This window comes from Pezoporus occidentalis, unplaced genomic scaffold, assembly GCF_034315485.1.
Source record: "Pezoporus occidentalis ecotype Australia unplaced genomic scaffold, CSIRO_AGI_Poc_V1 ctg48, whole genome shotgun sequence".
Classification (NCBI taxonomy): domain Eukaryota; kingdom Metazoa; phylum Chordata; class Aves; order Psittaciformes; family Psittacidae; genus Pezoporus; species Pezoporus occidentalis.
This window is the reverse complement of record NW_026915813.1, coordinates 1,724,545-1,796,633: the sequence shown is the minus strand read 5'-3', so window position 1 is coordinate 1,796,633 and position 72,089 is coordinate 1,724,545. Positions and strand designations below refer to the sequence as shown.

Sequence of the window (72,089 nt, the reverse complement as noted above, 5' to 3'; positions counted from 1 at the left end):
AATATCTCCGAGGATGGAGACTTCTCAACATGTCTGGGTAAACTGTGCCAGTGTTTGACCACCCTTAGAGTAAAGTCTTTTTATCTATACAAATGGAATTTCCTGGTTTTCAGTGTGTGCTCATGGACTCTAGTCCATCACTGCACATCACTGAGAAAAGCTGGGCTTTCTCTTTGCTCCCTCCTGTCAGGTATTTATAAACACTGATAAGATCCTCTGAACAGTCTCAGGTCTCTCAGGCTCTCCTCGCATGAAAGAAGCTCTGGTCCCTTAATCATCTTTGTACCCTTTCACTGAACTCACCCCAGCAAGTCCATGTCTTTCTTTTACTGGTTAGCCTGAAGTTCCATACTCCAGGTGTGGCCTTGCCAGTGCTGAGGAGTCACCTTCCTCGACCTTGCTGGCAACACTCCCCCTAATGCAGCTCAGGATGCAGCTGGTCTTCTTCGTTGCAAGGGCACATTGCTAGCTCATGTTCAACTTGGTGTCCACCAAGTAGTATCAACTACTCCTCCCAGTTTTTATCTCCTGAAAACCTGCTGATTCTGCACTCTGACACATCGTGAAGATCATTATGAAAGTATTAAACATTATGAGCCCCAGCATCAACCACTGGAGTACACTACTAGTGACTGGCCTCCAGCTGGACTTTGTGCCACTGATCACAACCCTCTAGGCTTGGCTATTCAGCCAGTATTCAATCGTCTTCAATGCCTGCTTATCTAACTCACATTCAGCTTGTCTGTGGGGATGAATCATATACACATATGCAAATCCTACGCTGCAGCTCTTTCTCCTGTTCTTTTCTCATTCTTCTAATAGCATGTTAGAAAGGATGCTACCATATCCCATACATATTTCAATGTGCTTACAATTCCCAGAGTGGGCAGGTGTGTGTGTTTGGATGGAGGAATTCACCCTCTGACTGATCTAGGAGCTGTGCAGCTCAGAGAGCAGTAATAGCTGAGTGTCTAATTTTGCTTCAAGTTTTGAGTTATGCTAATTGGTAGTTTTCTCCCAGGGACACAACCATACTTCACTTTTTTCATCTGTTGGCTTCAGGGTAGAACTCAAATTCACAGGGAACATACGGAAGGCCATGTAATTTCTTAGTTACAGGCTTGCAAAACCCTCAGGTTGTGCATGTCATAGAGGCTTGTGACAGAAGCTGTAATTCAGAACATGTTATTTCCAGCAGCAGCAGATTGTGGTTTGGGGAGGGGGAAGTTGTTGGGGTTTTGTGAAGCTATGGCACTCCTTTGTTCAGGTTCAGGTCCATCAGTCAGAATCAGCTCACAACATTTCCACAAAGAGCAGGATGCTGCAGCTTCTGCTTACCACCCCAGTAGAAATGATACAGATCTGTGAAAAGGGGTGTTCTTTTTTCACATAAAAGTTCAGTCTCGACTTCATTTTTTTGCTGTGGTTATTTTTAGGCCCTCCAGACACCAAGAAAATGTTACTGCAGAAATACCCTGTAGCTACCAGATCTTGTAAAGAAATAGCCAACTTATTTAAACTAGTTAGCTCTCTACTGATAGTAACATACTGACAGCAGCTCACTGCTCAGTAAAACCAGAGTATTTACCCCCATAAACTGCAGCTCTCAGTTTAAAACTAGCTTCAGCAGATTCACCTTGGCTGCAGTCCCTCTAGTAACTGAATTAAAGATATGCAGTTAGGTTTTATGCATGGGGTGGAGGGTGAATTTGTGTGTCTGTAGGGGCGCTACCATAATAACCTAGGAAAAAATCATGTTCTGCCAGGTAACTCTGGTCAATTCTTTACAGTAAAGTTGTGTGTATAAATGGCAATATCAGGTCATTCTGGCTGAAAAATTATACCTATGCTGCACTTGCAGATGTTTTTCTTGCTCAGCTGTGCAAGCTCTTCAATTATCAGTGCTCAGGCTTAGCTAAATGGGAAGACTTAACAAATACCCATCTTAGAGCTATCACAAAAAATACAATGCATGTTTTAGGAAGGTAGGCTTTCACAGGCCACTGGGCAAATCTGATTTATTAAATTATGAACAGTTCCTGAGGTCTTGCCAGGTTTATACTTTGCTATACCAGACATCTATTTTGCTATAGCTTTTATAGATGTCAAGTATATAGCTAGTCAGCTTTCCATCCCAGTCTGCCCACCTTTTTGAGACTGACTGATCAGCAGCAGGACTCGCCCAATATGAGTCAGTAATTTTGAAGGTGTTTAAACACAATAGCAAAAATTATGATAAAGCATGAGTTTGGACCACAATACACAGCATTCTGTAAATACAAAAATACACTAATCACTGAATGAACTGCTGTAATCCCTCTTCCAGCAGTAAAACACATACCTGTGGACCTGACCAGTATAATTTCTGTGAAAAAACCCATGTGTATAAAGTCACTTAGCATTTGTCATATCAGAGTTCTCATTAGTAAAATAATACATAACACATAAGAGATGCACATATTTTCCTCTCCTATCAAAAAAACCCAAAACAAAACAAAAACCCAAAGCCATTTATTCCCTCTAACTTGGAAATCAATGCGAAATAAATACCTAAATACCTTTAAATCCATGAGCTTAAAATATGTTAAAGTCAACATTCTCTTTCATCCTCGAGCAAAGACATTCTGAAAATCTCTCAAAGCTTTGCTGCAGTCAGGCCTCTAGCACAAAAAGCAGAGGGATAACCTAATATTCCTGATATTTTTAACTGAGACCATGAAGTAAAATAATGTCTAAAATTGTACTGTCTTATGAAATAACATAAAAGAGAACAACCTTTGTGGTTCACCCTTCCACATACTCTCGTTCTGTGGGTGCAGTATAGAAATGGGGCTAACACAGAGTTTCTGGAGCAAGGCACTCATCCTCTTTTCTGTTTCTGTTTCATTTTCTCACAAAGCTGACCAGAAGGAAGGAACGTGTGGCTGCGATTATCCTCTTCAAGGTCTCATAACAGCCATGCAATATATCACCTTAAAAAAATGGTTTTTAAATGAACAAGTTGCCCTCAAGGCTGAGGACTGATGAAACCTCCCGTGCTAGATAAAACCCCTGCTTTCAGTTCAGCTACAGCCCCTGCTGTGACTGCTCTTTTGAAGTGCTCACAGGTAGGGGCAGCTCAGCACAGAAAGCCCTGCTGTTTTAAAGCAACAAGCCTGAACCCAGGGAGCAGCTTACATTCTACTTCTTCTGGAAAAACTCCCGCTGGGCTACAGGCAGAGGTATTCAAATAGAGTGATGGGTACATTGGAAATCTTGCAATTGATTAAATGACACTTTGCATGGGAAAGAGGCTTAAATTTAAGCCAAGGTCTTTGCACCGAACTGTAACATAGTTATAAACAGAATTTTAGCCTGTGTTTCAAGGCCGGTGGCTTACCTTTGCTATGGAAGTGGATTGCTAACTACACCTGAGACTGAGATGTTGTGGTATCACCTGCATCTAAAGTAGATACAGGGATGACTCTGCATTGAAAAGCAAGTCTTTAAGTCAAGTTCCAACTAAGCTACAGCAAATTTAAAGCCAATGTTTTAAGACAGCAGGTTTCTTTTTCTGCAGAGAGGAGCTTCAACCCCAGCTGTGAGTACTTCAAAGGCATAGATGCCACAGCTGGAACTAGAGCTAGAATTAAGATGCCAGCTTCAACACATGCTAGGTTTTATGATCCAAAGTTTTCCAGCATCAGTTTTATGAGTGTACACATTTTAATAAATTAGAAGTCATCTATAACACTAATTTTCAATTTTAAATATAGCTACACTCTAAAGTATTATTTAGATGAAGTAGATGTTTTAGCATTTTTGAATTATTTACATGTCAGAGGCCTTCCTTTCCAAGGGATCACAAATATACCTCCTGCAGTTTTGCAAGGGGCTGAAAGTAAGATTTGCCTTTATTAGCATGTCAGGTAGAACTGCTCCTATGATCAATCAAGGCCCCTGAAATATTTATACAATATACTGAGGAATGACTTCACAACCTAGCTAAGTACAGTGTTTACTGCAAAAGGGCCAGTTCAACTATACAGACCTCCCTATCTTATCCCTGTTTCACAGACAGGTAGTTCGGCCATTGGCCATCTGCTGAGCTTGGCACCTAAAGAAAGGATCTAGACATAGGCAAGACACACAAAAGGAAAACTCCCTGCTGGTTCATTGTCCACAGCGTATTGAGCAAACAGGAGAAGAAAAGTATTTTAAGAGCAGGCTTTTTGGGGGCTGTCAATTCCAATTTTTAGTCATGGGTTTTCTTTCCTCTGAAATGAAGCTCTACTTTTAAGAGTTTGCCCTTTTATTTTTAATGAAAAAGCTAAGTCAATAATTTACAGCCTTGCTGACAAAAAGGTCTCTTAAAAATCTTCTGAAGATTTTCTTGGTGAATTAGCTTTATTTTACTTTGTATTAATTATTTGGTGACCAAAGGATTCTGGTTTATTTGGTTTTATTTATATGTTTCCCCTCCAGAAAAAAAAAAAAAATTAAAAGAGGACAAAAATATAGAGAATGGGATGAAATTAGAAGGGAAAACTAAATTAAACTGAAGACAGCATGATGCTTCCTGAGAGTCTTCTCTACATACTCATTACAGCTTCCATTTCCTCCCTTCCTCCTCTGGGCAAGAGGCAATACCCCATTTTACTAGCCTACAATGAGAAACAATACAATGTTTTCTATCTGGCTAGTCTAGAATTACTGCCAATTAAGCTGCTCTGTGAAAGAGACATTAAAGGGTATCTCTTGTTCCATACTGGGGTTTACGTTTTGTCTACAGCTACGAAGCTTTTTCAGTCTTTTTAACAAGGGCAGTGCAATGTCTTTGGAGGGATTATATGCTTGCCCTTTTCTTACTGCGACTTAAAGTATAATAGAGAGCTACAGAGTAAATATAATGCTGTAATTAACTGGAGTGGCTCTGCTGATGTTATTAACCATGAGCGTGTAACTCAAGTGGCTTCTGAATAGCCTCAAAGCCCCAGGAGTGAAATACAGCTCTGTATTCACTTCATAGCCATCTGTTATTATTAAAATATGCTGGAAGTTTTAAAGTAAGACATCACGATGAGATGCTGGAAAATGGTTTTCTAGATGGTACCTGATTGCGGGACCAGGCAAAAATTATAATACATTGCTACTAAACATTATTTTATTTACTGTGTCACATCAAAGACATGCTTGTAATGCTGATTACCCCTTTTTTTCCCCAATGCAATATTCTTTTTCATTCTAATTCTTCATTCTGAGCAGTTTATGTACTTGTAACATAACTATAGCCTGCATTAGGGAGGAGTGAAAAGCATACAGTTCAAAGCCATTATGGCTCTCTCTGCTCTGTGGTACAGAGCCTAGCTTGTGTGAGTTGTTGTAGCTTTATTAAGGTCAACGTTCCAGCAAGTAGAAGAGCAGCTGATGTTCCTGTGGTTTTGATCTGAATGCACTCATGATTTCCTTCTCATCTGCCTTCCCTCACATACTAAACATTTATATTTCAGAATTGCATGCTTAAAATTTCAGCTTTTAATTCACATGCAAACACTTAAAAGTTTTTATTTTTAAGGTGTTTATGCCATCTCTGGCCCCTGGGAAAGCAAGAAAGGAACCCTGGCTGGGAGAGCAAAACTTTAGCAGGCATCAATCCTTAAGCTTTTAGCACAGAATTGGAATTTCTTGATTTTTTTTGCAGCTCCCCTTACTACATGCAACTTCACTATAGTGCTACTCTTAGAAGATATTTCAGGACAAATTGCTGAAAAAAATGAAACTGGTTACAAGAGGTTGCTAATCACTCAAAGGAATTAATAAATCAGGCAAGGCAGACCTCACCCTTTTCCTTTATAACAGTACTCTGGCCAAGTGCCTCTAGCACACCCAAGTATCCATGAGCCTCTGTCAAGCCACTGTAATTGTGTCGAAAGAACTGGGGGCTGAAATGAAGACAATCAGTAGAACTGTGAATCCAGTTTTTGATGGGTGATGTGGGGAGATGGGATTGTGGAGCATGTTTAATCAGATCTAGGAGTGGAGTGTGAGACTAAAGTAACACAACTCTGCCAAGGTGTTTGGCATCAGATGAAGGATGATGCTGCTATGGACAAAGACCTTATGTTTGTTTGGGGCTATATTAAAACTAGTACTAGAACTGGAGTTAGTGTAAAGCTTTCAGAGAGTAAGAACTGAAAAGATGGTTGTGTTGCTGAATGCCAGTGCTCCCCACAGGGCCAGCAAATGCGTGTTATTGAAGGTTGCTTTACAGATGGATATGTTTTGTTGAGACACAATAACATCTGGGGCAAAGGTGAAGGAATTAGATGAGCATGATCTGAATTTAATATGTTCATGGATTTGATTAGACTGGTAGTTAGGATAAGAACCACCCTGAGGGATGCAGAGCCAGAAGTCAAGGGAGATGCTGGAACCACCAGGGAAGGGGCTTTGCCAGCCAAAGCTCATCATACCACTCCAGTGGGACAAGCATGGTACCCAGGGGTGGTACCCAAGGCCAAGCTGGGAAGTCAGCTTGCTGGTCAGGGTTACAATCATGTCTGATGAGGGCAATCAGGGTCAGACACAGCCCAGTGGTTCCTGGACAGGTTCAAAGTCAGGCTGGGAAGTCCTTTTGTGAATGAGGGTCTGAATCAACAGGGTTCATAGCCAGACATGGGCATGACTGTGGCTGAGCTGGAGACTGAAATGTCTATAACATTGTCCATTGGGTAGGGTCTGACAGTCCCCACGTTAGCTGAAAAGGGGATCTTGGGCCATAGGCAGGGGTGGGGAAAGGCCCCAGGTGAGGCTGGCCAGGGCCATTAAAACCTATTAGTGTCCTTGAGGTCTTGACAGTAGAGATGATGAGTTACAGGAGTCCCTGAGCTATCTTTAGGGTTCAGAACTGGGACTGAGGCTCAAGACCAAAACTCCATGGAATCAGGATGTGGGCTGACAACAGCAGCAGCATGAGTATGTCTGTGGAAGATTTCACCAAAATATAGTTAATTTCCACTCAGGGAATAAGTGGTTAGTAAAAGGCATGGTTCTCACCTGGTTAGTCAACACCAGAGGATCTGCTAATCTAGCTGGCCCTGCCCAACCAAAACTTTTACATACAGTAGAATCCCTGTAGTGCACATAAAGAATATGCTGTGGACATACTGGGCACAGATGGGGTTATGCATGCCTTGGGCAGAGGCAAACCCATCTGTGGGATTGCCTTCCTCAAGGACATGGGTGCACTTGGTGAGTAATGTGGAAGGATTATGAAGTCTGATGTGTACCTCAAAGGGATTTGATTTTGGATGAGAATAGCCACGGATTTGAATTGTATGTTTACTGCTGTATGATAAAATATGTCATCACTACTACAGTTGCTGTATGTCATATCAATTGTATTACAGTAAGGGTGAGAATTTACCAGATTAATGAAAAATGAATTCTGATGAAACTGAGCAAAGTACACCACTGATAGAACTGAAAAAAAAAACATAGCAGTGATGGAAGCAGAACTGGCTTCAACAGTGTTTAGTATATTAATTCATGTTAGTAAAATAAAACAATTTTCTTGCAGTACATGCTCATATTTGGCAGCCTTTTGGCTGCCAAAGGGCTCCTTCTTCTTTTGGTAGTATCCTGATGATGCTCCTGGTGACATCTACAGAGAAAGTACAAGACTTTTGCAGCCCTCTGTCTGCAACATGAAATGTCTATTGCTGTCAAAAGAGAATATCTCTGTGGCTATCACTGACACCTTGACAGGAGGAAGGAAAAATAAAAAGTATTGACACACATGAATACAAATGCAAAATTAAACCACCTCAGAATAGATGTTTTTAGTAACAGAAAGTAATTCTTTTGACAAAATGTATGCACATGCAGAACAAGGCACAGAGTTTGTGGAATGGCTCTGCAGTGCTGGTCATGAGGATAAATGTTACTTTCTTTTTAATTCTCCTGGACTTCTTCTAGGTTCTGTTTCATATTCTTATGAAGGAAAGAATACAAAAAAATGGTCATTTTGGATGTACAGATGTCATTGAATAAAGCTTTATTTGTTGTAAGTTGATTGAGTTTTACTTTAAGATATAGCAAAACTCTTTACAGGTTTCACCCAAGACACTGCTGAAGTATCTTCTCCCCTGCAGTGGAGCCTACCAATTCTCATCTGACTGCCTTTCCCAGCATAAGCTTTTATTTGCAGATATTTTGGATATGCTTCCTTGATATTTAACCTTGTGTTGTTCAATTTGGCTGTGGAGGTTGGAGTTTGGTTTCACTAGGCAGGATATCTCAGTACAGCAGACATTTGGGATAGCATTTTTTAAAGTGTCATGTTATGGCTATATGGTGAATCCCCATTTCAATTTGCTGTGTTCCTTTATTTAGCCAGAATGTATATCATATGCAATAGCATGAGCATATGAGAGTATTCTGAAGTATGCTAGAATGAGGACATGCAGTAATGTAACCACTATTGAAAACGGCAAGTTGGAAAAGCATTTTCTGTTTTTTGACAGATCCCTATTGCAAAGAAAGTTATTATAGGAATCTGATCAAAACTCTCTTGATATCAGTAGGGATTTTCCCATAAACTTATTTAGCTGTAGGTCATTCATTGGATTATGAATGAGCTTGCTGATGAAATTATGTAATATTAATGACTCTGCCATTAGCGCAGAAATAGCAGAGGTGAAGGAGATGTTTTGAGAAGGTTATGCCATTAAGTCAGCACTATTGATTTTTACCAAGTAGCCTAACAACTGTGCTCTCCCCAGATATGAAAACACAATGTTTGGTCTCTGCTCCCCTAAGCAATGTCTAACAGCAACTAAAGTTGCTACAACATACAAGAAATAAACACAGAAATAAAAAATAAACAATTGAGAATAACTGGAAGAAATTAACTAGTCCAGTGGGGAGCCAAGCCCCATTCCTGGTTTGATTCCAAAACTACTTCATGCAGAAAGGATGGGTACAGAAACTTAGAGATTTTATCCCCTTCAAATCTCCATTCATCACAGACAAACCTGACCTAACCAGTTTGTGCTGATCCAGAGTGTCCAGTTATTAACAGAACAGTTTGTTTGTAGTTCCTGGACTCTGCTTCTGCTTCTGTTGAATGCCTTTCAAGGAGAGAACTGGGACAAGGGGTAAAGATCAGGCTGCAACTGAAAGTGACGATTTAAGAATTTTTTCCTAAAAGGAACTTTGTGCCACTTGTGAAATGTGTCTGGTTTTTATCTTTGCCAGCTGCCAGAACCAGGCACTTACAAAAGCTTCAGAAACAGCAAGCTCTATTCCCCCCAGTCCCTCACCTTTTGTAAGCTTTTCATGTAGACATCTAACACTTCACCTACATATGTGTCTGTAGCTGTCAGGCAGCATGAAGTGAAATCCCAGGCAGACTGGGCAGCTGGCAGTGCAGAGCCAGTATCCAGCCATGACTTCTGAAGGGTTTACACCCTGCAGAGTGGGGCACAACTGTTGATGAGTGGTCAAAGGCAAGAAGAGGATTAATCAGGAACAGACACAGATGGCAATCTAGGCCTGATCAAGAACATGAGTTTCTTATATTAAGTTGGATAATTGAAAAAGAGATAGGAAAAGAGATGAAAAAAAATCTCTAAAATGGAGGTTGGTTTGTTGTTGGTTTTTTAACTTTCAGAGGCACTTAGGCAGAATGAGAGAAAAGCCAGTCCTCAAACATGAACGCCTACAATGGCAAGTTAATTGAAACATGTAATTTATATGTCAGGAGTGATATGAATGTTGGAATAAGCAAACATAACCTATACAGCAAAGCCCCTTCTCTTTCCCCCAAACTGTAGCACTTCTTACATTTGATTGTTCCGTGTGAGTTCTACAGATTGCTATATCAATACATAAAATATTCTGTGAAAATTACAGGTAATAGATACCATTTTCCAGTCAGATCCTTACAGAAGCCACTGGTTTATTGTCTGCTGTCCTCCATGGAGAACTTTGTGTTTAGGAAATGCTGATGGCTGTTTTTCTAACAAAACTCAAAAAAGGTGATATAGGTTTTTTTTAATCATCAAATTAATTATTTTTATTTGCTGATGATCCAAAAACTCCAAAAAGATGCATAAAAATGAAAGAACCGGCTATGCAGGTACTTGCTTGCTTTCATTTTCACTTGGAAGAATGACTGCTATGCTTTCCTCTAAATACTGCAAGGAAATTGCTCCTGTGAGAATACTTGGAGCAATCATTTTCATCCACCTATAAACTGGATTTCATTGGCAACCTGTAACTACAGTGTAATGCTGTTGGTTTCACAGATACTAAGGATGTGAATATAGGTTTACAGTGCAGTAGCTGTAAAATGGAGTGCTTCAATGTACACTGCTCTTTTCTCTAGACATATTTCTTTCCTACCTTGAGCAGGGTAATTTTATTCTCCCTGGATACTAAGAGCCATATTTTAGGTTAGACTCTATGACTGGGAGGGAGGGATCAAGCACTTACATTATTATATTTATATGCAGATTACGCCACCTTGACTCAGAGCAAAATTAAATTAAAAAGCTGCTTACCTATTAGCTCCTTCCCCACAGCAGACAGCAAGGAAGGACAGAAATGGCCTTTTCTTTGAGTTCTATCTCATCATTTGCCTGTCATGCACTATAGGTCTGCTCAAGTTGTTTTAAGATTTGCTGTTATACAGAAGCAGCAAACCATCAGCATAACAGGAAAAAGGAGGGAATTTTGATTCAGGCACTTAACTCTGAACCAAATATCTTCTGAAACAGCAGGTCTGCCTAGGGCTAAGGGGAAGGTTGCCAGACTCTGATATGTGCTAGAAAGAGCATACACCCTGGGTGTAATAACACCACCCTGGGCAGTGCTGGGTTGCACAGCACCTCCCCAAATTCTCTGGCAAGTAGCTGTAGCCAGCACAGCATCCTCTGAGATATCATTTGTCTGCCTTCTTAACTGCTACCAGGATGTTGCTAATCTGTGGAGGAGAAGGGAGATATCAAACCTCCAGCTCTGACCACTGAGACTGAGGTACCTCAGTATTCTTTAGGCAAGCGGGGAAATAAGGCTTTAGCTCCCTTTTTCACACCAAGCAGTTCTCAAAAGGTCTGATAAAAGGTAAACCCGAGATTTCAAGCACTAGTGAGAGAAGCAAGAAGTGGAATGTTTTTCCCTATGACTTCCCTGAGTAAATATGGGGTTTGCACTCTTCATTACAAAATGCAAGGGCAGACATAAGCAATGTATCCTGAAGTGTGGACTTAAAAAGACAGTAAAAATAGCTTGGCAGGTAACAACATGGAACAAGTCTGAAAACTACTGCTTAAAAGAGAGAGGCAGCAGTAAAATTAATTTAAATTATATACAGATGAACATTCTGAAGGACGCACATTGCAGGCAGAACTATCTTTAGATGGAATGTTTTCCAATTTTGCATGTCCTCTGAAAGTGTTTGCGTTAGCAGAATCTTCGTGAAAAACTAACCCACAATCTTTTCCCATTCACATCTCTGCTCTTTATTCCAGGAGAAACTCTCAGCCATTTAGATGAAAAATCCCAAGGGGTTGCACAGAATCCAAGCAATGTAAAAATGAAAATAGTTGCAGGGATGCAACCCTAAACCTCCACAAAGTGTTAAATTCATCCCTGGACCAAATTGAGATAAGGCATTGTAATTGAATGACTCCCACTTCTATGGTCACAAACACATGTTTCAAGAGCCACTTTTTATTGTTAATTTATTACTATAAGCCATTTTACATACACACTCACTTTAGTATTTAGCTGCTTGGACTGAAAGATGTGAAAGTCCTATATGATAGATTTCGTTCATTTGTGGTTTTCCTCATCTTCTCATAGAATATACTATTTCAGGTGAGTTCAGCAAAATTTGCTGAGACCAGTTTTATTCACACTTAAAAATCATTTCTATTTCAGTTCACCATTTGCCTAATCTCCCTGCTACTGTGCCATGGCAGAGCTGCTATTGTAGATAAGAAGGCACTTGGCATAAACATGCATAGTAATATCAACAATAACCATGGGTCCCAAAGCCTTCCACTAGCATTCTTTCCAGTGTCAAATGTCTATGGTTACCTTTTGGGTACCCGCAGCCCCTGTCTCTCCTAACAGCATCTCTTCTGCCAGCAAGTCACTGCCTGACAATTTATTAGTAGTTCAAACTACATGAACTACAAACTACATGCTTAAACGAGTACATATTATTAATGAAGCTGCATGGTACTACCTTGTGCAATGTATACTACTAAGGAGACATACAGGAAGGGTTAGGCAAGGAGAAGGCAGGCTCATGATTCATATTATTTTATTCAAGGGCAAAACTTTCATGCCACACCTCCCTGAGGAATCTTTGCAATGTGATTCAGGTTATATTGCAGCATTTCACAGAAACATATCATAGAATGGTTTGGGTTGGAAGTAACCTTAAAGATCATCTAGTTCCTATCCCCCTGCCATGGGCAGGGATGCCTCACACTAGACCAGTTTGCTCAAAGCCCCATCCAACCTAGCCTTGAACCACAGCTTCTCTGGGCAACCTTTTCCAGTGTCTCACCACCCTCACAATGAAGAATTTTTTCCTAATACCTAATCTAAATCTACCCTCTTTCAGCAGCCTGATTTTTCTATCAGACTGCAAGTAGATCTCCTCATCACAGCACATCTTGTGACTGACCCCATTCTCCTGTTTAGCCTGGAGAAGAAATGACTAACATGGGATCTTATCAGTGCATACAAATATCTTAATGGCCACTGTCAAGAGGATGGGGCCAGACTTTTTTCAGTGGTACCCAGTAACAAGCTAAGGAGCAACAGGCACAAACTGAAACACAGGAAGTTCCATCTGAATATGAAGAATTTTACTGTGAGGGTGGCAGAGCTATGGAACAGGCAGCCCAGAGCGGTTGTGGCATCTCCCACTCTTAAGATACTCAAAACTCACCTGGACATGATCCTGTGCAACCTGTTAACAGGTGAACCTGCTTTGGCAGAGGGGGTTAGACTAGGTCCCTTCCAACCCCAGCCACTCACTCTGTGTTTCTGTGATTCTTGTCAGCCAACACCCTCAAGTCTCTTCTTGATTCTTATCTCAACCTATTCTCCACCTAGCCTCTGTCTGTGCTTGGGATTGCCCTGACCCATACACAGGACCTTGCATTTGACTTGAAGTGCCCCAAAACCACCGTGCTGCTGTGTGAACATTTTGTCTTATTCCATAGGAGCTGTGGGAAGAAACCTGTGCCAAATACCAGATCTTTTCCAGGCATTTCTCTGCACAGCATGGTGTCACGCACAATAACAAAAAACGAATTTCAGTTTTGCAATAGTAATGGCTTAGAAGGCACAGTCTCTGTTTGCAATTAAGGTTGAGTAAAATATTTTCTTCTTCTACAAGATAATGCCTTAGTATAGTGCCATCCTTTTCTCAGCCACAATCACTTTTCACTTTTTCATCTCTCCCATCCAGTGCAAAGTCACCTGGCTAGGATTCATTACAGCAATTCCCAACAAGATACACATAAAAGTGCATTCTGTGTATCCTAACTGTCACCCTAAATACTTGCATTAACCAGTACTAGAAAAGTGGGATTCATAAGACATTTGCCAAGGGACCCATTTCCCTGATAAAGCTACTTTTAATACTTTTTTAACAATTTGCTTATTAATGCAGTTTGGCACTAAGGAAATGTCTGTATTCAACATTCCTAAAAACTGCTTTTAACCAGTACAATAATTAATTAATGTTCACTGTATTTGTGTTTCTGTGGGGTTATCTGAACTGATATTATGCTGATTGGTTGATGTATTTATACATATAATTTCAAAGGTTGCCAGGGAAACCAAGAGCACTCCTTTTTCTAAAGAAAATAATTCTGATTAATTGTGCCAGTCATCATTTTTTAAACGTTTTGCAAGTGATCAGTAACATAATTATTCTAGGAGAATATAGCCTTTAATATTTATTTTTACATTCCTAACACTTTAGGTAAAAAAGATTCCTAGATGACATACTTGGAGCACCACAGCAGTAGTAGTTTAAATACATTAATCATATGCACATCTGTTTTATGTTTTTTTTTTTCTAATGTCACAACTTTAAATATGTTGCTCCTGTGGATGATCTTACTACTGATTCATAAAACTGACCTTTAAAAATTAAAAGCAGAAAAAACCCTCCATTTTAGGGCAATATCTGGAACATATTTCTGAAAAGTGGTTAGGCCCTTAGCTCCGATCCAGGCGATGTTTGTAAGCCTGCGTCAAAACTATGGTCCTGAAACCCCCGTCACAGCTGAAAGGTCAAATGACTCTTCCCTCCCTTCCCTTTGGCTCTGCCTGCCTGTGTGCTTGTAGCAGGCTGACCCTGGCTGGCAGCAAAGCCCTACACAGCGCCTTGCTCACTGTAACCCATGTGCCCCGGAGATGGAAAAGTGAGAAAACATGGGCCAAGATAACTACAGTTATAGGTAAAGCAAAAGCAGGTCAACGGAGGGGATTACTCCCCTCTGCTCAGCTCTTGTAATACCCTACCTGCAGCACCACTGTCAGCACTGGGGCCCCCAACACAAGAGGGATGTGGACCTGTTCGTGTGAGTCCAGAGGAGCCACAAAGATGACCAGAGGCTGGAGCACCTGTCCTGTGCAGACAGGCTGAGAGAGTTGGGCTTGTTCAGTCTGGAGAAGAGAAGACTCAGGGGAGACCTTAGAGCAGCTTCCAGTGCCTAAAGGGGCTGACAAGAAATCTGGAGAGGCACTTTTCACAAGGGTATGTAGTGAGTACAAGAGGGAATTGTTTTAAGATGACAAGGGGTAGATTTAGATCAGATACTAGGAAGAAATTGCAAAAATACATAACCACAAAACCAGGTAATCTCAATAATATTTAACCAATAAGGAACTGCTTGGGAATATTTTGGGTCAAATTATGCCCTTTACAGTCTCTCATGAATAACTTGATGAAATATAACAAGGGAAAGTGTAGAGTCCTGCATCTGGGCAGGAACAACCCCAGGTTCCAGTATGGTTGGGAAAAGACCTGTTAGAGAGCAGTGTAGGGGAGAGGGACCTGGGGGTCCTAGTGGACGACAGGATGACCATGAGCCAACACTGTGCCCTTGTGGCTAAGAAGGCCAATGGCATCCTGGGATGTATTAGAAGGGCGGTGGTTAGTAGGTCGAGAGAGGTCCTCCTTCCCCTCTACTCTGCCCTGGTGAGACCCCATCTGGAATATTGTGTCCAGTTCTGGGCCCCTCAGTTCAAGAAGGACAGGGAGCTGCTGGAGAGAGTCCAGCGAAGGGCAACTAAGATGATTAAGGGAGTGGAGCATCTCCCTTATGAGGAAAGACTGAGGGAGCTGGGTCTCTATAGTTTGGAGGAGACTGAGGGGTGACCTTATAAGTGTCTATAAATATATAAAGGGGGAGTGTCACGAGGATGGAGCCAGGCTCTACTCAGTGGCAAACAATGATAGGACAAGGGGTAATGGGTACAAACTGGAACACAAGAGGTTCCACTTAAACTTGAGAAGAAACTTCTTCTCAGTGAGGGTGACGGAACACTGGAACAGGCTGCCCAGGGAGGTTGTGGAGTCTCCTTCCCTGGAGACATTCAAAACCCGCCTGGACACATTCCTGTGTAACATTATCTAGGTGTTCCTGCTCCGGCAGGGGGATTGGACTAGATGATCTTTCGAGGTCCCTTCCAATCTCTAGCATACTGTGATACTGTGATACTGTGATGAAGAAGGATTTGACACATGAATATGGCAGGGCTTTGGAATGTAGTAATTGATTGAACAAAATGTCAGGCAGTATTTAATTGTTTGACATAAAGAACTGCAGTCAGAGGAGAGCTATTTGATACAATAGCTACTTTTGTTATTTCACTGTTGAAAAGGAAGTAAAGAGAGAGAACAAAGATACGAAAAAATGGGCTTTTCTATCTGTTAAAGATCTGTACTTCAGCTACTGACTTAGACACCTTTTATTCCTGGCAAGTAAAATTTACCCTAGTAATAATCCCCTTAAATGCTGTGAAGTAAATCAGCTTTCAAATGAAGTGTCTCACAATATACCTCATCATTTCATGACTCTTGGAAATCTTACGATTTTTGAAACAGAAACTTTTAGACACCCAATTCATCATAAATTAATCATAATTTATTGCAACAGAACCAATCAAGATGAACTGACATTAATGTAAATGTCATTTTCTGTAGGTGCTCCATTACAATTTGTCTGCAGTTAAATGTTAGTCAATCATCACTTAAAATGAAGCCTACCCTTGATTTCTCTCCCCAGTATATCTTCTGGCCACACATAATGTAACTTGACTCCTGAGCTGAATGGGTATTGCTGCGCTGTCTGTGCCACTGAACTGCACTGTCACGGGCACACAGTTTAGAGTTTTGTATCTGGTGAGTCTGGATTGAGTATAATAAAAGGTAAAAGTTATACAACATAGCCAGTTACGTGAAATTCCACATTCCCCTTAAGTTCATAGACGTGAAAGTGTGTTAAATTGCTCAGAAAAAAAACCCACCTTTGTGCAGAAGGGAGCAATCTTGCTGTAACATTGACCAGCTTTGGCCCAATAATTAGATACGGGGATTTTAAAAATGGCATAGCTGTATTTTAAAGAAAAAATGGTGAGACTTTTTGTAATCTTTTTAGGCAAGGTAGGGATTTTATTAACATAAATCACCCAAAAGTTCCCAAAAGTCCTCACAGTCTGAACCCATGATAAGTTCCTGATAAATCCTGCACTGCTGAGCCATTTGTGCTGCTGGTTACCAGTAACACATATGTAGTTCTAAAGGACTCACGGAGACAGCCAGCAACAGAGGTATTGTGCAGCATCTCACACACGGACAAAAACCAGACTAAACAGACTAAAACAGTTCTCTGCTGTAGACAGGGGAAAACCTGCAGATGGTCACTCTTCAGGTGTGTGTTGGGAAATTTGCCACCATAAGTGTCAGGGAGGAGGAATGCAGTAAATTCAAAGACACAAAAAAATCATGCTCACCGCATGTATAATATTCATATGCAATAGATTTTTGCGTTTGTAACATACGCTGCATTAGAGGGTGTTGCAGAAACAGTTTTGCAAAGAAAAATTCTTTTAAGGGACAAAAAAAAATAATAAGCATATAGATGGCAGAAATCAGTTACCTGTTTGTATTCCAGATGCTCCAGAGAGATAATTCAGCAGTACAGATTTAACCATTTAACCAAAATTCTCTATGGTTATAGCAAGTCTATAACCATATATAGACTGAGTATTCCCCTCTCACTAACTCCACTGCTGAAAATAAAACCATATCTTCCCATTCTTCTAAAATCTGCATCTTTGCATTTGTGCCTTTTAGCATTTCTACATTGACAGAAAAATTAATTATTAATGTGCACATTCAAATATTGATTGAAGTGGGAGGTTGTTGTTGTGGGGCTTTTTCTTTTTTTTTTATAGGATTTCGGGGTGTGTTTATAAAGACAATTTGAGACTTGATTTGGCAACATTGGTCACAGGATCTATGAATTTAAAGGAATTTGGGTAGGACTAGGTCCAAGTGATGCTGTTTAAGAGACCATTACCATCTTTAAAATCTGTAGGAATTATTCATTAAGATAACCCTAATTCTTTTGATGTGAATGCTGAAGTCTCTGGTCATCAAAGGGTAACACCTGAAATCATCTTGATATAAGGAAAGCAAGCGCCTGGAAGACATAGGGTTAAGATACTTGTAACTTAACTTACATCTGAGATAGAGAACAATTTTTGTAAGTCTGTGGTGTGATAACAGAATTTAGTCGTCTTACTAACAAGAGTGAATTATTTCTTTCCATCCTTCTAATTATCAGTTACTTTGGAGACAGTGACTCCCGAACATCTGCTAGCTTAGGATACTCCTTGTCTGCCCTATCCTGTTACGAAGGTCACACTGCTCTAAATCTTTGCCAGCTAACAGAAACTTACAGATATGGTTGGTTTCAGCTAATTTGTGATTACTGGGGCATCCAACTGTGCCAAAGGTGAAAAGTGCACCCTGAGGAAGACTGCTTACTTCATCTTGAAGACCCCTGCCCACGACCATCGGAGGGCAGTGTGCAAATGCCAAAAGGGAGGAGACTTATGATAATGAGTACCTAAACTAATTGTAATATCCCTGCTGAACTCTCAGGAACCTAATGAATATGCACGTTTGTGTGCAATAAATATCTGCTTGCTTAACCCCTCAGTGTGCAAGTTAGGAGGAGCGATCCCCCTTGCACCCAGCAGTGTAATAAACATACCTGCTTTATAACTCTGAGTTGTAGAGTCTGATTCCGTGCTTCAATCTCAGTGTTTGTTTCAAGGATTTACAGATCAGAATTATTTTTACTGAGTAAAATAATGAGCTCTAAGTGGGGCTCAAGAGCAACTACAAGTAGAGAGGCCAAAAGAACTGGTCTCTGTTGCTTTGATAGCTACATTGCTGGTGTTTAGCAAGTATTTTACTAGCAATAGAGAAGTTGAATAGATGCCCCTGAGTTTTAATTTCTGTTCAGTTGTACAAGAGTTTAAGTACCTATTCTAAAGAAACCAACACACTGGATGCAGAAATTCAGTTTCCAGCTTTTTGTTCTCTCAACAGGAAACCATTCTTTTTTCCCAGAGAATCATAGAATAGTTAGGGTTGGAAAGGAACCTTATCTGGTTCCAGCCCCCCTGCCATGTGCAGGGATGCCTCACATTAGACCGTGTCCCCCAAGGCTGTGTCCAAGCTGGCCTTGAACACTGTCAGGGATGGAGCATTTATCACTTCTTTGGGCAACCTGTTCCAGAGCCTCACCACCGTCACAGTAAAGAACTTCTTCCTTATATCTAACCTGAACTTCCAATGTTTAACATAGTTGAAAACAGCAGAAAATCAGCAAGATATTTATAAATAGAAATATCCGAGGTAGAGAATACATTTACATACATGCATTTCCCAGATTTGAAAATCTTTCAGTTCTGCTCACGCTTAATTCTTCTTCCCCACTTACTGCTGCTTGCTAAGAGTAAACTTTGTTCAGTTCTGTCAGAGCTAGCAGCAAAACGATAGTGCATCGCCCAGCAGATTCAAACAGCAGGAAGACAACTTTGACAAAAAATAAGTAAGTAAATAAATTACTTTTTAAAGCACTGATAAGTAACATCAATACAAGTTTTATTATCGATGGGTTCATGCTTTAAGCTGGAGACAGCAAAAGACCAGATGACTTTTATGTGGTTTACAGCCTCCTCACTGAACAGGAAACCACTCAGCTTTACTCTTTGTTCAAAAGCTGCTGCTAACCTAAATTATTTTATAATTCTAAGAGTGAGACATTTGAAACTGAAAGATCTGTGTTGGTATTTCAAAACTTTGGGTAATTTGAGGGTGGATGCTTAGATACTAGGCAAAATGAGCATGTATTAATGCAGTCTTAATGTGATTCCTGGCCATATCTTCATTGAACAATATTTTTTTGCTGTTGTTGTTTTTTAATGCTAAGCACTACTACTGTAATGATCCATAGATGTTGGACAGGCTGATAAATAGCTAAGGTCCAGCGGGCAAAGAGGTTGATGGTGAGAGAACCATCATAGAGTGCACCAGAGTAAGGTCAAGATCCATTTATGTGGTTTATCCACACTCAATATATCTCTTATATTCCCTACGGTACAGTAATAACAGGATGGAAAAATACCACATCAGGACTGGGGGAAATTGTTTTGCTTATTCTGCTGGCTGGCAGAACGGGAAGAGCGCCATGTGCACTGGCACAGCTGCATGCTAAAGAGAGGTTTAGCTCCTATCTTCCTAAGCAAATTCATCCCTTGAACAATACTGAATACGTTAAAGCATCAATAAGGCTGTTACAATATTTATGTCTAAAATGAATGTCTGTAAAATGAGCAGAGCTCTCTGTAACTGCATCAAACTTGGAGCTACAAGTGAACAGAAACGTAAGGCTTGACCCACAATTGTTGAAATTCTAAATCTGCCAACTCATTTTTCAGATTTAATTATTATCCTTATAGCTTTCACTCATTCTGTTAACCTTGACTCTTCAAGACGTTTCATCGAACAGTGGCTATTTCTAATATCTAAATGGATTTTTTTTCCCTTTTTTTTTTTGTCTATAGATCTTGCTCAAATGTATGTGCAGCAATGAATCTGGACACACATCCAAAAGGTAAAATTCTTTCACTACTGAAAATTGAAGTACTATATTGTGTCTTTTTACCATATTTATGACTCGGACTCAGTGATAGTTTCTAAGATGTAGGTGTGAACAGATCAGAACACTGTATAACCATAAAAGTTAGAATTAATTGTAAGAAAAAAGGAAAATACATGGATACTCACCAAGTGGAAACTGCATAACCACTAATAAGAAAGCAAAACATGTTTACTTCCAGAGTACTGCAAAAAGTCATCCTCCTGTTGGAAAACATTAATTTGATTGAGAACTTCAAGAAACCAACTGAGGGAACTTCCCTTGTTCCTCTGCTGCCAGTCACAAAAAACTCCCCTCTTTTTTTGCTGTTTAAAAACAACGTGACAATTACACAGGATCTCAAAATCTGATTCCATGACAGATTATCATCAGCAGTAAGCAAGTGTTTAATCGCATTGATTTCAAAAGTAAAACACTGCTCCTACTTAAATCAGTGGAAAATGACAGCAATTTCACAACTCTAGCTGAGCTAAGAGATATTTAATGCAAAGCATATAAAATTATCTAACTAAACAGGGGTGCAACTTGCCAGATGAATGTATTCAGTATACTGTATCTTTATTGTGTTATGTGAAGTTTGCTTAAATGCATTTGGTATCTATACAATACAGAAAATTTAGATCTAGGGCTGGAAAAGCAGTTCTGGAAAAAAAGACCAGCAGCCTATCATCCTGTTGCAAATCTTTTATTCTCTGTGGATAGCTGGCCCTATCACAAAAGCTTGCCATAACTGGCATTTATTCACATACCTTTTTCACAGCCTTCCTAGCCTTTTGCTTGGTCCTGGAATTAAAATTACGCCATTCCAGAAGCTTCTACTTGTTTTACCTAACCCTTCCAGGGGGTAGAGGAAGATGCCCATATACTTAACAGGACAAGGTTTTATGCCATACTTTTGGACCAGGCAGAAAAACAGTGACTCTGAAAACTCCTGTGCAGGCTCTTCCTTGCAGCATTTCCAGCCTCATTTTTCTCTCCTGAAGTGGTTGGGAGACACCCTGTCAGGATCACAAGGTTTATTAAAATACAACCCACAATACCGCTGATACTGGCTAAAACACTACGGTGACTAACGAACAGTGTGTTCATGACTCATGGAAGTCTATGGGAACAGATTTACCTTCTGCTTTCTCATTTAAAGAAGGGCTGTGTTTCTGACATTGGGTTTTAATGTACAAATTACTAACCTGTCACCCTTTGGAACAGACTTTTTTTAGATCGCTATGAAAAGCAGGCAAGGTTGCTACAAAATGCACACCATTTTATTCCCTTGCAAATTAAAGACAAACTAATTCCCTTTTGTCCTTTGACATCAGGCATTTTCTCTCAACTGGCAGAAACACACCCAATGCCTCCCTATTTTTGTAACTGATACACTCTATTTATTAATTTCACAGAGGACTGTAGCAAAGCAAAAAAATATTTTCAGACTGAATAAAATATGATTAATCCCTATTGCCTGTGGAGACTGACTCCTGCCAGTGCTAAGACTTCAGCTTACAGTGAAAAAACATTGATGCCGGAAGGTCCAGCTGATTGCAAATACCTGGTACAAAGATTCTGTCCTCTTTCATCCCTGTATAACAGCCAGTGCACCAGAAGCCAGGAAATTTGAAAATGTCTCTGCTCATTGGAGGGGGGGTTCACTAGATGACCTTCCAACCAACCCAAACAATTCTATGATTCTATGATAAATTGGATGTTCCAGGGGTGAGACTCTTCAACAGTCTTCCTTTACCCAGGTGACATGCAGTGCTTCTCATTCTGAAGGCCGACATGTATGGTGTAGCTGACAGTGAAATTTTCATCTTCACTACCAAAATGTCATCCTTAAATAACAGGAGGAGCAGGTTCTAGATGGTTTGCACAGCTCAGCTAGCACAGAGCAAATATATGGGCATTCGCCATATGTAAAGGGAATGCCCACAGTAGAGCAGCAATGCTGCCTCTCCCTTCACTCGCACTGTGCATGGGAGCAGTCAGAAGAAAGGGAGAGGGCTGGAGTTCCTCCAAACGATGGTGATTCCTGCATAACAGAATAGATTATATATTAACCTGGACATCAAAGTGTAAACTGATGTTGGACAGTAATAAATCACCATAAAGGCTTGTGTCAAACAGTCCCTTTTACATTAAGCCATGAAATACATGACTAGAAACTTTTATATTTATCACTGTTACTCATTTCTTACTGTTGAAGAGAGAATAACCATGCATTTAAGACACTGACTGCCCTTTCCATTATTATATTGGTACCACCAAGTTATCCTCATCTGCACCAGTTTTCCTCAGTGAAGTCACTGATTTAACTGGGCTTACTTCTGATTTGCACAAGCATAACTAAACAGAAAATCAGACAACTAGTTTGCATGAATAATTCTCCCTCCTCTCCCTCCGTGGATGACCCTGCAGCAATAAAGTACTCTGCATATGGAATAAATGAACATTCAATGCCATCTGCTGGGGTACACAAAACTCTGCAATACCAGGCTCATGCAGTATCCAGAACTTAAAAGTACAACAGTGACAAATGTAAAGAGGCTGTTCTGGTAAAGTCTGGCCTCTTTCACAGCTGGAAGGGAGGGTTGCTGCACATCCTTCTCACTCTTCAACATAGGGTATAAAACCTGGACCAAATGTGGGTTTGGTTTTAACTCTCTCCTTGCCACAAAAGCATTCAAGTCCACAACTCTCCCTTCCTCCTAAGCATTAGAGCATGCTGTAATTATATATTATAGGTTAAACTTAAGAGAAAGACTTTCATGCTCTATGTCTAAAATCAGGCTATTATGTAGCCATAAACGCAAGATTGGTGAAGCCACAGTCAGCCTAAGCAAGGATTGCTTCAACAGTGCAGAACAAGAGCACATACTGGGCAAGGACATACCATGGCTGTTTTGCATTAAACAGTCACTGGATTAAATGTGTAAATCAGATTAAGGGCAGAACTTGGCAGCCTCTACTCAAGTGAACTCACTCTCCTGTTCACCAGCAATTTGGCCCTGTAACTCATGCTCTCCTGGCTATACCACGAAACAACTTCCATGGCCTGATGGCCACTACCTGGTAGCTGGAATGTTCTGAGTTTTGGACAATGCGAATTTAGAGCTTCTCAAGCTGAAACCAGAACTCCAATTTCCTGGGCAAATGCTGTGCTACCAAAGAGAAGACACCAGCACAACGCATTTTCCAGTTCAGTCTTGAAAGCAGAAGATCAGATTTTGTTCTGCCACTAAGGGAACAAGATATGTTTCTATGCAGAAGTGAGATTTCCAGACCAAGATCTCCAAGCTAACTGGCGTGAGCCCTTACCACTCTTCTGAGTTGTGCACCAAGGAAAAAATCTCAGGAGAGGAGTTCAAGCACATCCTTCTCTGGGTATTTTCTGTGGGAGGGCTTAGACATGCTACTGGTTGTGAATCCCATTTCCACACAGCTACTTCCTCATGCATGGCATTTGTCAACAAATTCATGGGTGGATTTGCTTCATCTCCTTCATTTTAGAATCTGTAAAACACTGTGCAGTTGGAAGATTATTATTGCTTTATATACATTATTAGCTACTGTATCATTTTCTCCAGAATGACACCTGCTGACATTTTTTCTCCATTTCATACAGAAAACAAAACAACTATTCCTGCTAATACCTGTAATTTTGTAAGTATCACCCTGTTCTTCCTAAAATTTTACTTTTTTTTCACTCCTTTACAGAAAATGTAATCTGGCTTTTTAATGCAAAATGATGCATGAGAATTTTGAAGTATATATGAGAACCTTTACTTCGTTTCAGTGGGAGCCAGGCTTGAGAAGTGACTCAGTCAACTTGTCAATTCTATACTTATGGTCTGAATCTAAAATACACCTTTATCATAAGATCATGTGAAAATAGCAGGATTCAATTTGAAAAAATATGTAAGTCATAAACCTCATCGTTTAATATGCAACCAGTGCAAATGAAAGCTGAAAAGCTAACAGTACACATTTCAATGTCTTCCCATTTGTATCTGAAAGCTGGTTTGAGTTTCATCTCAGGCATATAAAAAAAGACTGAAAATACATTACAAGTCAGAAAGATGAAAAGAAAGCACAGGTCCATTGCTTAATAAGCAAGTTGAACAAGTAAAGGATGACTGGAGAGTTGGGTGGAGAGGAACCTGATGAAATTCAACAAGGGAAAGTGTAGAGTCTTGCATCTGGGGAAGAACAACCCCATGTACCAGTACAGGTTGGGGGCTGACCTGCTGGACAGTAGTGAAGGGGAAAGGGACCTGGGGGTCCTGGTGGATAGGAGGATGACCATGAGCCAGCAATGTGCCCTTGTGGCTAAGAAGGCCAATGGCATCCTAGGGTGCATTAGAAAGGGTGTGGTTAGTAGGTTAAGAGAGGTTCTCCTCCCCCTCTACTCTGCCTTGGTGAGGCCGCATCTGGAATATTGTGTCCAGTTCTGGGCCCCTCGGTTCAAGAAGGACAGGGAATTGCTTGAAAGAGTCCAGCACAGAGCCACAAAGATGATTAAGGGAATGGAACATCTCTCTTATGAGGAGAGGCTGAGGGAGCTGGGACTCTAGTTTGGAGAAGAGGAGACTGAGGGGTGACCTCATCAATGTCTACAAATATGCAAAGGGTGAGTGTCAGGATGATGGAGCTGGGTTTTTTTCAGTGATGTCCAGTGATAGGACAAGGGGCAATGGGTGTAAACTGGAGCATAGGAGGTTCCATGTGAACATCAGGAAAAACTTCTTTACTGTGAGAGTGACAGAGCACTGGAACAGGTTGCCCAGGGGGGTTGTGGAGTCTCCTACGTTGGAGATATTCAAGGCCCGTCTGGACAAGTTCCTGTGTGATGTACTCTAGGTTACCCTGTTCTTGCAGGAGGGTTGGACTAGATGATCTTTTGAGGTCCCTTCCAACCCTTAGGATTCTGTGATCTGTAAAGAAGGTTGATGAAATCAATACGTTGGCTACTTCAGGCTTCAGGAAAGGTTAATTACAGTCTGACATTGTATGGGATTAATATCAACTTGAAAGCAGTAATAGCATGGAGCGGAATAGGGAAGGAACAGCTAGGAGAATATTTACTTACGCTTAAGCACTTAAGGAACTATTTGAAGTAATTTCTGAGACATTGGTTATCTTTGCACACTCTCCAAGGAGTCCTGAGTTCCTAAAGCAATGGAAAAGAACAGTGGCAACCTCAATTTCCCACAAGAATGAAAGCAAATCCTGAGGTTCCTTGGGTACCTTGGGTAACAGTCTCTCACTGTTAAACAAAGTCAGTCTGAAAGCATCTTTTAGAAATAATAAATCTGATTATGTAAAAAATTTGTAATGTGAACATGAAGAACATCACATCAACTCCTCAAACCAAAGTAATTTCCTTCTTAACAGAAATATGACCATAATGGGAAGAAAGAAAATGGTAGAAAAGACGTATCTTGATTTTTCTTCATTCTTTGACAATTTCAAGACAGTGTCACAAGTAGAAACCAGGAAACCTGGTCTAGATGAAAATGTGTGAAGTGTTTGCACAGTTCAGCATAGCTGACAGTAGACTGCTACTGAACTGGAAAGTTATACAGCAGCAGTCTGCAAACCCAGGTGTCCTGCAGGGGTCTGTCTAGGCTGTGGTGAGGGTTTTTTTTAAGTACTGTTATAAAAAGGCAAACCTCACCCCGAAATGGACTGTCAAGAACACTTCTTGGAGGTCTGCTTGATGTTGCATTAGATGCATACAACTCGCAGAGTTCACAGGACAATAACACCGGGGATATGAGGTTTAAAATCTTTTCAATTGGTTGATAACTTGGGAAAGCTTTTAACATTTCTACTTGCTTACTGAGAAGACTAAAAGGAAACATAACTATAGGCATTAAGGATAATAAAGGTTGAAATAAGGTGGATAGGAGTATTTTTTGTGTGTGTCCTTTGAGCATAAAACAAATTGGTTTAATTTTCAGCACTCAAGAAAAAACATGAACTGAAAGGACAGTTAGCTAGTGGAGGAAACCTCAGGAAGCTATTGATTCCCCATTACTAGTGAGTTCAAAAGGAGATTAAAACTATCAGGGAAGACCCAGGTGCATGGATGCACCTACACTGTCTCTGGTAGCAAAATACGACTCACAGAGACACTGGGGCCCCTCAGCTGAATTCACTCATGAGTAATCTCAGCTCTGTGCTCTGTGTGCATGTCTCCTCCTGAAAGAAGGAGCCAGCAGTTATGTTCCAGTGTGTAAACAGTGAGTATGAAGGGTGGAGCAGGACTTAGAAAATAATCTTGACCAAATCTAGTATAAGTGCACAGACACATCCGGAGACATCCTGAGACACTCTCAGCACCACATTTCTGAGGACTCCACTTGCTATCATGTTCACTTGGACTGCACAGTTGCTAGCACAAATTCCCCAAAACAGTGCATGTTTTTACTTTAAAGTGTGACATTTTTGATGAGCTAGTTAATACGTTCTTGCAAGTAACATATGTAAACAGTCAGTACAATATAAATACCACATGGATAATACTATACCGAAAGGCACAGTTTCAAATGTCTGCAATGATCATAAAATTAAACACTCTTATTATATTTTAAGAGTGGTGACAAGCCATATTCAGTCAGAAATCTAAACTGTCTCCCAAATGGGTATTTTATTAATCTAAATCAAAAATTTAGATCCTCAATATCCTTGCTCAACTACTTTCCATCCCTTCAATTTCTCTGTGCACAAAAAAAAAACCTCTGGTTCTGGTAATCAAGCATTTCTAAACCTGAAATTAATTTTTTACTTAAAATTTATTTGTATTTTCTGCGTATCTCTTTTTCTATACAGAATGAAGATTTGAAAATCAAGGGCAAAAATTACTTACAATCTTCCTCCAAGGTATCTGAGGAAGAAGAGGGTGATTATGAGACTGTAAGTTCCTCCACTCTGGAGGCCATCCATGCTTTGAAAATCCTTCCTGCCAAACCTCTACAGGAATCCGAATATGCAGGTAATTCTTGCTGTCTGCAGGAAGTGAGACAAACCTGGAGGTAACATAAACAGGAACAGTACAGATTTGGGGGTTTCAGTCTGGGTATTTTTTTAAATTAAATGGTTCAACAAACCAACGAATGGATCTTTCACAAACAAGCAAACTGTGGTGGGCAGGAAGAGAAGGGCTTTATCTGCATTTTCATATTCAACAGTTACCCTTATCTCCATTAGCTTATGTTAAATTAATAATTACATAGTCACAGAATCCCAGAATGGTTTGGGCTGGAAAGGACCTTAAAGCTCACCCAGTTCCAACCCCCTGCCACAGGCAGGGACACCTTCCAATAGATCAGGTTGCTCAAAGCCCTGTCAAGCCTGGCCTTGGACACTGCCAGAGATGGGGCAGCCACAGCTTCTCAAGGCACTCTGTGCCAGTGTCTCACCGCCCTCACAATGAAGAATTATTTCCTAATATCTAATCTAAACCTACGTCTACCCTCTTTCAGCAGTCTGATTTTCCATCAGACTGTCAAGCAGATCTGTTCATTACAGCTACATCTTGCAGATGACCCCATTTGTCACCCTCTTTTATTGATTTTTCATGACAACTGGTGAAATGCAGCAAGAATATTCTTTGTGTGGCACACTGCTTTTGTGATTTTAATATTACCTTTGCAGGAGAAATTCTATGATCCCATTCCACCTGGAATGTGCAAAATAATGACTGTTTAACCCACAACCATTTCAGAAAAGCTCACTGCTATTTAAACCTAGAAAACTAGGATGGAAAACATATTAATGAAACTTCCCTCCAGATGATAATTTGCAGATGAGAAAACACAGTACTCTTTTTAAAGGCTTTCTCTGCCACTTTCAAGTGACAATAAGTAATTACTTGGAGTGTATTTCTCAGGCATTCTTAGCCGTGCAGGCTAGCTGCATTAATCAAGTTTGGGTTTACTAAAGCCATTCTAAGTCACATTTAATGCCCAAACATACATAACCAATTAATATCCCATTTATGGAAGTGAAATACCATCCTCACTATCCATGCTCAAAGCCATTATAAACACTCTGTGGAGGTTTTAAATCATTCAATAACTGGGGGGAAATCCAGGATCAATGTATGTATGAAAGCTTACTCTAGTTCACATCAGAGTCAGAAAATATTTTTGTGGGAGTTTGATATTTAAAGCAAATAGGCCAATTTTAACACAAGAACATTTATTTGTGTGTGAGCAGATCACAATCAATCTGCGCATCCAGATATTTTCCATTATGTTCCACACACTCATTTGCATATTTTATTTGGAAATTGGAAGTAAATTCCAAATGCTGGTTTTATTTTGTTTAGTAGAAAAGACTTTCAGTCAGCATCTTTAGTTGCTTATGCAAGACTGTCCTGAAATACCAAAACGACATCATTTTTGGTGTGTGATTTCAAAGAAAACACATTAATCAAAAAGCTCTATTTTGCCTGTGTATTATGCCCTGTAACTATAATGTGGTGGGACACAAGAGTGAGGAGAAGTTCTGAGAATGTATTTCAGAAAGGCAAAACTCAATGCTAACATCCCATTTTGCCATCTTTCCTAGACAGATAACAGTATACTTGAGATATAAAATTAATGATTCAAAACCCTGTGCTAGTGTGCAACCTGTGCATTTCTTTTAGATGGCCATGGGTGCAGTATTCATTAAAAGATGAACTGAAAATTGAAAAGCTCTCTAGAGAGTAAGCTACACACACACACCCCTTGCAAAATCAGAACAACACAATGGCATTACCAAGAACAAAGTTTCAAATGAAAAACAAATTCACTAATCTATTCACAGTTTAGGTCAAATGTCTGCCTTAACTGTGTACCAGCTTATGAAGACTTTTTTTTTTAACCACAATGAGGAGGTTAACCATGAAGGTTTCCCCAGGGTCATGCTTATGTCCTCAAAACAGTAAAGCAACAGTTAATTTCTGAAAAGAAAAAGATTACAAAGCAATAAAAATGGCAAGATCTGACCTGCAAAACCTATTTTGAACATTAAAACCTCTTCTTAAAATGCTGTATTACTGAATTACTCAGTAATGCAATTCCTTGATTTTTCTTCCTCTTTTTACAGATAAACGTTGTTTAAGGCCTTCAGGTACCACTTCCCCAGTGAACACTCAGCACACATCTCAGACCCCTCAGTCCTCAGCTGTAAGTAAAGATCTTAAACCCTATTCACAAATAGACTTTGATTTTCTGTACTATCATTTAAAGTTATGTGCAGCCTGTTTATAGTCTTAGCCACATAATATGCGCTTGTACAAGGTCACAGAAGTTCCTGTGAGCTGTTCCTGTTTCACTTCGCACGAACATCCTCACCACTTGCTTTCATTTTTTGACTCCTGGGGATCTACCAAGTATTAAGGGCACCCCACTCAGGAGCAGTGCCATTTCCACCAGCCATAGTTTCAAGGATGATGACTAACATCGTATCTTTATTTTGTTCTATTAACAGAAACACACATCTGTTCTGGAGGGGAGGAGCACACCAAGTTTTAGAGGTATAATAAAAAAATCTACTCGTTTCTTCAATCAGAACTAGAAACTTTTGCTTCCATATTTAGCTTATCTACATAAGCAGAGATTGCAGATGATACAGCAGGCACGGCTTTCAGAACAGCAGCTGCTTTCCAGAATAGTCATACGGCAATTTTCACAGTACTGTTTCAGCTATCTGACATCAAATTATTTGCAAAAGGAGACAGATTTATCTTATGAGCTCCCTATTCCTTACAGGGGAGAAAATAAGCCATTCAATTTAATCATCAGGTTTTCCTTTTCCCTACAGTCATAAAGACATAATGGGGAGGTGCAGGGGAAGCCTGTGTCTCCTGAACTGTTCCACCAAAAGACTGCAAGATCCCTGCTATGCTTTACTTCTCATGATCTCATGGTTTTTGGCTCCTTATCCTTCTCAGGCATTTTGTATGAACACATTGTAAAGCATAATCTAATAATTATTTTTAAATAGTAATATCACCTTTAGCAATTCCTATTAAACATTTACATCCTAGGGTAACTATTTACAAATGCTATCTGACAATGTTCTCCTACGACGAATATGCTAATTATGTGGTACATCACCTACCTTATACTTTTTCTCCACTGTTTTATCTTTAACTGCAAATTTGCTTCAAAATCCTGCAATTTTGACTCAAAATTGTACCTTTAGGTTTTTTTCTTTTGTTTTATTTCTTGTGGAGAAATCAGAGACAGATTGCGCTCTTATTCGTCAAGAATCTAATGAGGTGTCCAACTATTAAATCCTTTAATTGATGGCTTTACTCAATCATAAGATTATTTTAAATGTAGGTTTCCATAAACTTTTTATTCGATATACTTTAGACGTAAAACTATCTCACAAAGCCAACTACCGAAGGTTTAAATATCTGATTAACCTTGAAAAGGAATTATATTTTTTCTTATCATTTTCAAATCTTTGAACCACATGCTAAATAAATATGGTCAAAAGGAATTCAATCGCCAAGCCAAGAAAATATGATCCTTTCTACATTTGCTACAATGGCTGATTTTCTGAGAGTAACATTATACTTGATCAGCTAGAAAAATAATGCAAAGAATTCCATGCAAAACAGAATTTATCTTTTTCCTTTTAGCATAAAGGGTCAAATAATTCTTACAGGTTATAAGAAAATAAGCACTATAAAGCTTGCAAAATGAAAGGTCAGATTAACTGTTGTGAGCAAATCCTGATGCAGTTTGTAAAAAAGCTAAATTGAGAGAAATTTGAGTAAGTCAGCTTCAAAATCTGCAGAAATCGGTTGGCAAGGTCCCACTGACAGTTTGCCAGTTTAGATAAAGCTTCAAATTCCACCAGGATTTAGTAGGTTGGATCTACATGTTAGCCTGCCTCCATGAGATGTGTGCTGACATTAAGAAAGATGAGCCATAGACAGTGCAAGCAGGTAAAATAAACTCTGCAGTTTGAGAACACAACTTACACATATTTTTAGTACATCCTGAGCTAATAGAGCTTATAGAAGACTATTATTTTCAGATAATAACTACACCATTATTCAAGGCTGGGATGGATGGAGTCTTGGGTGACATGGGTTAGTGCGAGGTGTCCCTGCCCACAGCAGAGGGGTTGGAACTTGATGATCTTAAGGTCCTTTCCAAACCTATTCTATGATTCTGTCAATGAATGTCAACATTTGTCCTCCTGCCCAGTGCTATTAAGTGGCTTTGCCACAAGATGGCATGAACAGCACAGAAGAATTTTTGCAAGTTATTTTCTAGAATTGTTAAACATTTAAGGTACCATTATTTTATTACGGCCAATTTGTTATTGTTTACTTGAAGGAGAACTTAAGATACATTGCATCTCTGCTTGTGTTAGTTAGGATTTCAGTATGTAGGACTTACAAAAATATTTTCAGAATCTAAATCTAACACAAACAGAGTAAGATGAGAGGGTTTATTATTAAGATGTCCTATGTTCATTTAAATAATCAGCCAATTTTGGTAGATTTCATTGCAAAAAGAAACAGATCTACTTTAGCTGCTTTCCAAGATTTTTATAAATTTCTATGCAAAAAAAAAAAATCAAAACAGGCAAAAAAAAAAATGCATCCCAAAAAACTTGATAGGATGCATATATAAAATCTTTGAACAATATTTAAATTTACAATACCCGAAGAAATATCACCCTCAAATGTTTCATTCCAAAACACAGGAGTAAAACCAAAGTTTACCCCATTTTATCAAGTATCATGGTGATTTTTTAATTTCATCTATTTTATAATTTAAGCAGAAAAAAAAAGCTTTTTCCTGCTTTAGATGATTCTTCTGTCTTATGAAATGAATATTTGTGAGTGATACTACATCACAGGAAGTTTCTCTATATTTCTATAATCACCATAATTATCTAACTCCACTTAGTTTTGTGTTTTATATAGAGAGAAACACAAATGGTTGAGAATAAGATGGACGTGAATCCGTCTGTGAGTCCATACTTAAGAAAGACAAAATACAGTACAGATCACACAAAATCTACTTGACTTGTAACAAGCCTCTTCCAGAGCCCATTGACCTCATGCAGAACACCTAAGAGACAAAACAGGCAAGTCAGTGACCTCTGTCTCGGGGCTAGGCTGTAACTCACCTCCATTCCCACATGTAACAATCTCCTACCTAACCTCCAAAGCTTCCAGCTTCTTCTAGGTTCACAGAAATTAATGCTCCTCACTAAGTAGCAAGAAAAGTTATGGAGATACAGATGTGAGAGGTAGGATGAATGCTGTGGAGACAGCAATATGACCTTGGAGCAAAGAGTTCTGGAGACAAAGAAAGATCAGGGTGGGGAGATTTATTACTGTTATTATTACTGGCATTCTAACAACCAGTATAAAGCTATATCTTTGTGAATTATATGGGTAGCACACTATTAACAATTATTAATAATTATTTTTAGGAGAACGAATTCAAATACATGGATCCCAGGTAAGCAGAATATCTCATCATATGCCATTTAATATATTTTTAAAAGCAGGCTGCAATTTTGCTAGCACTATCTAAAGGACATGAGAACTCATATCTGCAGTCCTACATTATCTCACTGACTTGCATTCATGGCTTGTGTGTATGCCTTTTACCTCTTGGTGATTTTAACATGGCATATTAAAGTATGATAATATGTGCTGCAGAGCACATATCCTTTGACACAAATGCTTTGACTGTTGACACAGGCGTGCCTGCTTTGTCTAACTCTTTACATTTCTCTTAGTAAAATGAGGAAAAAAGCTGACACAGATTTTTGTTTCCTCTCTTTCCCAGGAGCCTGTGCCTCCCCCACGGTAAGATCACTTAAGACATTGCTTGCCTGCACTCCTTGGGGAACACAATGCTAATGAATGCTCACATCCATCTGCACCACTCATGGTAACAGATGACTAGACGTGAGCTGGCATCCTTTTACTACCTGGCTCTGTGTGGACTCCTTTATGTTCTAATATGAAAACAGGGAGAATAAAACATGAGCCGTAAGTGTTCATAGCAGGAGCTCAGGCCCACATCTTCAAAGTCAACTAGGCTGAGCCCATGACCAAGTCAAAACTCTAGAAATGTTGAATCTGGTTCAACCCAGATACAGACTGTTGGGAAAAAATACCTTCCATTGATTTGTGTTGGTGCCTTAGGCTCTGTTCACCATGATGTTACTGACTTCACTGCCCCTTAAATCTTTCTGCCAATTTTTTTTTTTTGCTACAAATCTAAATCATGTCCAAAGAATTCAACTAGGATATTACTACTCACTCACACAGAAGATGAATCAAGCTCTATTCCATGAATGTATGGCCACTAACAAAAAATTAATCACTTCTCTGAATTTTTAACCCCAAACAACAACGCCTACCATCAAGACATCCTTCCAACAGGTTATCCAGGACTGACAAGCTTACTCCTCCATGCCTACACTAATTGCCACAAAAACTATAAAGAAGTTTAAAATACGATTAACGTTACGGACATATTTAGATTATTCCTCAAGTAAAAATATGAAGTTAGAGCATAAAAGGACAGCGTAGCTTCACATTCCCTCCCCAGGAGCCCACCGCTGAAGGGCAGGTCTGCAGCACAGCATGCATGCACCTCCAGTTTTACACACCCAAGCTCTGTGTGCTACAGCTTCCAGCTGGAGCTGGGCTGTGACTGGCTGGGCCCAGGGAATGGGCAGAGTGTGCCCACACCTGCCAGAAAACACTGGGCTGGCGTTAGCTGCAAGTCCTCCGGGATGAAGAGTATTTTGCCTGTGTGTCTGAACTGCAGCGTGCTCCCTGGCTGGGCCTTAAATACAGCCATATCCACCCAGAAACACCAGCACCAAAGAGCTGTACTGGGCACACAGTAGTGAAGCGCACAGAAAAGGGGGTTAAGTGGCATGTAACACAGTACAGTAATGTCTTGCAAATGTAGAATATTAGCCAAAATACTATTGCTATTGAAGGGCCCCAAGAAGCTCCTGAACCAGAGCTAAGCTCAGCACACATACATCGAAATGCTCTCAGAAAATTCCAGTGGTTTACTTCTTGCCCTTAAAACACAGTCCCTGTGCCTCTACTGCCTCTTCAAATTCTCCTTTGACTTCCCTAGGCCTCTGAAGACACTGCCAAAGCAGTATCAACCACTTCCTCCAGAGCCGAAGACAAGCAGCCAGTGCTTTCACATGAGGAAAGCGCTAAGCCAAGCTCACACCTTTCCAATATCAGCAAAAGTCACAAGGTACGCCTGCACTCCTCACCTCATTCCCCAAGAACCAAAACACTCTCCCTAGTTAAACCACAAGGCTTTACCTCCATCACACCTCTGCTTTTACTTGAGAAGAAGAAAGAAGTTATTCTTTTGACAGCTGTGAATAATTGGGAGAAGTGGAATTTAGTGTAATGTGACACTAGCAGTTTTTCAAGAAAAAGCTGCCAAAACAATGGTGGAGAAATGAAGGAGTAGAAAAGTAGGCAGAACATTCATGGACACTTTGTTTAAGGTTTGCCCTGCTTTTTCTTACTAATATTTAGAGGGTTTGCAAACAATTTTAAGCAGAAACAATCGCATTTGCTTAGCACAGCTGGTGAATCAAGGGAAGGAGGAAATACACTGACCACACCAGAGACACAGAAATCAGCTCTATATCCCAAGGACATTTCATTCAGCAAACAAAATGACTAATCTGTAGCCAAAAGTCTTTCTCCAGCCCTTAAGACAAATGAATCCAGGCTACAAGCCACTTCTTGCTCTTTTCATCTTGCCCTCTTCTGCCGTACAACACCCATGTTCATTCAGCATCCTAACACAGCAGCGTGGATGAGTTCTGAAGCACAAACTGCTTGTGTCCAGCTGTATGACCAAGCATATGCATGTCTCTGGTTATGAGTCGCATTGCTATTTTCACACAACATATGTATCTAGCCAGAGGCGTACCTGCTCTTGCTGTGTGATCAAAATGCACATTCATAAATGGGGATGGTGGAGGACACATGCTAGGAACACACATCCAGGGCCCGCAGGGTAAAATACTCAAATGTCTCTCAAGGAAAACCTATTCCAGCCACAAGTTTGGATACAACTGAGCTGTGTCAATCCTGTCCATTCTCCCTTAAATGGTTTAATTTCAGTTCATCTGGACGGAACTTTGATTCATTTTACAAAGGTCACTACAATTCCTGCAAGGGGAAGCTTACAAATCAATGAAATAATCTCCTGCCTATAGTTAAGAGTATACCTAAGGAGTGAGCTCTAAGTATGGGTTGGTGGGATTTTTCCTGAATGGTGCTTAAGTTCTTTCATGGATTAGCTTCCAAAAGCTGTTGGTTAAGACATTTTATTAACATGAAGTAGCTTCATATTCAGGTGTGTGATCTGACCTAGAGCTGCAGACTTCCCAGTCCCACAACTGATCCCCTCGCTCAAGAGAACATGGATTTGAAAGGTCCTTTTATAAAGCCAAATTCTGCAATATAAATACATGGTATTTCTTACTCTGGAAGTAAAAGGCAGCAGCAAAAATCATAATCACCAAACTCCACTTCTCATTGCAGTTATAGATACCAACATATTTCTAAGTTTGCCTGGGGGTCTCTTTATAGTACTAGGTTTTTAATCACATGAGTAAGAGAGCAGTGGCACAGACTAAGACCATTCATGATCTGGGGAAGGCACACAAGCACTTCACTCAAAATATTTCTCGCCCATGTTCAGTCCAGTCACAGCTTTGTAAGGAGAAAACATGAGCTGTAGTGCGGAGGAGTACAGCACTACAAATGTTATCTACTAGAATGTAAGCAAAGCTGTCAAACCGCAGATGTGATTTAGGAGTCCCATTTTCCAACAAGACTTATAAAATTAAACACATCGTTATTTACACACTCTATAAATGCCGTCATAAAAAAATAGTAATAATAATAGGTATGTGCAGGATCCTGGCATGTATCTTAGAAGCTTTGGTGTGATTTGAAAGTTTAATGCCTGTGGTAATCTGGCCGTGTGAATGGCAAATCCCTTGGCAAGGCCTGCAAGTACACCTTTATTACCCTTGAACTGTACCATGCATCCAATGTCCTCAATACAAGTTTCATGCATCAAATAACGACCTTGGAAACCAAGCTAACAAATTTTAGAAGCTAACACAGGAGCAACTATCCAAACTCAAAACAGTTCCTCTCCTTTCTCCTAGACTTCCTGAAACATTCCCCTAGCAAATTAATTTCCAAATTTCTCACGTCTTTAACCCCCCATGCTGATGTTTTGAGCACAGTCACCAAAAAGAGACTCATTCTCACTAAACAAGTGTTGAAAATAGCTCCCAGAGTTTTCTATACTGTGTTTTCCTTTCATGCTCTCTCTGATTTGGCAAAATAACTCTGTGCCATTCTGTCTCGCTCCAGAAGGTACGCTAAGCAGAGACTAAATCCTGCAGCCTTCAAAGTACTACTCAATGCTTATCCACACTTTATGTTGCTAAAAAGCTTCTAAAATCTTGTCTTCTGCCTCTTACAAGATATCTGCTGCTAAAAAGAGCAAGTGTTCACCATACCCAAGACATCTAACAAAAGATGTGATAACCAATACACTGTCACTTTTTGGGGGGAGAGTATTTTCTGACAAACCTTCTTAGGAAAAGAAGATATTCCTGTTGATCAGCATGTCAGAAAGCAGAAATATACCTAAACACCTACTTGAATCAGGAGGAGCACTCTCCATTCCTCTTTTCCTGGTTGTACCTTTCTTCTACACTTTTCATTCTGCCTCTTTAAATGTTTCATTTTTGAAACCCTTCAGTCTTAAAGTTGACTTTAAAGTTCATAATAAGACATACTGGCATGAGATAAAAAGTGCTGAAGAAAGCTGATAGTCATTCATATCTCCTCCCCTCCTCCCAGAATAAATCCTTAATAAAGACTTCTCTCAGTTAACACAATGAATTCAGTGAATGCGATTCTTTTTTATGGAAGCCCATAACCTTCTCCTGCAAAAAAATTATGGAAAAAATAACCAGTCTCTGCACTTCTATATCAGTAATAAAATCCTTCTCTTGCCAAGGGCTGTTAAATTTCAGCGATGATGTAATCAAAGTATTTAAGTAGCAAAACCTATTTTTATGATAATGAAATGGTTTGTATAAAATTCTCTCTTCCAGACACCTATCTGTTAAGGAACTAAACAAAGTAAGTAATCATCTTTGTATATACTGGGACCATAATAACCATACACATTCTATGGCTGCACAGCCTCTCTTGTTAAAGTATTTTAGCCTATTTGATAAAAAAACTCTAATGATCATATTAGTTTGGGTCGTAAAAGTATCTTTAATGGGTGTAGCATTTTTAATGCCACTATTTTCTGAATGGCAGGCCAGATCCTGAAGTTGCTTGCAGAAATAAAAACATACATTCAGTGCAATGCTACCTTCCCAAGCATATCTGGGAACTGCCAGATGTTGCAGATGCCTATGAATGATGAGCAGTGGGAGAGACATTCTCTTCCAGAGAAACAGAGATTCCACAGATTTTTAAAAGCAGAAAACTAAAATAAGGTCAATAGAGGAGTGTAATAGTATTACTTTGATGCAAATACAAGGCTACCTCAAAAATAAGATGTTCCTTTTCAATAAGAGAAACAAAAATTGACAAATTTTATATCTAGAATGAGCCTCATCTGTTATCCCTCAGCTCTTTTCTCCCTCTCCTCCCCTTTCTCCTTACCTGGGGCCTCTTACAAGCCCTGTGCAGCTGGCTGTGTCCAGGGGACAGAACCTGAGAAAGGCGATGATGACAAGGCACCTATAGGCATATGTAAAGCAGAAAGCAGTAACTTACAGAGACTGGCAAAGACAAGTGATTTTTTACTTCAGATCCTAATTTCTGTAAAAAAAAAAAAAAAAAAAAAAACAACAAACAAACAACATTTTAACAAATCCCTTCACTTTCTGCTTGAGCCAATGAAGTAAAGCAGAGGAAACAGTTTTAGCATTGAAGGAACTTAGCTATGGCAAGTGGTTTCCTATAAGATGAATTAAGAGATACAGTCCCTACAATAATGTTCTATTTACTGCACTAACACATTTCTACTGTATTGGTTTTTTATCTCATTGCAAGGGAAAGGAGGACAGAAAGGAACTTCTATGGTAGTTAAGCCCAGCCATTTCCTACCACAGTGGGCTGTAGCACAAATCTATAGACTGGTCTAGCTCTAACTTTCAAATCCTTTGAGATTTTCTTCTCCACAGTTCTGAATGGGAAGCTGTCCCAAGCTTCACTCCTCTTGTGGTTAGAAACTCATTTCATTTGATAGATCACTGGTTTGATTGCAATATTGTAATTAACATTAATTGTAAAAAAAAAAAAAAAATTATATATTGGCAAGAAAACATTTTAGCACAAAATGCTTTGTCTCATCCTAAATACTGACTTATTACAAACAAGATATGAAAACGCCCCCAAGAGCAATAAATATATTACTTCTGTAATTAATATTTCTGGCTGGGCACTGTACAGCTGCACACATCCTGCAATTCCTAACAGGCTCTTAGTTTGAATATATCTCAGGGGAAATACCATGTATCTCATATCACAAAAAAGATAAAATTTAATTTGGATCACTTCCCATTCATGTAGATCTGAAGACACAGTTTCAGTGCAGCCTAGAGGAGGAGACAGTGTGCCCTCATCAGGGTTTCATACACCAAATACCAGGTCAATAGGTTTGAGAATAGGACTGCCCTTCTCCAGGACCCAGACAGGCTGTCGGGAAAGGGTCAAAAGAAGCTCAATTGGAAAGGACAAATGAAAACTCCTGCCCCAAGATGGACTGCCCCCCTTGGCAGTAGCTCTGCTCTAAAGGACCTGGGGGCTATAGGCTGAACTTGAGCCACTGGTGGGCCCTTGGGTGGCCATAAAGCTAACAGCGTATTGAGCTGTATCAACAGAAGCATAAGCCAAGAGATCAAGAGAAGGGTCTATTCCCTTTTCCTCATCATTCACTAGACAACACCTGGAGCACTGCACAAGGCTGCAGCTGACAGACAGAAGTTGGTCAGTAAAGGCTCACCAGTACAGCCAGGGAGTACAGGGAGTAACTCTCTGTGACATGCGACTGGGCTCCCTTAGCCTGTAGGAGCTGGCTCTGGGGGAATCCAATAGCCTGCCAGTACCTAAGGGATGAATATCAAGGCAGAGCGTGGCACTTTACAGGGTGCACAGTGGAAGTACTAAAGGCAATGATCTTGAAACAAAAGAGGTTTCAACCAGAAGTAAGGAAGAAAAATTAATTTTGAGGGTATTTATGAGGGTCTTGGAACAGGTTGCCCAGAGAGGTTGTGAAATCTGGAAGTTTGCAAGACCCAGCTGATCAAAGCTCATCTCACAGTACACTGCACTTTAAGCAAGAGCTTGGACTAGAGACCAGCCTAGGTCCCTTCTGACCTGAATGAGACTATGAATTTTTAAGTAGCAAGTAAACATGATCCAGAAAGTAATCTTTAAGGAAGGCTCACAGTGCAACATCTACAAAAATAAAACATTCTATCCTTTAATATTTATGTATTACAGTCTTGTATGTAACAAATTAACAAAATCATTACTATTCCCATAATAATACAGAAATACAGTTAATTTATGATTCAAACTCCGGTCTTCAGACACCTGCCTATCATTCACATCTTTGTAACATAATATGCTGAATTAACACTCACCACATTGTGATTTTGAACAAAGTACCTGCCATGACAGTCAAAATAATTGTACCGTCAGTTAAGGAGCCTGAAAAGAAATGACTAATTTTAATCTTTGGATACTGTATCTCAAGTCAATCAAAATCAATCTCTTGATTTAATACAAGATCAATGAAGGAAAACCATACTGAAAGTTAAACTGGTGCACAAGTCAATGTGAAATGGTGATCACTGCAGTAAACCATTATGTTCACTTATACCCCTAAAAATTCAGTTCTCATTGCCAGGGAATGAGATCAGCATTTAGCCTGAGTTTTTGACAAAGTGATCAGGTATTACTGATTGGATGTCTGTATGTTGTTTTAAAATTAAAAGAGAATTGGGTCTGCTGGGGGTAAGTTCAAGTTGGGAATTGAAAGAAAAATATTTACTATGTTATCATTTTATACAGGTATCTGGAAGAGAACAAGGTTAGTATTTAATACTATGGTGTTAATTTGCTTCTCTTTCCTTTATATTCCAAGAACAAAATATTCTGTCATTAAAATTCCAGCTGAAGTAATCAGTATAAGACCCTGACATCTACCCTGCTAAGTAGCATTAGGCTGTCTAGCTCTGTATTTAAATGAGTAAGTGATGTCCCTCAGGTATATGTCTGCTGAGAAGACGGAGATTTAAAGTGACCTCAACAGCTGGGGAAAACAGCAGAAAAGGGCAAGTAATTTGGCATTAACTACAGCTATCTGGGAACCAGGGTATCACACTTGTTCTAAGCAAATCAAAGTCTTAAGGTTCTGGGGACAAGGAGAGTGCTGGAACTTAAACCCGAGGGAATGATATCCCAAACAGAAAAGACTGGATCAACCTGATCTGCAGAGAGAACATTTCTCTTCATCTTGCTCCTCTCCCATAATTTGATGGTGAGAATTTTGAAAGAAAGTTTTTTTAAAGCTCTGGGGTTTTAAAGCTACAAAACAAAAATGCTTTGAAAACATGCCAATTCTTTAGATGTACATTCAGCTTTTCAAAAACAGCCTAAGGCACTTGCTGTGTACATGTGCATGGAAAGGCCATTTAAAAAAATGTTACTCTGAAATATTTTGAAGATAGATACAGGCTATGGGATTTTATGCTGTTTACACCTTCATGCTAATGAGTTCATAATTTCCTCTGGCATTTCCTTTTTCAGATTAAGGCAGTTTCCTGATTTTCAGCTAGAAATAGTATTGACTGCATTAATACATTCGATGCCTATCTATCCTGTCCTATAAAAAGGATTTACGAACCCTCCATATATTTCTCGTACACCATATTACATTATTAAGCCATATTTGGCATCGGCAAAATCTGTAAGATTCACTATATGCACAAATGTTTCCCACTGAAATTGTCAGCTTACTCATTTCAGCCAGACTGATGCAGCCTACGAGGTTTTCCTATTGAATTGCCTTCTCTTCATATATGAATTTAGTTAATTTATTTCACAGTAGTTACTAGATACTAAGTTACACATTAGAGGAAATAAGTTCTTATACTTTTTATTAATAGTTACAGAGTTGGGGAAGAAACCTGAAATATATTTTCAAGCACAAGAGTATAAATCAAAGCATCACCCTGAAGCCAGGTAGGAATATAAGAATTTCATGAGTTTGTACTACATGCTTCAAGGACTAAACATTCTACCCTAGAAAATAATACTTCACTATGAAATAAAAGCAAGATGTCACTTTCTGACGCCATGTAGTGATATATTATGTTTTGCCCTGATGCATGACAAGAACCATCTTTGGAAATTGCTTTCAAGGTATTGTAATTGCACATTCAATTTTTATCTTTAATAGCATACTACTGTATTGCATTTTTGCCTCACTTTCCATGACAGGGTGTTAGACACACTGTATAAGGCAGCTCCCCTATCTCCAACCATTTCCTCTCCCTTTTATTTCCTATTTTCAAAGAATACACACCTGCCCTTTCAAAGGTCAATTATTCTTCCATAGACATCTGCCACAATTGTTCCTATTTTTCTTTTCTAAATGTGCTTTATGTTCTTTTATGCTCTAAATGTGCTTTTTAAAATGTGCTGTAGCCTCCTGACGTACTCAACAAAAACCAAAAGTATAGGATAAAGCAGATGGGAAGAATATGAATGATTCAACATCTTTCCTAGACAAATACTCAATCTTACATCTAGCCTTGTTTACAACGATGGCATTTCTCCAAGATAAAATTATTGTCTGGTGTAAATATGACAGTATTTGTGACCCCTACTATTTTGTTTCTTTTTGTGTGGCACCAGCGGCCCTGTTATGTGCAGTTATTTGGTCGGTGCTCTTCCCAGTGTAACCATTCTAATTAATAGCACAACAAAATACCAGCTGGGTACTCAGCAGCAGTTTAGAAAATCAGACAGGACAGGGAACAACTGCTCCCTGGGTCTTCCTGTAGAAGAATGGGGAACATCAGGTGAAATTAGCAGGGAACACACTCAAAATGAACAAAAGCAAACTGTGCTTCAATACACATGCAGTTAAAATGTGAAACTCTCGCCAAATTCTCTTACGGAGGGTAAATATTTATATAGCTTCAAAAAGCGGCTCATGAAATTAATGGGAAATCTGTCAAAAGATGCCAAATAAAAAATGACCGCCCAAAATTCAGGAAGGCCCAAAGCTGCAATTAGTAGAGGAAGGGGTATTCTGGGGAAGCACAGCTTCTTTAAGCAAGAGCTCTCTAATTTGGCTCTTAAATACCGCTGCTATCAAATATTTTTCTGACTTCACTTTCATTCGCTGTTTTTTTTCTAGCCTTCAGTGCAAGCAGAGCTCTAAAAACATTTGCAGCTCAGGTAAGAACTACAGATTGATTTGAGAACTAGACCAGGAGCAGATAAAAAAGAAACAGATCCATGTTTCCATGTGTGTATGTCTACACTGATGATTTCCAACGCACCAAGTTAGTACAAAGGGAATGTTAAAGCAAACCAGCAGAAAACAAGTAAAACAATGACACAGGCAATAGCAGTGAAAAAAACAGCAGTTACTTGCACAGCTACACCCCATGTCCAACCCTGAACGCAAGTGATGAATCATTGTAGCCCCCAAAGCCAGAATAGGATAGGAATTTGGACAAGCTACTGAAGGACGATGGGGAGAGGAAGAGAAGGCAAATTGCCTGGGCATAGAAAGAGCCACAGAGAAAGCGCATGCTGTGAGCGCAACTAACTGTCTCTGCTTTTTCAGGCAGAGATGAAATCAGCTGGGCTAAATGGAAGCTACAGATGTTCAGGACATTATAGAGCAGTTACTATGGGTTTAATACCTTGTGTAAACAAATAAACTGATCTTTGATGAAACGGCTTTAGATTTATCCCAGATTCCTAGAGGGAAGGACTAGTAGATGCCATTATCAGGCAGGTCTGCCAAATAATTATGTTTGAAAATAGGACTTCCTCTGCACTGTGTGGCTTTACCTAAGGGAACATACTGGAAGTCAACATTAATATTGCTCAGTTTTGGTCCCTGCTATACAAATAAGAGCTGCTGTTAACTCCATCCCAGCCAGATCCAGAACATGAGCATGGCAAGATTATTTTCCACTTCTTGTCCCACAGCTTAAGACATACCAGAAAAAAAATTGCACAGAACATACACAGCACCAGTCACAAAGTAAGCAGGGTCCTAGCCATGGGGTCTCTTTTTAAAAATAAAGTATGTGGGGATAGCCACCAAAAATGCAATGTGAACATAAATGCCAAAATCAGACGCTAAGAAGCTGAAGGGTGACATACTCGTATTTCGACAGCTCAAACCGATTACAAAAACAGAATGTAGATGTCTGGTCCCATACCCTTTGAACAGAGATTTAATTTCTGAACGGACTGATTGCCTGCTGAAGATCATGGCTGTTTGTCTACTGTGATCAGCAGACATTTTTTACCATCTTAAAAACAAATGTAATGCTGTTATAAACCAGAACATGTTAAACGTATGTATGAAACAAGGGAACACAGTAAAAATTATTATTCTTCTGTAAAAGAATGTCTTCCACATTAAGATTTCTTTAGTATTCTGTCGTATACTATGTACATACAGAATAAACTGTTAAACATGAACAATAGATAAAACATAATGAAATACCACTTTGGCAAACAGTGCTGTCTCTTGTGACAGTAACCAGAAGGAAAAGATGGAAGCCACTGATTATAATTTTTCTCATTTACTCCAAAAATAGACACTAGGTCATTCCTCCCACCAGCACAGCATGAAACAAACAAAAATGCTTCCTATTGTAGAGCAGGATATGATGGTTATCTTTATTTAACCATTTTATCCCCATGTCACGTACCTGCAAACTGCATTTGACCTACACATTGAAAGCAAGCCCTTGCTTTTCTCGGGCTATTTCCACTGAATTCTCTTCAGTCTCAGCCCGAGCCTCCCACATTACCCCATGCTTTGTGATCCTGACCCATGTCAGCTCCCCAGTGATCTGGCGAGCTGGGTCTTGCTGGTAAATGGCAGCCCTAAGTCTACAGACAGCAAATCACATTTGGGAGGGCAGTTTTCAGATATGTGCACTCCCTCAGTCAGTTGCCATCCCGGCAGTGGAGTATAAACCAGGAACACACAGCCAGAGACCACCACTTTCACCTTCTTGCAAGAACAACCTCACTTCTTGGTCCTAAATTTTTTAATTGGAACAAGCCTCAGAGCACACTGAAGTTCATCAGCATGGTAGAACCTCTGAATCCTTTAAGGTTTCAACAGCTTGGTAGAAATAATGCTAGCTGGTAACGGGATAATAAGGGGCTTTAATATGATCCAACACAAATAAAAGGGGCTCAAAAGGTGACAGCGGAACAGAATTAACCATTTCTTCTACATTTATCATTCTATTTAGCATTTGCTATTAGTAGTTTATCTTTTAACATTTTGCTATGTGCGCAAGAACCTGGCAGAGTGACACTTAAAAACCACCAGGAATACAAAGTGTTAAATCTCTTGGGGCATGAGTCTGAAATCACTGGTGCTGCATTAACACAAGACTACTCATGACTGACTGTTCTAGATTTTAAAGGTTAATATCACAACAGCGTATTTCTAAAGTGTAAATGCTATTCAAGGACTTAATAAAACTGATAGGGTAAAATGTAACTATGACTTAATCTTAAAAAAATACAACTTTTTTCCTTCTGAATTTACTTTCACAGGGTCCATGTTAAATGTAGCAAATCTGTCAGTGAAGAAGTCACCATCTCCTACACAGTATACAGCATGCAAAACTAAATCAAAACGTTCACTTGTAAAACTGGAAATGCAATCCCCTACCCAACCCACTGAAAAGGTAAAAAGCACTTTGCTTGATGGAGACAGGTTTTTAGAAAGCAGGATAATCACTGTAGGGTACATACCCAGACACTGTTAAGAACTGATGTCTTCTGAAAACCCAGGAAGTTAAATGATCTGGAAGGCGTGGGTATTCAGCACCCTTGAAAACAGTCCAATATGAGCTCTTCAAGCCAAGGATAAGAATTTATATGTCTAATTTGATTCGGATTTCCTAACAGTATTTCTTGACAGAAAAGTGTTACAATTATTTTTATAACTGCACTAACTTGCTCTAAATGCAGATTTGATATAATCTGTTTTCACCAGCCTTTGCTTCTTCCAGCTGTGGTTAATTTCTATACACTGATTATGCTATCTTAAAATTAAGGGCTTAAACAAATATGAATGGTACATTGGAGAATATGATCGCCATGAAGCAGAGAAGGCACTGTTACAGGAAAACACTGTAAGTACAATCTGTCCCAAATCCTGGAGTGTAAACTCTTGGAGAAAACATCTGTAAATTGTCCACAATGGCTTAAAAAATTTTGTTGTGAGCTAACCATACAATCCATAATTTTAATCTGTGTCATTCAGGATGAGACATTCTTGGTCAGAGATTGTTCAAAGAAATCAAAAAGTGAACCGTATGTTTTGGTTGTCTATTATGGAAGAAGAGTATACAACATTAAAGTACGTTTTCTGGAAGACAGCCAACAATACGCGCTGGGAACAGGGCTTAGAGGAGATGATGTAAGTAAAATCCCATCTATGGTTGCAAGTCTATTGTTTTTGTGTCACATTTCACAAGTTTTTAATACTAAAGATCAGTGGCAAACTCTCCCACATAACAAACTTGCTGTAACATTGAAGTTTCTTTTACAATACTCTCATTACAAGTGTCCCTTAAGGTTTCATCAACTTCAAAATCAGAATTTAAAAACAAATTTTACATACATAATTAAAAACAAATTTTACATTGACTCAGTTTTAAATCAATGTGAAAATATTCCAAGTACTTCCAGAATACTTCTACCTACTCTACATAACACCTGCAAAGAGGAAAGAAAAGTCCTCCCTTTACAGGTATACATACTTCTTTGCTTATTTTTTAATTTGCTATAAACACAAGCAGGTATTTTAAAACAGATACAACTCAACCTATCTGACAGCAAGGCCTGTGGCTATTATTGCTGCACAGTATTTCTTATTGTCTGCCTCATCCTGTTTTTTTTTTAAATGAGGAAATAGGACAAAAGTTGTCATGGATATTCAGAAGCAATTAAATCATGTGAGTCGCACCAACCAGTTTTTCAGACATGGTAAATTTCAATTAGAAAATCCCTTTAGATTAGTAACACTTTTTTATATAATTAAATTCAGTTATATTCATGACAAGTCCAGTTGACTCCTATATGGTTAAATAACATATACTGTATCTGTATGTCTTACACACAAAAAAAAGATAAACCTGAAACAGTCATCTCTATAAAGATATGATGTGGGGAGTGAAGGTGTAAGATCTGCATCAGAAAGTTTGGGAACGAGCTCTGAGGCCTTGCTGCTTGACAAGCCTTGGGCCAATGAGCTGGGGCATTGAAGACCACAGAAGGTTGAAAAACAAGTCTTGGGGGGATGGGCCAGGATGTATTTGCAGCAGGAGTCTCAGCTGATGATGTGGGGGGTTGTCAGAGGGTCTGCAGCATTGTGATTGGACTATTTACCTGGAGATTTTTCCAGGGGCCAATGAGATTGAACGTTGTATGTTTGTGCAGGTTGGGAAAGTACCTAACGGGGATAAAAAGGGCTTGGTTGTAATAAAGTTGGATTTGAGTCTCCATTAGGATTTGAGTTTCCTCATCAACTTGAGTCCACGTCGTGACACGCCACAATATGATATTCACAAAAAAATTAGAAGAAACTTAAAGAACGCTCAGCTGTGAAGCAAAAGAGCAGAGCAACAACCGATCAGGAGGATTATTAGCTTTGTAAATGAGACAGAATTCCAACTCAGGGAAAGCAGCAAAGCCTCTGTAGTGGCATCTTCAATTATATCCTTTTCATGCGTGCCAATACTTTAAAAACTTTCCTATAGATAGATTTATAAAAACCTGAAATCAAAACTGACCCAAGCTAACTTAAATCTGGCATGTCCAAGTTTTACATTTGGATTCTTACTAGAAAACATGGAATAGGATTCATGAGCTTTCAGAGATGAGGGGCAAGGTTTACTGACAAGTTGTTCTTCAGGAACACTGGTTTAATAATGAGGGAAAAAAACATCCTTCATTGTTCAAGCACACCAAAACAGTTTGGGAAGCAGAAGGATAGAACAAATCAAGAACTGTACTGCAGTACTGCATCATCCTGGCATCACGGCAGTGAACCATCAAGGCTTCTGTAAAACACTGGCTCATTTCTGAACTGAACCTCCCAGATGATTTTCTAAAGGTTTACAATGATACAAAAGAAAGTTCAGTTTTCTGTGGTTCTTACATTGTTTAGTCTTCCTTTAACAGCCCTGATAAAAAAAAGCTTAACCACAAATGAGTGGATAGAAAAATGGAACTGAAATATGGCACACTACAGCATAATACAGTATGTGTACAGAACACTACAGAGACCTACAACTAAACTTTCACCATTTTAACAACTAACGAAATAGAAAATTACCTGAATAACATGTGAACATTTTTTTCTGAACTAAAAGGAAGGAGAACACAATCCCTTCCCATCTCAGGAAATACCAAATTATATGCCTTAGTTCCAACATGTGCACAAAAATTACGTATCTTGAACAGTAGGTCTTGACTGACAACAGTCAAATTGGAAAGTTACAATTCCAGAATAAGGATTTCAAGCACCTAGTTAATAACCAACAATATATCTAAGACTTGGCTCTACCAGGTCAAATCCTTAATCATGACACATTACCTTAAGCCTTCTTTGTTGACTATTGTTTCTTTTTAATTCAGAAATCCTCCCATAGATCAACTACAGAAAAATTTCAGAACTGCTTTGCTAGTCAGCTGTGGCCAAGGAGCCACAGAGACAACAGACTCTACTTCTGTGCATTATTCTCAGCAGCAGACATGCAAACAGAATTAACTGGGCATGAAGAACATAGGCAATCATGAACAACCAGTGGCACCAACCATGCTCAGAAGATCTACTTCCAGCTCAAGCAGTCTCAAATGATTCACAAAAACTCTTTCTTGAAAACTGCCTCCTAAGCTTCCACAGCTTGCTTAAGGTTCTTACCTCAGGGGGTTGAAAATAATTTGTAATGCTGTGAATTACAGCAAAATTGCTGCCTGTACTTTTCCAGCGCCTGTTAAAATGCTTTCCAGAGTGCTCTACATTGTTCCTCCACAGGGAAACCCTTTGTTACACTGCATTTTGCAGTACGCGATGCAGACAGACCAGCTGCTTTATCTAGAATAACTGAATATTCCCTCTTAACCTGCCAAAGAGAAAGAAACCTAAACAACAACAAACAGATGCAGGCCTATTACATTTCTTCCCAGATGGTGATTTTCCTCACAGGTTCAGCTCTGCAGTGTTTGCGCTTTTGGATTAGTCTATTTTCATCCATTAAAAATACGTTTTTCCTTACACATATTATTCAAAGTTTTCCCTGTCCTACTGCAACTTCTAATTGCTCATGTACAGTTTATGAGATGTTAACACTTTGTATCATCAAAGACCATTTTTGATTAACAATTATTTTTTAAAACATATTTTAAATTCAATTTTCATGAGAGCTTTCATCATTAGTTCTTATGGAGCCATAAAAGGTCTATAAGACCATAAAGAGGGAAAAAAGCGTTGCCCATCAGACTTCTGTGTTAGAAGAAACTGAAGTTCCATGCAGCTACGTTAGTATCAAGCTAGAATATAATGAAAGACAACTGGAGAAGGGGGGGACACAGACCAAAACACCACTATGTTAGTAGAGCTGTATCTTTTGTTAGCAGTTTAGCCACAGATGTTCACACCTCCATACATATTTAATGTATTATACTGAGCTCATGAAAGTCCAAACCACATAAAGCTATAAAGATCAGGTCCCAGATAGTCATAAGCTTGGAATTTAAGCATTTACATTCAAAACTGCTGTCCTGAGCACCCTTTACTTGGCGGCTACCTTCTCTACTCCAGTCAGTTTCAATATTAAAGATAAAGAGATCCCTATAACAAAGCTTATTTCATACACATAGTTCTTTTGAAGAAATCAAAACCTTGCTCACATTTAAAGCTGATCATGACACAAAACTCAAGTATTTCTATCTCCCTTGCAAAACTAGATCTGCCACACACAAAATACATGTTTTAGCGTGTCTGCAGCATGAGGCTGAACTCACAATGCAGTAACTGAAAACAGAAGCCAGAAGCAGGCTCCTCTTCAATTCAGTGCCTGTTTTACAGAGAAGCTTAGAGCACAGCCTGATCTAGATCTCTGGAGCTTGCTGTTCTGGCCACAGATATTTCCTCCATCCTCACCACTCCCTACCACCATTTGCAGCTAATTTTCATTTTCAAACCATCAGTCATACAAGTCATATCATTTTAGTTCATTTCAAAGTCAGTGAAAGGAATTAGCTCCATCTGCCTTCATCAGCCATAAAATTGGCCTGACTCATCAGAACAGATGAGGGAGCACTTTCACCATGCCTTCCACTGACAGCGTTATGTCAAAAGCTAGAAACAAGAAAATGGACTCTATGATCACCTCTGAGGGGATGCTCTACACCTTAAATGACGGTTCCAAGGATGAACTGTTCTCATTCAGAATGCGCAACATGTAGTCCGGAGGCCTACCACCACCCCAACACAATTCAAAATTACACCTTTCACAAGCAATCCTTGAGACATTATTCCTATCTTGCCAGAACAGTCTGGAGACCAGCAGCTAGGGTATTCCTATGATAGCAGAGATCAGTTTGAGTCTCTTCAGATAACAAAGGGAAAATAATGAATCAAAGTATTGAATTTTCTTCATCTTTAAATCTAAAAAAGCGTAGGGTGCCATTAAAAGAGCTGAAAACCTAAAATTTTGGACTATCAGCGCTCATCACCATGACATCGAAGTCAACTTCATGTTTTAGCAGCCATGAAGAGACTCAGAGCTTAGTATTTTAAATCTAACTCTTGAGTACAGGATGAAACAAAACAGGAAGAAAAAGAAAACCTAAGTAACATCACAGACATTTTTTGTGCATTACCAGAGCTACAACTTAAAGGTACACTAACGAATAACGTGACACAAGCCAAGTGAAACCAAGTTAAATTTCCAAAGCAGGTGAACAATTACAGTAAGACCTTTTACCTTTCCAAACAACAAAAAAACATTACAAAATAGGAAGAGAACTGGTACTGATGAAGAGTAGGTTTAAAGAAAATTAGGATTACTTTGGTTTGGCATACAAATCCCAAATTTCCCTAGACGTGTAGTAGCAACAGTGACCTTGAACAGAAGGCAAAGACAAAACAGCAAAGTGGAAGAAATGTACAGAAGTAAAAATTATCAGAAGTTGGAAAACACACTGGTTTGGAGATCAAATAGTCTTCATCTTAAAATAATTCAGGAACAATTTCATCTCATCACAGATTTAACTGGATTCTCATTAGCAAGGTATGGATCAGGTGGAGATGACAGAGACTACTATGAGATACTATCACATACGTGAATGCCATACCTACAGTAAATGTGATATAAGACAGATACAGGATAAGTATTAATGTACCAGTACGCTTTCATTACTGTGTACAGTTCTAGTGATGTCATACCAATGAGTCTCAAGACTAGCTCAAGAGGAGAAAGGGTGGTGTGATGATAGCTTAGTGGTGTGATGAGAGCATAGGGAAGCGAACCATTTAAGATGAAGCACTGCTACATGTTGGAATGGCAGGATTAAGAGACTCTCACACCAGGACAGATGACGTTAAATACCTCACATAGCTTTCTGCTGCTATTTGATCAGTTCAGGAACCTTGAACCACACCTTTATCATTTCAGGAATGATCTTGGGAGGATGTAATTTTTTTGAATACCAGAGAACAACCTTAAAATCCTGCTAAGACCTTTCTTGTTCCAATCCCAAAAAGGGATTTTAGAGCAACTTTCTCAGTAACCTGAATGGGAAAATAAAAGATATTTAAAAAGGTACAAAGAAACCTGCAGTGTAAAGTATGTACTGCTAATTAAGTGTAACTTTTGACAGTGAGTAACGATTTATATTTGCTGTATCTTTTCAAAATCTATGATTACATCTGGCATCACAAACTTTTATATGTGATACTGCATTCTCAGGGCTTAGACGTGCTCCCCTTTTGCCCTAAGCAGCCAGCTGCTTTCTCCTACAGAAGACATGCACACAAAGGAAATAAGAGGATTAAAATCTGGTGCTTTTCCTTTCATGATTGCTTCCATTTAGTCTAATCTAATCTAATCTACTCACAATTCTAGGCAAAGTATTACCTATTTCAAATACTGTCATTTGCAAGTTTTTTAATGTTCTAGATAAAGCCATCTAGCAATTTCATTTTCAGTCACTGATTATAATTTTTCTTTTTCCCTCAGAAATTTAATTCTGTGAAAGAGATCATTGACTTCTACAAATGCATTCCCATCACACTAATTGACGGAAAGGATAATTCAGGAACGCAGAGAGAACAATGTTACCTGAGACATCCATTCCAGTTGCGCAGAAGATGTTTTCTGCCTTAATGTCACCAATTTGCTTGTATAGAACAATTATTTGTCTTGAAAAACAGATTAGCCTTTGAGTGAGAAGATCCCCGTAATATTACGAAACACTCTACATTGCTCCACTGAAAATTCCTCTACAAGTGAGAACACAATTTTTTTTATTTGTTTTTAACTTCAAGGATACAGGTAAAGTATATGCCACTGTATTAATTCACAGGAAATCATGAACAGACCAATACCTTGACAATGATTGAGCAATTTGCTTACCTTGCACTCTACCTTCTAACACAAGATGAAAAGTGAGCTCAGTCTTGCTTACTTAAATGTCACTGCAGCTGTTAGAAGCAAAACTTAATAAAGCATTCTAGTCACATAAAAAAATATTCTTGCTTTTAAAAATACACATGAAATGCTACTTATCCGAGTCCTCATTGTCTAATGACTTCATTCAGTCTAGGCATGTGTTTGCACAGGAACAACCTGTGCTCAGCAGCCACAGAAGTCAGTGGGTGTCAGATGGTGCTCACAGGTATTGGAGCAGATTATAAAACTAGCTTTAATTATGTAAATTCTCTTACTTAAGTAACACTTATTCTTTAGCTTAAGTAGCAGATACTCCATATCAAAGCCTTCAAACACTTGGATAGTAAAATCATTATGCAAACAGTCCCTCTGAATTCATACCATGTGCAAATAATAAGAGATAAAAATCATCAGCAGGAACTGTAGATGCGCGTCAAACTCATCACGAAAGCATGTTCCAGTTAAAAAAATACAGTAATATTTATTCATATAATTTGAGGTTCGGGAGGCTTAACTAAATTAATTTTAAATATGAAGGCAAACTTCAATATCTCTCTGCAAACCATCCATAATCTTCCTTTTTAAGCACACTCAGAAATTTAACTAGGCAACTGGAATATATCAAGAAAGCAACTTCAGTTACTCTATCCTTACAGAATAGGAACGAGAAGAATAAAAACATTCAAGCCCAAAACAAGACATTCCAGTTAATGATGTAGTATGTAGTGGCACAAACTAACTCTAAAAAAAAAAAAAAGAAATCAGCAGCTGGCTACCTCCTCACAACCTTTTTATTTCTCAACGCTGCATCAAAATACAGAAAAACATTCACTGTAATTATTTCTCCTAAATCACTGAGATTGTTATACCTGAAGGAAATTATTCTGACATGACATTATCTAAAAATGAGAACAAAAATGAACAAAACAGAAGCTGCCAAGTAGAGTTTGGCAGAGCTCATAAAAAGGAAAAGAGGCATGTTGTAAACTCCTTTAAGAGTTTGTATCTTTAAGAGAATGTTCTAATTTTGCCAGTGAAAACTCATACGAAGCAAATTGAAAACTATTTATTTAGTAGCTTCTACAGAAACAAAATTAATTCAGACAGGAACCTGAACTGAAGGAGTTAAAACAAAGGAGTAATTTTAATCATGTTTTTTTTAATTATGTTAACAATTTCAATATTTATTACATGTGACATGCTGTAATTGTAAAACGGAAACTGTTTTCACAACTGAAAATGCAAACAGTACTGTTAAGTTTGGCATCAAAGTATATGAAGTGAAAAAAACCCTCTAGTGTACTTATCTAAAAAAATAGAATTCCATTTGAATACAAAATGAGAACTGTCATTTCATTTTTCTTGACAAAACTGACAAAAGAAAATTTGTTCTGTGGAACAGGTTAGTCTGATACAAATAATACAAAAGTTTTCCGTGTGTACATGATGAAAAAGATCTGTCTTAAAGCACCAACTATCTGAAGGACTTTTAACACTGTATTGCAAAATGATGGCAAAGCAACATTTTAACTAGTTTTGAAAATAAGCCTCAGTCAGATGTAGTTTTAAAATATAAACATTTCAATGCAGACACAATACATACTTTATCAAAACAATGTATAATGTGCTGAAGTATATAAAAAAAAATATTCCCAGCTTAAACTGCTTACAAAACTGCACCAACAGTGAAAAGAGTTAGGGACCACGAGCTTTTCAAGTGTAGTCCCAGTTAAAACAGAACACACATCCAGCATTAGAGTCAGTATTGATTTTCTTACCTGTAAAACTGTAAGAAGCTATTTTAACTGTAAATATGTGCTTCAAAATACTGCATCCTATATGCTTTCAAAATTATTTAAAATTGACAAGATGAATAAAAACACATACTGTTCATGTACAGAAACTAACTTCAGTATCATCCATCCCTCTTCTTCACTAAAAACTTCAAATTTGGCCCTGATATAATAAAGTGTTTAAACAGCTGAGTGATGCTTACACTGAAGTCGGTAGATACACATTAGACATACATATGTAACTAGACACATGCCTGTATGAATTAAGACCTAAAAAAAAATATATTCTAACAATATCTAAACTCTTAAGGATGAAAGATTGCACTGAAAATCTGGTTCAACACTGTCAATGTAAAAGCTGTGCAGCATCATTTCTCATTTTGAAAGTCTTCACCTTCAGCAAGTTCCCACTGTAAATAAGCACTAACTCACCAACTAGAGTTCTAACCAAATGACCAATTACGTAATTGCATTTCTATCAGGATATACACACATGGTGATAGAGAGTTTATGTTTGGCTATTACTTCCTTAGATTTCGGAACAGCCTTGAGTTCATATACTGAAAAGCTTCACTCCTATCAGTCCAAGCCTGACAAAATTCCAGCTCTGCCTGCTCAGAACAAAGATGGTACAGAAAGCTCACAGCGTTGTGCTCTCTCACATCTACCCAATACAGGCTAGGTAAAAGCTAAGTACTAAACAAAATTAAACTTTTCACTTCTATCTGAGCTAGTGTAACACTGATCCCACAGACTGTTCATTTGCACCCCTGTATCTCCTCTGAAGTCAGCAGAAATGGTTTTGTTTCACTGAAACAGAATACTTCCTTTTAAGTTTTACTTTTTTGTTTGTGGTCCCATCAAAACCTATCATACATAACTGCTACCCACAGAGGATCAGAAGTGCTTTTCAGCATATGTATGCTCAATCTCTGAAACACTATGCTGTACTAAAACAATCTAAACCCTGTTAAATTTACAAAGGTATCATCATCTAGGATTTTAATCCACACAGACCTAGCACAGACAAGTTACAGCACAGTATCCTAGCACAGACAGAATGGTAACTAGAAAGATGTTTGCATAGCAAATCTTTTCCAAATTTCTCCTATGGACAGATGAAGTTGAACTCCAATACAGTTTTCAAACATGAGAGTGCAAAGTAGTGCTTAATCCTATCAGCTCTTCTGTATTTCTAACTTCACTCTCCCACTTTGCTCACAGTAGACACCTTCTGGGAAAATAAAGCAGTTATTTGAACTTTCCTTTCCAAGCAAGTTAGTGGCACTCAATAAAAATAACAGGGGAACCTTCCACTAGTCTCTCACTTAATGCTTCTGTGATGGAAGAGAAAGAACATCCCAACCCTTGGTTGCCTCTATCAAGTGCCTCTGTCCATGACTTATCCACTCTTCTTGGTCCATATATACTCTTCCACAAAACCAACACTTAAACAGACACTGAAGTGTTTCAGCTGGTGAAGTTTCCACCACTTGGTAGTTGTTTTTATGGGTCTTTTTTAGTTTCATTTTTAGCATACTCCGTTTTTTTGCTTGATTTCCTGTCTCAACGTTCTGAAGAGTAAGACGCTTTCGATAACGTCTGATACCAAGACAACTACTTGTCCTTTTTGACAAAACTACTTTCAAGACTTGACCTTTATACTTGTTGATAGTCTTCATGACATTAATTATCTCTGGCGTGTCAACATCAGGATGGTTTAGTACCACAACTGGCTGGTTACGACGAGGGCATTTTATCAACTGATTTGTTCTCAGAGGAATAAGCCGAAGACGTCTTGCTGTCAAAAGATATGACATGTCAGAACTTGAACTATTTTCTGACTGAGTTCTTGTTTTCCTCTTAGGAAGTTCCCTGAAGCTTGCTTGTTTTGCCTTGTTTTTGGGACCTAATTGACTTTTTGAATAGGGTTTGCTCTGCTTACTCACATTACTGCTTTTCTGCAACAGCACACCAGTCTGTTTGCTATTATTTTTAATACTTGCCTCTCGCTTTGGTCTTTTCCTGAGTGATATACTTCGGGACTCTGCATTCATCTCATTCTGATTAGGTAAACATGGCAAATTACTGCTAACTGTCTCAGAAACACTGACAGGAACCGGGCGAGGCAGAAACATTTCATTGCAATACACAGAAGGAGCTGATGTTTCACTCTTGTTTTCTATTCCATCTGAGTTTTGACTGCTAGTAGCATTCAGCACTCTCAGCATTGTCCCTTTGGGGATAAACACTGGAGTAGCAACATGCGAATTTTTAGTTACCCTGTTTTTAGATGTACTTGCAAATGTAAGCAGCTGATCTTTACTGGGTTCTTCACTACTCATCACACTGTTTCTACCATGCACTTGAGGTAAAGACGCAGGCTGTTCCACTTCAGAGGCAGAAACAGCCCTCTCACAGCTCGCTGAATTTTCTTGAGGGGAAACCACTTTTTTACTAGAAGCTTGACATCTCAAAGGCATGGATTTCATGTTAGATTCAGCAGCAGACATGAGCTGAGCAATCTTTCTACACAGCAGTGTTGCTGACTTCTTATTGCATGTTGAGTCATCCCATCTGACACCCTCTGGAACATTTTCAGTCCCAGAGCTAAGAGAAAATACAGATGAAATAACCGGTCCCTCAAAAGGATTGCCTTTATTTTCCATCTTCTGTAGCTCTAATGATTCCAGAAGACGAGTGTTCTTTTGACTTATGGTTCCGGCTCTCTTTACTTTGCTAAAGCTAAAAGTCATGGCCTCACAGGGTGGAGTTTTAGCAACACAGAAGTTTTTTCCTGCTTCAGAAGATGTAACAGATTTTTCATCAAAACCCTTACCAGCTAAATGCATTTCTGTAGAGCTGACTGGCAGCCTCCTACATTCTTTGTCATCCCTCTTTAGAGGCAATATATCCTTTTGTTTAATGACTGCAGAAGAAGAATTTTTTCCCTCCTGACCAGCCTCTACTGAAGTGTTCTTGGAACTTTCATCTTCAGAAATAGCCGCATATTTTGGAGGGGGTATATCCACACCTTCGTAACAATGCAAGTCATAATGTAAGTTATTTTTTCCATCTACTTTCCACCTTGAGGATTTAAAATCACTTCTTTTTTCCATATTATTCATCACCAGAGATGGAGAACAAAGTTCTATAACACCCGAATGGATATCAATACCCTTTACCAAATGAAAGCATAATTTTGATGACTCTTCCCTCTGTATACATACAGAGTTACAGTCTGAGAGTTGAGAATCCGAAAAAAAAAGACATTCAGCATTTTTGTCATGTGTACTATCCAAATTAAGCTGGTTACTGAAATTGGATAATTTGTCTACATTCACTTCCATCATTAGTAACTCATTTTGAGATACAGGAGATGTTTTTTTTCCTTCTGCAGATTGTTCTATACCTTGATTCTCAAGTTGTTCTTCGGCACTGTTCGTAGGCTTACAAGTTGCTTCTTTCATAGGGATTAATTTAAGAACAAGTTTTTGTGCTCCATTCACTATTTTAATCTCTACTATTTGAGCTAAACAGTTAGAAGGAACTACAAATTCAGATGGTGCAATTACTGTTAAAGGCATCCCAGGTTGTAAAGACTCTGTTTTTGGAGAATAAACCTCGACTTCCACACTTTGATTCTCACATACGCCTATTTCAGATGGCCCTAATATTGGTTTATCCTGGACTGGTGCTGTGTTTACAGTACGTTCTACATCATGAGACAAACTGGCCCTTTTAGTTGCTTTACGTGGAATGTGACAAACCATATTTGAAGATGAATTTGAATGTTCATTCTGAAAAGGAATTTTATCATACTTCAGCTTTTCAAATAAAGTGCTTTGAGTCTGCTTCTTTTGCTTGTGGTTTATGGCATTATTTGATAGTCGTTTTGTGGGTGTTTCATGTACTCTTCTTGTATGCTTTACTATGTAGTCATGTCTAACAGCACCATATTCGCAGTACTTACACTGATATGGAAAAGTTCCAGTGTGTTTCACCAAATGTCTCTGGAATTCTCCTTTGGTGTAGGATACGTAGCTACAGTGGGAACAAATAAATTTAATTTCTTCATGTTGACTTACGTGCTTTTTATACTGTAACGGATCCTTTGTTGAAAATCTGCATTTATCACAATAGTATTTACCTGGCAGAAAGTTTTTAACTTTAAATGTTTTCTGGGGTTTACTTGGAGATTTTTTTTCTCGTTTTTGAAAGTCTACAGCATTGGCACACTCAGGAACAAAATGGAAAGCTGGTGGTGGAATATGACTGCACTTCTTGCAGATGAAATTTTTGTCTTCAGTCCACCCAAGCTCCTTACGCTTTTCTGTATCTTGCACTGCAATTTTCTGAACGCTTCTGCACTTTATACAGCTTATCAGTGACACCTTATTGTTCTCGGCCTCAGTCCCTTGGTAACAGCAGTTCTGGTCATCATCCCCTTTTGATGGATTCACTTTATCCTCTGAAGACTGCTTTGGGGATGTAGTTATGGAATTATTTTTATCATTAACTTGGCAAGGGTACAATGTTGGTAAAATTTCCCTCATTTTTTTCAACTGCATTTCAGAAGATGTGAGTCTGCACCAGTTTTGTCAAACACAGCAGCAACAGACAGAATGTCTTCCTGGTATTAGTCTTGCGTATGTTGCTTATCAGTCATTCAGATCACCAATCTGCAGAATATACACTTTGGAAGAAACGGCACTCAAGCAACTGCATCCATATTATATTCCGTGTTCTTTATTTTATTCAATCAACTTGCAGCACTAAAGAATAAAAAGCAGAAGATTAAGTCAGTTACAATTCACTGACTACTGATAATTTAACTAATTATTTAACTACTAGTGGACTACAACTGGCTTACAAGGTACAACTCTACTGTTAATAAACCACTATTCTGCACAAACATGAACTCCAAGCAAAACATACCCAATTCAATAATCCTTTCACATCTGTTATTAAAAATGTTCACAAATTCATACAATTATCTGCTATGGATCAAAACCTAAAGAGCTCATGCTATTTCTTCCATGTCATGATACATTTCACATTTAAGAAATGTGTTCAGAAGCCTAACGAGACAGACACTTGGTAACAGAACTGAGCAGCAGAGTATGATTCCAGTTCATATACAGCTCTTAACTCAGGAAAAGATACTATGAAACACAAGTGTCACTTGGGAATCACAGTAGGATCATAAAAGGAGAGTGATTACAATGATTCGCAGAAACACACAACTACACATTTGATTTAGAACACAAGGGGTTTTAAGTTAGCATTGAATTCCTGAAGCATAGAAGGACTCGGTGCCAATGTTTCAGAACCAGTCTTTAACAGCAATTCATAACAAGATGCGATTTATACTTCACATGTTCTGAAAGTAATGAAGTAAAAATAATCTGCAGCTGCAAAATTAATTACTTTCATTTTTATTAATATCACAGTGTAATCACTTATCTGTATGAGGACAAGCATATAAATAATTCACTCCATCCTGATAATACAGAAGGTGTCAATCAAGCAAAATAAACAATGCAGTGGGAAGCAGAAGGAGAACAGTAATATCAGTGTAAGACCACCACATTAATTAGTGCAGTATATTTGGCCCCACAGGTTCCAACACTCTTACTGTCTCTCTTCTGTATTTAACATGAACAAGATCTCAACCTTTAAGCTTTTGCCAAGACCATGAGACCACTGCTATTTGGAAAATAAACCACTAAATTAGCCTTTTGAGAAACACATAAACCAATACAAGGTCCAAAACTAACACCAACAAGTAAAATCTGCTCAATGTCTTTCTTATTAAAACATTCTTACTTACAGACATGCTGCTGCACAGATCTGCATTCATGTATAGAACCTATTTGATGAGGTTATTTCAGAACTCCTTTAGTTTTCAATACATCTTATAGAAGACATACGCTTCGGAAATCCAGTTCCTCGCAGTCTATCAACAGTGAACAGGTCCCATTTTGGGCTCCAAAAGTATAGCACTGAGATCACCTAAATAGCATCCTATTACAATAATCTTACCAAAATGAGAAAAATCTACACTATGGTACATCTCCCCAGTGGCTTGAGACAGGAGTCAGCATCTGATCCAGAAAGCTTTTCTGGCAGCTCCCTGTGCTCCATCTGCCAATAACTGCTATAGCAATGCTGACCTAAAGATGCAGCTCTGCAAAGAGCAAGTATATGATGTAACCTCAAATAACAGTAAAACTAAGTTATAAAACTGGTTAGGGACAACATAATGGCCTTTCCACTCTTTAGCACATGGATGGCTGCACACCTGTAAAACTCCTCAGTAGGCACTTAAGACTGTAGTAATCTCATCTCATTGCAATGCAGACAGTTGTATACCCTTACGTGCAAAACCTCTATTTCTCAAAAAACAAATCAATGGCAGCCTCCCAGGAAGAAGGCAAGTATACATGACTACTGTAATCACGATCTGAAGATTCACGTTTTTAAATAATTCTAATGTTCCTAACATTATGCCCTCTATTATCCACATTCTAAAGAGGAAAAAAAAAAGTAAATGCTTCTGGTAGTCTCTGATGGACCATTCTTCCCCTGCTACTAAACTTCTTAGACTTAAGATGAAGCTTACTGACACAGTAGTGTGATGGTAGGTCTATGTTCAGGAGATCCATTGTTCTATCTCAGGAGAAAGACAGAGATCGTGATTAGCTCAAGATCCAGACCAAAGACAGAATCATAGAATGGTTAGGGTTGGAAAGGACCTTAAGATCACCTAGTTCCACTCCCTTGCCATGGGCAGGGACTCCTTCCAAGACCATTTTGCTCAAGGACCTGTCCAACCTGGCCTTGAACACTGCCAGGGATGAAGCATTCATACTTCCTTGGGCAACCTGTTCCAGTGCTTCAACACTACCACAATAAAGAACTTCTTCCTTATATCTCAGCTAAATTTCCCATTTAAGTTTGAACTCACCACCCCTTGTCCTATCACTACAGTCCCTGCTGAAGTCTCTCTCCAGCATCCTTGAAGGTCCCCTTCAGATGCTGGAAGGCTGCTATGTGGTCTCCACGCAGCCTTCTCTTCTGCAGGCTGAACAGCCCCAATTTTTTTAGCCTGTCTTCATACGGGAGGTGCACCTAGCAAAGATGCTTTGAAGATTCCTACACAGCTTTAAGAAAGACCTAAAATTGTGTTTGAAAGGAAAGGGTGAAGTTAGATCAATATTTGCCTTTTTTTGCTGTTAACAGCTATCAAACAATACTGAAACTGCCCTCCATCTGATCAAAAAGCAAGTATAGAGCACTTTATGCTATCAAAATCCTTGACCACAAAAAACAGTTTTAAAAACACATGGAGTTTTCTTATATTCTTTTAACACTGTAAACTTCACCTTATGTGACAACATGAAAAAGGATCCACTACCTTTAAAGTGCAGGAAAGTATAAAAACCACTGTGAAACATTTACCAGAAAGATCTGGGTTGCTCAGTCCAAGAGGATACTAGGAAAATTTAAGAGGTAATTTAAAGAACAGGCTGGTAATGTTTCTAAACTTTACCGACTCAAACAGCTTTATATATGAATGTGAAAACAAACACATTTGACATGGTTTAAACCCAAATGCAAGTTTTCACCTGTGACAAACACCATGTTGCTAGAATCTAGGTTTCTAATGCTGGACTTACTGTAACTGTGTTTCAGATGTACAGTGAGTTGATTTTAGCCAGCAGCCAAGCAGCCACACAGCTGCTTGCTGGCTCCCTTACCCTTCCCTGGTTATCTAAGGGAGTGAATTGGAGAAAAAGAGTGAGAAAGCTTACGGATGGGGACAAAGGCAGTTTAATAGGTGATGGAAAGAGGCAGAGAGGTTACGCAAAGGAAATCAGTCTCCACCTTCCACAAGCAGACAGATGCCTAACCAGTCTCCAAGCAACAACCTTGGAAGCCAACCCCCACCTCTGCTCATTCTTCCTCTACTAGCAGTTTTCACTGCTGAGCATGACATTAAATGGCACAGACTACCCCCTTGACCAATTCTGGTTAGCTGTTCCAGTAGTGTGCCCTTCCAGACACTTGCCCACCCCATGCCTACTCACTGCAGAGGAGGCGGGGGGGGGGTAAAAGAGAATCTTGACATTGTGCAAACACTGCTCAACAACAATCAAAACACTGGTGCTTTATCAACACTGATTTAGCCACAGATCCAAAACACAGCACTGTACACGCTGCTATGAAGAAATTTAACTCTATCCCAGCCAGACAAAGTACAAGGTAAGAAAGACCTGAATAACCATTGATGCTGAAGTGACATTGCCGCTGTCTCCACACCTAGTTATTCACCAATCCTTCCTGGACACTGAAGAGTTAATAAGAAAACATTTTATGCAAATAGGTCCACTTTATCATTACTCTGGATAAACCAAGCACAAAAGTACACTGTAATTTCATTTACATATATATATATAGGTGGGTTTTTGCTACTTCAGAAAAATGAGATCATCAGCATACACAAGAGAGGTGGTCCAATCCAGCATCCATTTATTCTGCATGGGGAGGGGAGGGGAGAAAAGAGATTCCCCTGAACATTTGTTTTGTCTTTTAAAGAGTTAACAGAGACATGCTTCAGAAGATCTAATTAAAAGATACATACTCCATTTTTCAAGTTACAATCAAATACAGAGCGCACACACCAATTCAAAGATATTAAAGGAAGAGTCGAAAGTCTGCATGGAGTTTGAACGGCAAACTGGGAATATTATGGCTGAAGAACGGAGTAAGAAATACTAGCAGTGTTAAACTCAATTCCAGTCATTGTTTTTACAGGAATGGATTCAAAAAAGGTTTGTAAAAAATATTCTGAAATACAATAAAGTAGCTGAATTAGGAGAAATGTAAAAAATTTACAGGCCCCAGTTTTGGGGGAAAAAAGTAAACTGGAAGCAAAAACTTAGAAGCACATGGAAAAAGGACAGCAGAAGGAAGATAAATCAGCCTTTCTCACTCACTCCTCCTACAAAACACCTACAATGCGGTGACGTAAAGAAGTTGGGCATTTAATAAAAAAAAACATTCCCACCTTTCACACACTAGTACATCCTGAACCTTGCTGCTCAAGACAGAGATCAATAGATCTGCAGGAGTCAAAAGGCATTGCAAACAGTGGATATCACATGTACATAAAGGTCAGAAAACAAGGATCAATTAAACCCAAGAAAAAAAGGAAGAAACATCCTCTGCAGCCTGACAAATTCATAAAGCACAAGGGTTTTTTTGCACTACAGTAGATTACAAATCATTGATGTGGCCACTGCCAGACAAGAACTGCCAGTGTCTTTCCATTATTCTATACTCCTGAAATATCCATCTACTTCAAATATATTAATTCTTTGTTCATGATTTCAAAGAAAAATATGTATTCTTCAGTGGTTTAGCTCTCTTTTAATCTCAAATTCTACGCTACTATCAATAAAATGGGTGTGATGAGCATCATGCATTTATCATATGTGACCAAATAAATAAGACCTGACTTTGGTAAAGCACACACCTCTCACACACTAAGTTCACAAACTGCAACCAACAGTCAAGGCCAGAAGCAATCAAGTCGCAACAATCAAGTATTGAAAAGCCCATATAAATCATCTCTTAGGAGAAACAAGCTTAAACAGGATTGGAAGACACTGAGCACCACTGCAGCAGGAAGATGCATTGTGTAAAATCTGACTCTCTGAAAAGCTTAAATCTGTGTAAGTTTAAAATTATCTGTCTATATTTTATAATATTATATATCGCATACACTGCCCATTTAGCACCAACTGACTAAGCAGAGTTAACTGGTCTACTGACCCAACTATGTGGCCACCAACTACCAGTCACTAATTTTAGGCCTAATGACTGGGAGACATCCAAAGTGCTTCACTCAGGTGTAATATACAGTACCAATTAAAAGAATTGATTCTGTATTAAAAACAAGAGATTCAAATACATCAAAGAAATTTCATCTACAATTATTTCTTCTTAAAAAGACACCCTGTTTCACAATAACAGCTAATCACAGTCATAACACTTCTGAATCCTAAGTGCACTTTAATTTTTTTCCATCAAAATGAATGGGTAATGTCAATGCAGAGAAATAAGAAGAGCAAAGAATACACATCAGATTTTTAGAGCTTACTTTTATTATAAAATATACATTTATTTCACTCTACAGAAAAAAAAATTATTACATTCAACATTTTTACTACATATAAAGTTAAACAAAATACTGTTTAAAAGTAGATCACTTTTCTGAATGCATAGGTGAAAAAATGTTCAATTTATTGAAATTTATTGGTGGTGTATAAAGGCAGGTACATATATGTATTGCATTGAACTGAAGGTCTGCTTCTCTGTGGCTCTAGGACTGATGCTTAGCTTTATCTGTATATGAAAGATACACATTTCTGACATACCATTCAACTGCTTGGTGGTCTTGCAATAAGCTTAATTAGTTATTCTCAAATAACTACTGTATCCCAAATAATATTTTAGAGAGATGTTTATACAGTCATTTATCATTATATGTATGATAAAATTTTAAATTTATGCTGCACATCTCATCGTTTCACTCAACTTGCAACCATTTTCAAAATCTTTCTATATATGCAAACAATAGTGACTAATATTCAGCATCACCTTACTCTAAGCTTTAAGGCCTGTATGCAAGAAAGCAAAGAAGTATGGCACTGAAGAAAATGGGAGGAGGAGGGAGAGTTCCATTAAAACTATATATTCCTTCATGCCCAGTTCGCAAAACATTCATGTAGATGCTAAAATCCACTTCCACAGATTTAATTTTTGCTAGAATTAGCCATATGCTATCTGCATATGCAAGAAAAGGGCCTTGCCCATAACCACCTACCGTGGTAACAATGCAGAACACAATGCTAGCAAAACCCTGAATATACCATTAGTCTTCTTAATAATAAAACAGACTTTTTTGTTGAATATATATTTCAGGACACTTTGGCTATAACACTGGATCACTTTTTAGAAGAAATCCAAGTCATTTTATATGTCTAAATTATCTTAAGTGTCCAATGTAACACTTTGTTATGATAAATCTTCTTGAAACAAAATTTAATGTAGGATTTAATTAAGCAAATTCTACTCACCCTGAAGAACACAATTTACACACAAAACACAATTTTTTTCTGTTTTGCTCAATAACACAAGTTACTAACCAGAAAGCTTCTTTTCTTCAGGAAGACGACCAAGATGACAAACCTGGGCAACAGCTTTACAGTCCACAAGAGGCTGAAGCAGCCTGATGGCGTCCACGAGACAGCAGCACCCGCCAGCCACCACCACAAAATCCCCTTTGCTTGGGCAGCCAGCCCACCCGCACAGACGCGCTGCCGCCCCTCGGGGGCCAGAGAGGGGCCTCCCTCGCCCCCGTCACATCCCCGCAGGCCGAGAGCCGCCGCTGCCCCGGTGCAGGCGGCCGGGCGGGCGACGGACCCTCGCAGGCCTCGCAGCCCTCCACCCGCCGCCGCCGGGGTGGCGCCTCCGCCCGCGCCGCCACGCAGTGGCGCCGCCGGCCCGCAGGGGGCAGCACCGCGAAGCCCGCCGGGCCGCAGCCCGCGCTCTCCGCCGGGACCCCGGGAACCCCGCACTGGCGGGCAGGGCGGCAGCGAGCAGCGTCAGGCACGGCGCTAGGCCAGCTGGCACCGAGAGAGGGTGCGAGAGCCTCACCTGGCTCAGAGGAGGACGAGGACATCGGCGGATTGTCTCCATCAGGGGCAGACCCCGCCACCGCTCCCCTTGTCTCCAGGCGCGCACAAAACGCCGACACTCACCCTCCCAGGCCCGCAGCTCTCACCCTGCGGTACTTACCCCCAACGAGGGCGCGGGCGAGCCCCCCGCCGCCGCCACCTCAACACGCCCCACCACCCGCCGCGGCGACGGAACTGACTTCAGCGGCCACGGCAGCACCGTGCCGCCCCATTGGCCAGCGCCGCAACTCCGCTCCCGCCGGCGGCGCCGTGTAGAGCTCTACTGAGGGCCCCGGGCGCGCCGGCGGCGGCGCAGGCGCGGTGCGGTGGGGTGGAGGGCTCCAGCGCTTAGGTGGCACCTCGGGGAGAGCCGCTTTCACCAGTGTGAGGCCCCGCAATGCCCGAGGACACAGCGTGGGCTTTGGGGGACGAAGCTGGGCTGGTGCTGAGGCACCTGCGAGGTGCAGGCGAGGCTACGCATGATGTGCACCATCGGGTTGTTGCCTGCTGGCTGTCCCTCAAGGGTTCTGACAGGACAGCAGGCGGAAGGAAGAGCGGTTGCCAATAATCTCTCTACACTCCCCTTGGTACCACCGTGTTTTAACTAGTCTATGGTGTGGGCATACATGACGCATGGATTGCTCGGGTCTGTAGTACGATGACGTAGCAGTTGTGTATTTTCAGATGCTTCCTATAAAATCCAAATTTCCTGTTAAATAAACTGTACTTAGTCAAATTCGAAGGGAGGAAGAAGGATTTTAACTGCCAGCATCTTGCCCTCTAAAAGTACCTTTAATGTCACTGAAGTATCTAACTACTCTGCTTAAAAAGAAAACCACATTTAACAGGGGTCTCCAAGTCTTTCCGGGTGGCATCTGTAAAATAGCGTATTCTGGCACATGCCTTCAAGTTAAACTGTTTTGTTGATTGTTCCATTAGCATGGATTTCTCTGTGATAAGAAGAATCATGAGCAAGTTAACAACTTCCGATCGGTTCTGCACTAGAATAGTTGGAAACAGGACTTGAGGACTCCTTACCATTGTCTACACACAAACAAGGATCTTCAGGCATCTCAGATTTTGGAATGGGCTCTTCAGGTCACAGAAAAAGGAAAGGGAGAGTTAATGCTATCATACAGGGAACTCTGGGGAAAAACAACCTGCTCAGCTATGAATTTCTTAGTTCCAAAATGAGATTATGCCCTCAGCCTGTTACATGTTTTGATCAGCTGAGTTAACTCAAAGTTAGCTCTTTGGAACGCTGTAGTTTATTGGACATTTTTAAAGCTTGTGAAGAAGGTCTTCTGGCTGATAGAGCCTATTGGGATTAGAACGCTTTTGGCAAAGACTAACAAAGCAACTTAGCAGTGATGGCATAAGACCAAAGGTCTTGGAATTAATAACTGGTTAAAGACAGAGCACAGGAGGTGGAATCTAGTGTGTGGTACTTGTAGTATAGACATCACAGGTGCACTGTTATAGCAGTCCCTGCTTGGACCTGCTTAACATGCTCGCAAGTGACGTGGGAAAGGAGCTAGTCACTCAGGTGACAGCCTTCTGATGATACATGAAGCTATCCAGTGGCTTAAGGAGAGAAGGTCACTGAAGATCTGCAGAAGTATCTACTAGGCAGTAAAATGGCAGGTTGTGTTTTGGATAGAGAAGCGATGCAGTCTGAAGAACAACCTAACTTGAAATGTAAAATGATGAGCTCCAAGATGACTAGTTCTGTCCAGGAGCAAAATCTTGGAATTGCAATATATTTTTGTGCAAATCTCACTTCAGTGCTTAATAGAGTTCAGAAAAATGAGCTGTATCCTGGGATTTGAAAAGGAGCAGAGAACAAAGCATCCTTATGCAGCTGTGTAATTTCATTATCTGACCACATCTTGAAAGTTGTTAGTGGTTCTGGGTTCCCTCAGCTCAGGAAAGACAGAATAGGAGTGGGAAAGGTTCAATGAAAGGTAAAAAGGATGATCGAAGGTACTTTGCTCTTAACTTCCATGTAAGGAACAACTAAGTAAGCTTCTGTCTGAAAAAAAAACAAAGATGATATAACAAGGGGCTAAAAATCATGTGTGTACATTGTAATGTAAAGAGTTATGAGTGAGAGCTGTGTATGTGGGTCCCATGAAAGCTACCAGGTACAATTTGCACTTACTGATTTTTGTCAGCTACTCTGAAAAGGTGATTATGTGATGTTGTGAAAATTCACTTTCCCAACTCTTACGTCAGTCAGTCTTTATAATACGAAAGTGTATTAACTTTGTTCATATGTATTGTTTCACATAAAACACTGCAGTGTAATGAGGTAGTGAATATTACTGGAGGCTTTGATATTGTTCATGCTCAAAGAAAACAAACTAAAAGACAGCCCAGGCCTGGAAATAAGGACTTTGTTTCTTGGAAGCAGAGGTGTCCCCAGAGGATAAAGGATACCCATGGACAAGCCAGGTAAAGCCAGTATCTTAGCCCCTCTAAAACATCTTTGAAACCCTCGCAGTGTTCTCTGGCATTATAGATAAGTAACTCTCACAAGACTGACTCCAGGAACATCTGAATGAATAGGCAAGCAGCAAGAACACAAGCAGAAATACAGCTGCTTTGCAACTTTCACTATGACTAGTAACTGGTAATTGTGGGTCTTAGTAATTAGACAAATTATGTTGTACTGAATGGTTGTGTAAAAATCACATTCATGGTCACCCAGTTTGGCTGGGACATCCTGTGCTTGTGAATAAATATTTACCCTTATAATTCTGTACTTTGATTCCTAACCTCTCTTGATCTGCTCGAGCCAGTTGCAAATTTTTGTAACAGTGAGCTACACTTAGCAGATTGTTTCCTTCAAAACCAGCAAAATTAGAAACATTCCTAAAATAAAGGATGATATTCTGAAACAAAATTCATGAGTCAATAAATAGTTTGGTAGTTATTTTTTCAGCTCATCTCTCTGTATCTGAAACAGTCCAAAGTGTGACAAATAGTCTTCATATCCCTAAAATGGAATCAGTTATCTGATACAAAGCACTTATAAAGCACTTCTACTGCTCTTTCTTAGCTATGTCTAGCTATATGTCTAGCTAGCCTGCTCTGAAGTTAGAAAGGCAATTGCCTGTAATAAATACAAATAGATTCTTCAGTGTTTACATAAGGACAGACTTAACAACGTCATTCAGAAGAGGCTTTGTTATGGAAAGCTTGAGAGTCAATTTGCATCTTCCTCAGTGTTTTCCAGCTATGCAAATTCAGTCCCTTACCTGCTTTTTCTAAACTTGCCTTCAAAGCTACTCCGTTTCCTTTCCTTGTGATGTGAATACTTCCTGCAAAGATGAGTCAGACCTAATCAGACCAGGTAATAGCTCCTCTTTCTTATTTAGGCTTCATCCCTGAACCTATTTAGACTACCAGAGAGGGAGTAATTCTGCTGCACTTACCACCTTGTAACTCCTTTTATGTTTGCCATTTGCCAGTCTACTTTAGTGACCTCTCAATTCCCAGCTCTTTTGGTCCTTCTCAGTTTGTCCTGTGACTCACCCGCCCTGCAGGGCTAGTTAGGCAATTGCTGAGGACCTAAAGGAAAGCTCCTCACTAAGTGGTAAGGGTTGTTACCCAAATAGGAGATGCTGGTGGTAATGCTACTAATTGGCAAATAGAAGCAGCATCCAAGCAAGTAGCCTATTTTACTTCACAGTGGGTCTTAGTTTCCACAGCAAAGACACAATGCCCTCCCTGCATCCTTTGCACCATTGCTATCCACTGTGAGTCTAGTTCTCTCATGCACTGTGGAACACCCACGTGCTAGGAATTCATGACGATTACTCTGCTGCTGCTGGTGCCGTTGTCAGCCTGAATTTGTTGTCACCCTCTAACAATATAATATGAAAAGCTGATCGTGGCTTGTATAGCCATAAGAGCCACAGATAGACAGTTGCTGCTGTAGAGCTTCAGCTTTGCAGCTCAACTGCAAAATTATGAAACAGCTGTGTTTGTACAAGGCTCAGGAGGAAAGAGAATAAAGAGGGTAAGTAAATGGGCTACAAGATTAACCGGGTGCACTAAGAGTTTTTCTTGGAACAGCTTTGCTTACCGAATTCACAGGCTCTCCCAAGGAAGTATAAAAGCAATGTACTTGAAAATCCAAGAACACCAGCAGTGATAACCCGTGTTGAAAATGAGAAAGGACGCTTTTCCAAGACATACAGAATTTCTCTCTTAGCCACTGCAGTAACATAGCAGCTTCTCCTACCCCACTTCAGGGCACAATATCATAACAATGGTCAGGTAGATGTGTTTATTCACTATAGGCTGCAAAAATGCAATAGCAGAGTTTATTGAACTCTAGGAATGGAGAAGAAAGAGCTTCTTTTGGGTATATATTATGTGAATGCACTTTGTAGATCTGAATGATGTTGAGTGGAACATTTTGGCTTCCAGGGTGAAAATATACTACTTTGAAAGCATTCATAGCACTTAGAAAAATACACTGTTTGTTTTCTGAGATGTGCAAGCACAAATTGCTTACAGTGACAGTACGCAGGATTTAAAATAGTAGCAAAGGAAGTTTCAATTCTGAAGGTTTCCCAGCCCTCATAAGGCAGGCTTGGACTCTGAGACTGAAGGAGGAGTCAGCTTAGCCCTGGCTCTGTATTTCTGCAGGTGATGTTAGTACTGCAAGATTCGTTCCCACTTCATGTGGCTAAGCAAAGTGCATACATTATATGATGCATGCTAGAGGTTTCTTTAAATACGGGTTGCTGCTAATTACCAGCGTGCTCCCTCCTGCTATTTTGTGTGATTGGAGGGCGTTAGGACTATTAAAAAGAGTCAAGAGGGTAATTTTACATTATGATGTTAATTTCTGCATCTGTATTTTTAAAAGCGTTACATGGCTACAGGGAGCTCGGATTTCGCAGGCACACTACTGGTTATCTATTGCTCTCTAGTGGCCAACGTGCAGCCCTGCTGCTGTACTCTATCAAGATTGCCTTCACGTTTTGTTACCGGGAGTGTATTACTGTCACATTATAAAATCCTCTGCAGACTGTCACCGTCGGTTTAAGGAAATTTAAACTTCTAGCCTTGGGGGAGAAAAAAATTCAAGTCTCTTGCATTTTTCTATCTTCTCTTGCCCTAACGTTTCTAACATTTCCACCCACATCCCTAGTTGTGTGTGACCTCACCAGCTCATAGATAGCATCTCTTTTCTCCACGCCAAAACGTACACAGACAGATCCTCACTCCCTGGTTCCTGAGCTACATGGCAGTGCCTAGTTCTGCCTATTGCCAAGCAAAACATGTTTCAATGGGCTACTAGCAAGCAAAGCAGAACAGCTACTAGTTGGGTTAACAGAGTTGTCAAGTTGTTTCATTTGGAAAACAGATTTAAGCATGAAGGCGAAGGCTGTGGGCCTTCCCTTGGGAAATCAGGTTAACAGATGAAAGTTAAGACGAAGGGAAAGAAGCTAACTGAGATTATGGGCAGCACAGAAACTGGTGTGAGATGGGAAGCTTCTGCAACGCCTTTTCAACAGACAGACTGTGAGCAGTCATTAATTTGGGGGTGACTTCAGCACTTCTGTGAAGGGCAGCACACAGTGATTACCTGCAAGACAGAGACCGAACTTAAGCCAGAGCCTCTTCCAGCTCCGTGTTCCCTGTTCATGGTTAGGCTGAGAAAAGCCCCCGGGGTAACGGCCCAGGGACCAACCACCACTGTCAGCTGGCACATCTCCAGCAGCAGCCCCCCAGAAACCGGTGGGCGGTGGTGGGGAGCTCAGCATACCCCATAATATCCTAATGGAGAACAGGGATGAAATATGAAGTGAGAGAAAGCAAAAAATTAGATTAAAAACATGCACAATTACAAGTGACCAGTTCTCTCTCACCAATTTTTATGGCTTGTAGCTATCCCTTAACAAGATACCTAAGGACATAAACACAGTCTTAGTCAAGCAACAAAATGTGTTTATGGTAAAGATACATCCTGTAAACAAATACAATAAGAGAAATCTGAAACAGTCTTGCATTTTACACAGAAATCAGAAAAGCAGTGCTTAGCCAGGTATCATTAACATGTCTTAATACTCTTCAGGCTTTTTATATACAGTCTGCAAGTTCACTAAAACATCCATGATAATAGTATGAATACTCTGCTAGATATTTGTTTCACTTTTAAATATACAGACATGCAGTAACACAATCCATTACTACTGAATGGCTGTATAATCTGGTGAAAA

The 72,089-nt window shown here is 39.5% G+C and overlaps 2 protein-coding genes across 4 annotated transcripts; one reads left to right on the top strand and one right to left on the bottom strand.

Annotated features, from left to right (window-relative positions):
- The first annotated feature begins 25,935 nt into the window (after window positions 1-25,935).
- Window positions 25,936-52,314, top strand: CLNK (cytokine dependent hematopoietic cell linker). Its single transcript, XM_062636307.1, has 15 exons — window positions 25,936-25,962; window positions 27,087-27,249; window positions 29,352-29,431; window positions 29,736-29,781; window positions 32,715-32,743; window positions 33,077-33,096; window positions 34,394-34,522; window positions 37,434-37,461; window positions 40,417-40,435; window positions 41,514-41,589; window positions 42,773-42,813; window positions 45,178-45,311; window positions 45,684-45,761; window positions 45,893-46,048; window positions 51,879-52,314. The coding sequence occupies exons 1-15, from the start codon at window positions 25,936-25,938 to the stop codon at window positions 52,023-52,025; spliced, it is 1,173 nt and encodes a 390-aa protein (XP_062492291.1). The 3' UTR covers window positions 52,026-52,314.
- Window positions 52,315-53,360: 1,046 nt separating this feature from the next.
- ZNF518B (zinc finger protein 518B) lies at window positions 53,361-66,109 on the bottom strand. 3 transcript variants are annotated; one of them, XM_062636379.1, is made up of 2 exons: window positions 65,831-66,109; window positions 53,361-58,878 (listed from the first exon to the last, which is right to left on the bottom strand). In XM_062636379.1, exon 2 carries the CDS (start codon window positions 58,672-58,674, stop codon window positions 55,432-55,434), a length of 3,243 nt encoding a protein of 1,080 aa, XP_062492363.1. In that variant the 5' UTR covers window positions 58,675-58,878; window positions 65,831-66,109; the 3' UTR covers window positions 53,361-55,431. The 3 variants fall into 3 exon arrangements, with proteins under 3 accessions (XP_062492363.1, XP_062492362.1, XP_062492365.1); XM_062636378.1 differs by lacking the exon at window positions 65,831-66,109 and adding an exon at window positions 65,320-65,652; XM_062636381.1 differs by lacking the exon at window positions 65,831-66,109 and adding an exon at window positions 59,937-59,957.
- Between the last annotated feature and the right edge of the window lie 5,980 nt (window positions 66,110-72,089).

Coding starts and splice junctions, on each gene's coding strand:
- CLNK (XM_062636307.1), top strand. CDS start 25,936: ATGGACTGTCAAGAACACTTCTTGGAG. Junction 33,097..34,393: donor GAGCCTGTGCCTCCCCCACG/GTAAGATCACTT, acceptor TGACTTCCCTAG/GCCTCTGAAGACACTGCCAA. Junction 46,049..51,878: donor CAGGGCTTAGAGGAGATGAT/GTAAGTAAAATC, acceptor TTTTTCCCTCAG/AAATTTAATTCTGTGAAAGA.
- ZNF518B (XM_062636379.1), bottom strand. CDS start 58,674: ATGCAGTTGAAAAAAATGAGGGAAATTTTACCAACATTGTACCCTTGC.